General features: G+C 42.3%; 1 protein-coding gene across 1 annotated transcript; it reads right to left on the reverse strand.

The window, feature by feature from the left end:
• Positions 1 to 24,073: 24,073 nt before the first annotated feature.
• Positions 24,074 to 57,963, reverse strand: LOC110488612 (regulator of G-protein signaling 14). Its single transcript, XM_021560888.2, has 19 exons — positions 57,847 to 57,963; positions 56,289 to 56,310; positions 55,949 to 56,097; positions 55,728 to 55,820; positions 55,373 to 55,516; positions 52,395 to 52,574; positions 52,254 to 52,296; positions 52,024 to 52,118; positions 51,024 to 51,242; positions 50,804 to 50,880; positions 42,576 to 42,702; positions 41,377 to 41,458; positions 40,750 to 40,790; positions 40,546 to 40,639; positions 38,870 to 40,372; positions 25,445 to 25,556; positions 25,212 to 25,289; positions 25,045 to 25,095; positions 24,074 to 24,897 (listed from the first exon to the last, which is right to left on the reverse strand). Exons 1-15 carry the CDS (start codon positions 57,892 to 57,894, stop codon positions 40,059 to 40,061), a joined length of 1,728 nt encoding a protein of 575 aa, XP_021416563.2. The 5' UTR covers positions 57,895 to 57,963; the 3' UTR covers positions 24,074 to 24,897; positions 25,045 to 25,095; positions 25,212 to 25,289; positions 25,445 to 25,556; positions 38,870 to 40,058.
• Positions 57,964 to 67,770: the final 9,807 nt, after the last annotated feature.

The raw sequence follows: 67,770 nt of genomic DNA on the forward strand, positions 1-67,770 counted from the left end.
TGTAATCAAAAGTTAATCAACATTTCCACTCTGGATAATATTTCCTTAACTTTCTTGACATAGGCAGGCTCAGAGGATGCCTCATACAAACATGAAAGATTTGACCAAAGTCTGCCACACATGAAATCCTTCACATACTGAGCAACGCAACCAAATCAAAGTACTGGCTTGGACTGATGGTTATTAATTTCCTGCTGCACATTACTTAGCTTTGGTCTCTCTTCCATCCTCTACCTTGAAGTGATCAACGTATGTGTGTGGTATGATTTTGCTGTCCTTGCGGGGACCAGAAGGGTTAGTGATTAGGTATAGAGTTAGGAGGCAGGGTTAGGTTACGTTTTAGGGTTAGGGATTTCGCAATAAGGTTAGGGTTAAGGTTAGGGTTAGGTTAAGGGTTAGGGAAAATACTTTTTTTTTTTATAAGGACATTTATTTGGGGTCCCCACAAGGATAGTAAAACAAACATGTGTGTGTGTGTTTACTGAAACAGGAAATGAGAGTAAGTGCTCTGTAAGACACACTCATCTATGACTCCATTTCACGACAGCAGACATTAAGAAAGAAGAGCCTTCAGTGGACAAAATAACAACAAACCACCCACTTAGCCATCGAAAACCAAAACGTGCACCCGGGGGGGGGGGGGGGGGGGGGGGTGAACGAACCCTCTTCAGTTGGTGTTGCTTCACATCACTCATCAAGTTTACCTAAATAAGTCTTAGTCCAGTTTGATTAATCTTGGCTATCACACAACAATATTGTGACTCTTGGGAAGGGAAGTCCATACTGTACACTAGCACTATAGTGAGTATATGGTTAGAATTTCATTTAACAGTGACCAGCCCACACAGTCTGAAGTTTGGATTCACATTAGCTGTTGCAAAAGCAGCAGCTACAATTCCTGGGGTCCACACACAACATACACCTGACATAATACAGAACATTTCAGACTACAACAGCTCAAGGACAGAATTACAGAACTACATCAATTATCTCTGAAGTTGAACTCTCAGACTTTCAGTCTCATCTCCCTGGATCAATGCAGGCCTTTATTACTGCTTGAAGATGCTAGATCTGAACTAGTAGCTAATTGCCTCTCTGTTTGTCTCAGAGATGCTGCTTACGGAGGCAGTGAGGAGGGTACAGATGTACATGTGTTATTAAATGTGAACCTGGAGTGATGCACTCTCGTTGTTTCCTAGAAGTCGTGATCAATGTGAGTTAGACGGAGTCATTAGAAGTCATTACCAGCTTCCTCTCTCCTCTATTACATGATCTGTTATTCTCTCCTCTCCCTCTCTCTCTCTCTCTTTCTCGCTCTCTGTTCCTTCTCTCTAACCAGCCCTGCTTGTGGGCTGATGTGAGCCATTCAATAGCCGGGTGTCTGTGCTGCTGAAGGGGTAATCAACATCTAAAGACAGAAACACCAGACAAAGGAGAAAACATTGCCTTTAAGCAAGGGGCGTAGGAGTGTGTGTGTGAGAGAGGGCACATGTCCTCCCAGTGCTAGAAGCAGGTAAAATGGTTCCCCCAATATATAAAAAGACTTCAAAAAAGGAGTCACCAGATTTTAATTTTGAAAAGGCCTACGCTGCTGGAACGTGAGTCACTTCCCCCGCCCCCACTGACTGCTTTGTTCTCACTCTCGGTTGTTACAAGCAGTGAGGCAGAGTGTTAGTGAGAGAAAAAGTACTGTGCAGCACCACCATCATTACTCACCGCACCGGATAGAGTAATTGTTTTTGGCAACAACACAGTAAGTTTAAGTAAAAGGTGCATGAATGAGAATAAACGTTGACATATTAGTAGTTAGTTAGCTTTAAATTGTCTGGTTAGTCATTTTTAGCTGTGTCAGGTTTTATCAAACTAGCTAACGCTGGGTAGTTTGGCTGTGTGAAATATCCATGAATACTTGTTAGCTACAGAATTACTTGCACAATCACTGTCTTCGCCTTCATCATAGGGTCAGCAAGTTAACAATGGATGTGCCACCAGTAAAGAAGATAAAAAAATAGGACATAAGAGTTAAAAGACTGTAAGTAAGGTTCTTGGCAACTGCCCTCACACCTTGGCAAACTAGCTGGCAAATGTGAGTGCTTTCAGCTTAAATGTCTTTAACTTCATCAAAGTGATTATGGGTCATGAAGCTGTGTTCCATGTGTTCAGACTTTGTTTGGCGTTGTTATGATCGTGGCAGGAGAATGACAGCCTGACCAGACAGACAGTCAGAGAGGGAGAGAGAGAGGCCACAAACCAACAGTGAGAAGTGTCTCTTCAAGCCCATAGAGTTCATAGACTGATGGTCTGTCATAGTGTGAATAAATCTGAATTATCATTTAAGATCTCTGATGAAATTATAGCAGCTTAAGTGTAGAGGGTGTATTGCATGTGTTAACTTCATGCAGGAGAGTGGCTGCCATGACGATATATACAGTAGTAACAACCTGACATGGGGGAAGTGAGAAAATGACTAGGAAATGAATCATACATTAATAGAGAAATAGTACAAAATAGTTGTTTAATTGAATATATCCACATTAACGGTCACACTGGTATTAAACCCTCCTAGAGTCGATGTCCGCGCCACATAAAAATCTGTCACTTTAAACTAGAGATATCTTGGTTTTTTTGCACTGGATGCGTCTCAATCCACCGCATCCGCTGATGTCGCACTTCCGCATCTGCACCGAAAGGTAACAGAGCTAGAGCAGTGTTTGTCTGTCTTCTCTAAAAACAGTCTGTAGAGTCTAGCCGGTTTGGCTTACAAACTATTATGATACCTCTATGAAAAAATGAGACTCTCGATCAGCCGACTTCTGTGTGTAGCGTCTGAACAGTTTGGGCTACACACTAATATGACCCCTCTGTGAAATGGTGAGATTCTCACAAACAAATACAGTCCATAGGATGCACACAGGCCTCACAAGACTTGCCTGAAGGTCCCCTGCTACCAGTTGAAAAAAATTGTGTGACTCGTTTCAAGAAACTAGGCGAATGTCACGGGTCACTAATTCACAGGAGAACCATGTTTTTTGGCAGAAATGCATTCTGGAACTTCTGAACTTTCATGTTCCTTAATAACAAACTTGTACGCGATCTGTAAATACAAATACAATTGTTAAATTACGAGCCTAGTTGATTTAGCCACGGAAAAAGTCAGCAACCTTTCCACTAGCCATGATTGGCTGAGATAATGAGTGAATAATGAGTGGGCTGGACAAGCCGAGAGATGAGTTTGGATTGGTCTGCCATGTAGCACGCTTCTGTCTATAATATGAGCTGGTCAGTATGTGTATGTTTATAACGCAGCTTTTTTGAAAAATAACACGTAGTAAAACTGCATGAGTGTTACTCTCCACTTTCTGGAGGACCGAGTTTTGAAATCAGTTGAATTAGAGTATGATAGCTATATATGATAGAGATAATTGTGGCGTTTGATTGCAAATATGCAGACAGAGTTGAAAAGAAAACATACAGAAGGCTGTTGTATAAAATACCTGTCTTTGGATTACTGTTACATCTACAAACTAAGGACAACCATGACATCTGTGACAGAGTGGGAGAAGTGTCCATCTATGTGTGATAGACTAGCTTACAGATATTACACGTTACTAATTTAGTCAGAGTCATTTTCATTTCAAGTTAACGTGTACTGTTTTGTTAGCTAGGTAACTCTAAAATGTGCAGTTTTGTCACACCACAATGCCACAGATGTCTCAAGTTGAGGGAGCGTGCAATTGCCATGCTGATGCAGGAATGTCCACCAGAGCTGTTGCCAGAAAATAGGAATGTTAATTTATCTACCATAAGCCACCTCCAACATCGTTTTAAAGAATTTGGCACTACATCCAACTGGCCTCACAACTTCAGACCACGTGTGTGGCGTCATTTGGTTTGTTGATGTCAACATTGTGAACAGATTTCCCCAGTGGGGTTATGGCATGGATATTTTAATGCAGAGAGACACAGTGATGAGATCCTGAGTCTTATTGTTGTTCCATTCATTCGCCGCCATCACCTCATGTTTCAGCATGATAATGCTAGGCCCCATGTCGCAAGGATCTGAACATAATTCTTTGAAGCTGAAAATGTCCCAGTTCTTCCATGGCCTGCATACTCACAAGAGATGTCACCCATTGGATGCTCTGGATTGACATGTACGACAGCGTGTTCCTGTTCCCGCCAATATCCAGCAACTTCGCACAGCCATTGAAGAGGAGTGGGACTACAGTACATTCCACAGGCCACAATCAACTGCCTGGTCAACTATATGTGAAGGACATGTGTTGCGCTGCTTGAGGCAAATGCTGGTCACACCAGATACTGACTGGTATTCTTTTTAAGGCATCTGTAACCAACAAATGCATATCTGTATTCCCAGTTATGTGAAATCCATAGATTAGGGCCTAATGAATATATTTCAATTGACTGATTTCCTTATATGAACTGTAACTCAGGAAAATCTCTGAAATTGTTGCATGTTGGTTTTTGTTCAGTATTTATACAGTATGTTTCCTGATCGTTCTTATATCTCTCAAATATAGGACAGACACCTCAGCGCAAACTTCCTTTTGATATTTTGGGGGGACAATCTGTTGTTCCATGTAGTGAATCTGTTATTGTCTTAAAATCAAATCAAATAGCTAAATGGTCCTTTGTATGACCTTCTTAAAACAATTCCGCATAGCTTAGTGGCAGTTGAGATTTGTCTGCAGGTAACCTAGTGGTTAGAGCATTGGGCCAGTAACCAAATGGTTGCTGGATCGAATCCCAGAGCTGACAAAGTACAAATCTGTCATTCTGTCCCTGTGGAAAGCAGTTAACCCACTGTTCCCCGGGCACTGAAGACGTGGATACGTGGATTATGGCAGCCCCCCACACTGCTCTGATTCCTAGAGGTTGGGTGAAATGCAGAGGACACATTTCAGTTAAATGCATTCAGTTGTACAACTGACTCAGTATCTCCCTTTCTCAAAAGTGACTTGAAATTAGCATTTAAAACCTGCATTTGTTGTGTGTGTTCCAATGTCAAAGTCGCTTCTACGCCCCTGCCTTTAAGGCACCTTGTTAGAGTCAGTGAAGGGCCAGGGGAGAGAACAAGAGGGAGAGGCAGCGCGGCGGAAAGAGAGACATTCAAAACAGGCTGGCGTTGGGTTATTTGTGGGCCCTCATTGTACTGTATTACATTGACTTTCAGATGAATACACGGCCGCGGCCAATTAAAAGGAACTCAAAGGTTAACACATTTACTGAAAATAGCCGCCATCTTAACTCAACCCCACGTTTATTTATTTTTATTTAACTTGGCAAGTCACTGAATAAAAAATTCTTATGTACAATGACAGCCCACACCAGCTAAACTGAGACCACGCTGGGCTAATTGTGCACCGCTCTATGGGACTCCCAATCACGACCGGTTGTGATACAGTCTGGATTCGAACCAGGTTGTCTATAGTGATGCCCCTAGCACTGAGATGCAGTGTCTTAGACCCCTGCGTCACTTGGAAGCCTGTCACATACTTTGGTTGTCATGGAACATTCACATGCTCTCACGCTTCCCACCTCTCATAATTTCCTTTCTGTACACACAGAGGGGTTTCACATTATAATACATTGCACCAAATCCCCATCTCATATGATTGGCTTCTCCATACAGACCATGGGACTTATCTTGTATTGGTATGTGCTACCATGCTGATCCTTCACAGTGAGAGAAAGCCCAGCCATCACATGTTCACACTAATGGCTCACGACAGATTAAGATTAGCCTCACCTCCAGCCAAGCACATTAGTAAAAGAATGTAAGCACATTTAACAAGGATTATTACAGCACACAGTACAAGCACAACTCTCACTCATTTTAAACCCAAGGACCTTCATTATATAAGATAGAAACCTTATCAGGAGTGTTTAATAGACTTCCATGCGTTCTAGGTTAATAGAGTCACTCACCCAGTTCTACCGTGGCTGCATGGTACTGTTAAGTCATCATATTGGGTCATCCGGTTTAGAGTGTGGACATCTAGATAGTAATACTATTTACATATTATATATTCATACTGTGCAGCAACTGCACAACAAAAAACGAACTCATCAAGACAATGTTTTCATGGCTTAACCTTATTAAGTGCAGAGATGTGGTTGTTTCAGCTATATTTATTCTCTAGGAACTTTATTGAAAAAAAGGTTTTATTCTGCCTTTGAGATCAAATAAGTGTCTTAAAATGACTAAAGGTCTCTCGTAGATTATTGCTGTAAACCTTCGTGTGCCTTAATAACAAACTTGTATGTAATCTGTAAATGTAAATAACATGTGAAATCACGAAGCTGTTAAGAAATGGAGAAAATACAGAATCTTGCTCAGCCATGATTGGTTGAGATAATGGCTGAAGGTGTCACAGATCCCTCCGGAACCGTCATTACGCACACCTGGCCCACTGATTCCCACTGATTGAATTTGTATATACGTGCCCTTCAGTTTCCATTGGGTGGTTGATTGTTGTGACAATGTCTGTTGGTGCATGTGAGTACCTGTGCTGTGTGTTTTGGCTTTTGTGCCATTGTGGATTGTGCAGATTTCGGGTCCCATGTGTTAATCGTTGTACGCTTGTGTTATTTATTCAAGGTACTCCTGGCTCTTTTGTTTGGGTTTCTACCCTGTGTTTTGTATAGCGTTTGTTTGGTCTTCGTCCCCATGCCTTTACACTGCACAACGTAATTTGGGTGTGATAAAAAAAACGATTACGCATTCCTGCGTCTGTCTCCCGACTCAATGATACCAGCGTGACAGAATGCTTCTCTGTCAAATGGCACATAATGCTCTGGTACTGCGGATATTTGAAATAGCCATTGGATTTAACAACATTTTCATCATGGACTACATGTAGTTCATCATAGCTTATACATTTGATTGACTACATGTAGCTACAGCTTTCAATACAACTGCTGAATACAGCTGTCCTGAATACAACTGCTGATATCAACACAGCTGTCTTCTGTGGTTAAAGCAGTCTGCACTGGTTGAAGTCGAGTGGGAAGGATTATTTTGAAAGTTTGTCTGCTATGAATCATCATAATCCATACACCGGTAGCTAAGAGTCTACAGTTAAAATGCCAAGATAGCTACATGTAAATATGTTGTCTCAACTGTATCAATCATTTTCCTTTCTATCTATATTGCTAACTAGCTAGACAGTTGCATATGTTATATCTTGCTTAGTCCCGCAATGAGCCATTGTTTACAGATGGCACGTTGCGGGATGAAGCAATGTTAAGATGGCTAGCTGAGCTGGCCAGTTGCATTCTGTTGTTAATTTTGATTGCTTGTGAGGTTCAAAGACGTGCATGACATTATCCTCTTTTTAATGTTTGCTAGCTACTGAAAATAGCCACTGGTGCGAATGCTAATTGATTAGCAAGTTAATCAAACCCCATGTTATGTTATAGGGACACATGCTAAGTTGTCTGGCTAGCTAACCACGATGAAAGATTATACATTTTCAAGTATTTTGAAATATATCCCTCTCCTAGGGAGGGTGACATGTTCGATGCCAATATAACGCAGAGACGAAATCGAGTGGTTTGCATCCAAAAAGTGGGCCGCAACTGGGTAAATTGAGTTTTTGCCCCAAATGGTGCTACGATGCTTTGAGATACGTACTTTTAATTTGTGCTTTGTTTTGTTGACTGAGAACACATTCTCATTTACAGCAACGACCTGGGGAATAGTTACAGGGGAGAGGAGGGGGGATGAATGAGCCAATTGGAAGCTGGAGATGATTAGGTGGCCATTATGGTATGAGGGCCAGATTGGGAATTTAGTCAGGACACTGGGGTTAACACCCCTACTCTTACGATAAGTACCATGGGAGCTTTAGTGAGCACAGAGAGTCAACACACCCGTGTAACATCCCATCCGAAAGGCGGCACGCTACACAAGGCAATTTCTCCAATCAGTGCCCTGGGCGTTGAGATATTTTTGTTAGACAAGAGGAAAGAGTGCCTCCTACTGGCCCTCCAACACCACTTCCAGCAGCATCTGGTCTCTCATCTAGGAAATGATCAGGACCAACCCTGCTTAGCTTTAGAGGCAAGCCAGCAGTGGGATGCGGGTGGTATGCTGCTGGAAAATCGATCGAGCAGTCATATCCTGCTCCATGCCCTGATCATCAGTAATCAGATCATATCAGCTCATATGAGCTGATACCATCCCAGCCTGACTGACAAGGTGGAGGGTGGAGGGTTAGTCACTGACAAGGTGGAAAGTAACTGACTTTCAGGGCAGAGGGCTACTGATGGAATGACTGACAGGGTATCAGGGTGGAGGGATACTGAGGGGAGGGGAGGATCCACGTTCAGTTTATTTGGATCCGCGTTAGCTTTTGTAGAGGCAGCAGCTATTCTTCCTGGGGTCCACAAAAAACACAAAACAAGACAAGTTACAAAACACTGATAGACGAGGACAGTCAGACAAATGTAAAATACAAATATATAGAAACAATACAAAAATATATACAGTATCTATATATATAATAGTACAAACATTACAACTTAAACAAATGTGTGTGTTGGAGTGTGTGTGTGTGCACATGTTTTTGTCCCCAAGACAGTCCCCTGTGTTCCATGTTGTTTAATCTTTTTTTAAATGTAATTTTGCTGGTTGCTTGAGTAAATGGAGATGAAATGGAGTTTCATGTGATCATGGCTCTGTATAATATTGTCCGTTGCCATGAATTTGTTTTGGACTTGGGGACTGTGAAGAGACCCCTGGTGGCATATATTGTGGGGTATGGGTGTCTGACTTTAATGTTTTAGAGTTTTTTCATTACAGTAATACTTATAAAACCTAGATGAGTAACAGTTATTAAATCTCTCGTCAGCCCTCAACCAGGAAAGACTGGCATGCATGTTGTTGATGTTTGTTCTGTATGTGCAGTTAAGGGCAAGGCGTGCTGCTCTGTTTTGAGCCAGCTGCAGCTTTGTTAGGTCTTTCTTCGCTGCACTTGGCCATATTACCGAACAGTAATCAAGAAGACCAGAGCCTGAACAACTAGCATAGTTGATTTGTGTCAAAAGCGCAGAACATCTTTTTATAAGAAACATACCCCTCCCCAATTTCACAGCAACTTTGTCAATATGACTTGACCATGATAATTGACCATTCAATGTTATACCTTGAAGTTTAGCAGGTGTTTAGCGAAATGATGTGCTACTGACTTACAGTAGTTATCATAATCCCTCGGGAGCGCAAGACGGAGAGCGCTGGAGCAGGGGGATGGGGAGAGAGGAGAAAGGGGGTCTTGAGCTGCGGGAGCCGAAGGTAGAGAGAGGAAACCACTCCTCTCCCATCGGTCCATTCTCTCCATCATTTGGTCCATGGCGGATCCGATCCAATGGAGGGCGGTGGTATGGTGGAGAACACGTTCCTCCATCGATGGGAGAGGTTTGGCCGTTGCTCCTGCTGACTCCATTTAAAAGGTGCGGGATTCTGTAATGTCCTGGGTGTAGTGGGTGAGAAGTCAGGCGCAGGATGCAGAGAGTTCAGGGTAGTGCTAATTTAATGCACAAAACGGCAAACATAAGCCAACCCCACAAAAACACAGGGCGTACAACAAAACAAAAACCCCAAACACGGGGACTTAAACTGTCCAGCAAAAGACGTGCACACAGGTTACACAAAACAATCCCGCACAAAGAGCAGGCGGGCCGGCTGGCTAATAAAGCCCAACTAATCAGCAAATACAAAACAGGAGTAACCAATAAACAGACAAGGAGGGGGAGGAAAGAATCAGTGGCAGCTAGTAGCCCTGTGATGACGACCGCCGAGCGCCACCCGAATGGGAAGGGGAGCCACCTTCGGTAGGAGTCGTAACATATGGCCACTTCACAACAAGCTGTTCTATGTGTGATGCGCGTGCTACCCAAATTGTGGCCTTCCCAATTGTAAGTGCTTGTGAAGATCAGCTTTAATATTGCAAATAGATTGTAGGTTCTATCAATTTGATTGTTTGCATTATTTATATTCCCACTTGTTTTTTTGTTTTATTTTTTATTTTCTCTCTACTTTTCCCCCTACCCTACCATCCCTACCCTAATTGGACTAAACTAACAGACAGCTATACTTCTACTGCTACTTACAGCTATTTCTCTCACATTCACTGTACCTGTAGTTAAATAATTATACATGTATTTGTAAGATTCTGTATTAATTTTTTTAGTGTTCTTGAACGTAGCCCTCTTTCTTTGTGTTCTTGAACGTAGCTCTGTCTTTCATTTTTGTTCATTGATTTCACCTGTGTTAGTTTCTCACCTGGACTCATCAGCTCCTTATTTAGTTCAGTTCATTCTGTTTCTGTCTTTGTGAGGTATTGTTCGTTTTTGACTCTTTTAAGCCTTTTCCTAGCTTGTTTGTGAGAACCAGTTATAGCCTTCAGTTCTAGTTTTGATTCACCTGCCTGTTTGCCTACCTGTGACCATGATTCCTGCCTTCTGAGAAGGCGAAATAAACACCCGCTGTGCTCTGCACATCTTTTTCTCCCTGAGTATTCATTACAATATTCGTAATTTCATTCACCCACATGGGCCGAACCACCCTTCAGTCTGATCTTAACTCCGATGTCCACAGATGAACCCATCTTTCCCAGTATAATGCCATTTTGCTATTTCCATTTGCAATTCATCCCTCCATTTTACTATGAGTTCTTAAGAGGTTCCTGAACCTACCGATATTGTCCTAAAACAAATGCGTTACTCAAGGTTATAATGATATTTTCCATTGACTGATCATGGTTTTTCAGATCCCCTATCAAATAGTATGACATTAATAACCATGCCTGGACCTGACTCCAAAAGCGACCCACCAATGAAGTACCAGAAAATATGTTCTATTGACTCTGTTTCCTCGTGGCAGTCTGACTGTTCAATGCCACATATATTGAACATTCCTTTTATAGCAAGTATCTTGTATAATAGCTTCAATTGAAACGAAAGGATTGATGTGTCAAGTGCTGTATATGTCAGTTCACAGACCGAATGCCAAGGTTTTGAGAAATCAACAACCTGCTCCCAACTGACTTGAATTTTATACGGTATTACTGTCAAACCTTTTTACATTAAGTGAAACGGATACATTTGTCAATTTATACTAATAATTTTTAAGCCATTTAGGATTTTTAATGGATGTCAGACTAATTCTTACATTTCTTCTTTAGATAATTGTCTCTTCCAATTTTGTGGCAGAACCGCGATGAGTTGGTTATCATTTTGCATTGAGCATACACCTCCATACACTGTTAGTTGCTTGTGACAATTTTACCGTTCTTGTTCACAATATCCTTCATAAATATTATACCACTGTATTTTTCTCTATCAATATATTGTTTAGCAATATTATTTGCTATCATTAAAGCTGTCATCATGGCAAAGGGTGGCTACTTTGAAGAATCTCAAATATCAACAAATCAAAATATATATTTGACACTTTTTTGATTTCTATACGATTCCATCTGTTATCTCATAGTTTTGATGTCTTCAAGTTCCTTGGTGTCCACATCGGCAAAAACGATCAATGTCCAAACACACCAACAAAGTCGTGAAGGGGGCACGACAATGCCTTTCCCCCTCAGGAGACTGAAAAGATTTTTCATGGGTCCCTAGAAATGTTCTAGAGCTGCACCATCGACAGCATCCTGAACGGTTGCATCACCGCCTTGTATGGAAACTGCTCGGCATCTGACGGTAAGGCGCTACAGGGGGTAGTGCATACAGCCCAGTACATCACTGGGACCAAGCTTCCTGTCATCCTGGACCTATATACTAGGTAGGCGGTGTCAGAGGAAGGCCCAAAACATTTTCAAAGACTCCAGTCACCCAAGTCATAGACCGCACGTCAAGCGGTAACGGAGCGCCAAGTCTAAGTCCAAAAGGCTCCAGCTTCTACCCCAAGCCGTAAGGCTACTAAACAATTAATCAAAGGGCCACCAGACTATTTACATAACCCCCCTCCCCCTTTGTTTTTACAGTACTGCTACTCAAAGGTTATTATTTTATTTTTTACTTTAGTTTATTTAAATATATTTCTTGAACTACATTGTTGATTAAGAGCTTCTACTGTAAGTTAGCATGTGCATGTGACAAATACAATTTTATTAGATTTTATTTGATATGATCATCTTCTTAGAAATGACACAGAGCTGTCGTAGGGACATGTCAAAATGCAGAATTTTTGCACATTTGCACAGATTTATTGAATTCTTTATGTGGTCCATATTACATGGCGCTTCATTTAATATAACAGGCTTTTAAAAGTCAAAATTGGTGTACAATTTCTACTTAAAATACCAAAAGGCATTAATTTAGTGGAACGGCATCCATAAGAAGCTATTTTTGTTTATTTTTTACCATTTTAATTGAAAACAATCACAGTAAGGTATAAAGTTGTTACCCAGAAATGATTTGATATTGAGATCAAAATGGCTGCAATTAAAATATAAACTCAGCAAAAAAGAAAAGTCCCTTTTTCAGGACCCTGTCTTTCAAAGATAATAGTAAAAATCCAAATAACTTCACAGATCGTCATTGTAAAGGGTTTAAACACTGTTTCCCATGCTTGTTCAATGAACCATAAACAACTAATGAACATGTACCTGTGGAACGGTCGTGAACGGTCGTCGACACTAACAGTTTACAGATGGTAGGCAATTAAGGTCACAGTTATGAAAACTTAGGACACTAAAGAGGCCTTTCTAATGACTCTGAAAAACACCAAAATAAAGATGCCCAGGGTCCCTGCTCATCTGCGTGAATGTGCCTTAGGCATGCTGCAAGGAGGCATGAGGACTGCAGATTAATTGCAATGTCCATACTGTGAGACACCTAAGACAGTGCTACCTGGAGACAGGACGGACAGCTGATCGTCCTAGCAGTGGCAGACCACATGTAACAACACCTGCAAAGGATCGGTACATCTGAACATCACACCTGCGGGACAGGTGCAGGATGGCAACAACTGCCCGAGTTACACCAGCAACGCACAATCACTCCATCAGTGCTCAGACTGTCCGCAATAGGCTGAGAGAGCCTGGACTGAGGGCTTGTAGGCCTGTTGTAAGACAGGTCCTCATCAGACATCACTGGCAACAACGTCGCCTATTGGCACAAACCCCCCGTTGCTGGACCGAAGAGGACTGGCAGAAAATCAGCCAAGATCCAAGAAAAAAACTGTAGACCTCTGCAAGTCTGGTTCATCCTTGGGATAAATTTCCAAATGCCTGAAGGTACCATGTTCATCTGTACAAACAATAGTACACAAGTATAAACACCATGGGTCCACGCAGCCATCATACCGCTCAGGAAGGATACTCATTCTGTCTCCTAGAGATGAATGTACTTTGGTGCGAAAAGTGCAAATCAATCCAAGAACAACAGCAAAGGACCTTTTGAAGATGCTGGAGGAAACAGGTACAAAAGTATCTATATCCACAGTTAAACTAATCCTATATCGACATAGCCTTAAAGGCCGCTCAGCAATGAAGAAGCCACTGCTCCAAAACCCCCATAAAAAAGCCAGACTTTGCTTTGCAACTGCACATGGGGACAAAGATTGTACTTTTTGGGGAAATATCATCTGGTCTGATGAAACAAAAATAGAATTGTCTGGCCATAATGACCATCATTATGTTTGGTGGAAAAAGGGGGAGGCTTGCAAGCCAAAGAACACCATCCCAGCCGTGAAGCACGGGGGTGGCAGCATCATGTTGTGGGGTTGCTTTGCTGCAGAAGGGACTGGTGCACTTCATAAAATAGATGGCGTCATGAGGAGGACAATTATGTGGATATATTGAAGCAACATCTCAAGATATCAGTCAGGAAGTTAAAGCTTGGTCACAAATGGGTCTTCCAAATGGACAATGACCCCAAGCATACTTCCAAAGTACTGGCAAAATGGCTTAAGGACAACAAAGTCAAGATTTTGGAGTGGCCATCACAAAGTCCTGACCTCAATCCAATAGAACAGTTGTGGGCAGAACTGAAAAAGCGTGTGTGAGCAAGGAGGTCAACAAACCTGACTCAGTTACACCAGCTCTGTCAGGTGGAATGGGCCAAAATTTACCCAAATTATTGTGGGAAGCTTGTGGAAGGCTACCCAAAACGTTTGACCCAAGTGAAACTATTTAAAGGCAATGCTACCAAATACTAATTGAGTGTATGTAAACTTCTGACCCACATGGAATGTGATGAAAGAAATACAAGCTGAAATAAATCATTCTCTCAACTATTATTCTGACATTTCACATTCTTAAAATAAAGTGGTGATCCTAATTGACCTAAGACAGGGAGTTTTTACTAGGATTAAATGTCAGGAATTGTGAAAAACTGAGTTTAACTTCCGAGTTCAACTGTATATCCGCCTCCACCGAAAAGTGAACAAAACCGCTTTCTCCAGGAGCCCCAGGATGACCAGATTAGTGACCAGCAACATTGTGATGTTCTTCATACTATGGACTCCTGTCAATGGCATCAACGTGCTGGCAGTGGCAGCTATATTGGTGAAAGATAAGGCTCTGATAAAGTTTTGTAAGGTCAATTTGAGCATTGTTGGAGCTCTGATCAACAGCTGTGTGAATCCATTCCTCTATGCCTTCACCTCCAGAAACACCAGACAGCCAGAGAACAGTGTGACTCTGGAGTGACACAGTAGTCTCTCATCCACTGTAGATTTCCAGCCACTGTCTTAAAGGAACTAATAAAACATACTCCTTGATTTCAGATGTTTTTGTACTTAGTGTCCATACCTCATTGATATTAGCATTTCTAACCTGATTATCAAAAAATGATGGATCTATTAATCCATTGTTTTTGTAAATATTCAAAACCATATTTCAAATGAAGATGCAAAGGTTAACTCTGACTTTATCAAACTATGTGATCTGGATTTTACTAGGCAAGTCAGTTAAGAACAAATTCTTATTTTCAATGACATCCTAAGAACGGTGGGGTAACTGCCTTGTTCAGAGGTAGAATAACAGATGTTTACCTTGTCAGCTCGGGGATTATGATCTTGCAACCTTCCGGTTACTAGTCCAAGGATCTAACCACTATGCCACCTGCCACCCCAGATGCCAAGTGGGTCAGTGTTTATCTGATTGTACTTGCAAGTGTTTGCCTGCTGTCTTTCTTTATAGCCATGCTATCTCACAAACCACAGGGGTTTTAGTCTGGACCAGCATGTGTGCAATGAGATAAAATTATAATGTGTGACTCTGCATGAGTTAATTGATTGTGTTTGTATATATTTTAGGTATACAGTACATCAATGTTATTTCTGTGAATAGATGCAATATTTCATAAACACCCCTCTCTATTCATTATTATTCTGTCTATGATATTGGTAATCAATCATTACAGAAAATCTTTGAAAATCGTGGTATTTTAGCCCATATTTATTGTTACTCTTGCATGGAATGGAGTAGGTAGATGTGTTTCCTAGCCAGAGGTCCCTCACCTATGCAGTAAGTGGTGTGAGGGCAGAGGGGAAGAGAGCTGCTCTGGACAATGAAGGTCATCCCTGCTCCCACGAACATGGTCAGGTAGCCCGTAGGCCAATTTGCATGGCGTTCATATTTAGTTTCAACATTTTGCAATCTATCTCCATCGGGCACCCACCTGTGTTGTTGACCTTCTAGATGACATTTGCCTCTTGACCTTGATCAGCTTGAACAGGAGCACCAAGCAGGAGCTGAGCAGGGCCAGGGAGCCCATACTTCGCTCATACTTCAAGTTATCCGTCTGATGCTTTGTACATACACTGCTGCCATCTTGTGGACACCATCGGAATTACAACCAGAGTGATGGCTAGAAGTGGGGCCTTCCTGTTGTTATATTCTCCTACATTCGATTCACATTTCCACAAACTTCAAAGTGTTTCCTTTCAATTGTTGAGACTGTGATGTGGTTAGACAGATGGTCTGGGGGTGACAATGATGACAGCGATGACAGTGAGGAGGCGACAGTGTTGAGACAGTGATGGTGTTGACAGAGGTCAGTACCCTAACTAGATTGGTGTGGCACCAGTGCTTCACCAGGCTCCTGTTCCTCATGCTCTCATCTCCCATGGCGATGGCGGTGATCACATGCTATCCAACTGACGGAGAGAGGGGAGAGAATGGATGTTTATGACAGGTATTCATTAGGTATTTGTATTGACTGTTTTAATGCTTAATACCGGTATGATGAGTTTAGCTTAGGGGCAACCTCTCCACTCTGTATGTTGAAGCTGGTGACCACGATGTGGGCCAAGTGGGTCATCAGCCCTGTAGCCACCTCCATTGGCAGCAGCACCAGCACAGACAGCCAGTTGAAACAGTAGTGGATGGTAGCCCCAGCAAACACCCTGAACACAGAGACATAGCCAAGTTGTTTGTTGTATGTTTGATCTCTTTACATCCGTCTAATCCCTTGTTACGGGTACTTGTACTGATTACTTTTGATAAGCTACCCTTTTAGTTCTTTTTAATGTTGGAATGTGTAATCTATCCTTATACTGTATATTCCTTGTTATGCATTGTACTTATGTGACTGAGTTATGTGTGTAATGAAAGAGTCCATTTCACCCTAAGTAGACAATAAAGTGTTTTGATCTTTGAGTTCTGAGCATGAAGGTAATTGTCATGACAATGCCATCTGTGTAGTGCTTATGTCACGTTCTGACCTTAGTTCCTTTGTTTTGTCTTTTGTTTTAGTATGGTCAGGGCGTGAGTTGGGTAGGTTGTCTATGTTAGTTTGTCTATGATTTTCTATTTCTGTGTTTGGCCTGGTATGGTTCTCAATCAGAGGCAGCTGTCAATCGTTGTCCCTGATTGAGAACCATATTTAGGTAGCCTGTTTTCCATTGTGTTTTGTGGGTGGTTGTTTCCCGTTTAGTGTTTTTGTTTCACCTTTCAGGACTGTTTGTTTGTTGGGTTTGTTGTTTTGTCTAGTGTTGCATATTTCATTAAATAATATGAACACTTACCACGCTGCACCTTGGTCCTCCTCTCCTTCCCCAGACGACAAACATTACAGCTTAATGTGCAAAGGTTAGTGATATGTGTTCGTAAGGTTAGCAATTGTCCATAATTCCCCTCTCGTGTCCTCTCTGAGATTGGCTGCTGTGACAGAGACAGTCCTGGCATACTGATATGCCATGCCCGCTGGTCACATACACACAGTGAATGAGAGGTGTCTGTGGATAACCCTTATTAGCAGCAGACAGTTCATACACCTGAGACTCACTGTAACAAAGTGGTGTTGGAGGGCCAGTAGGAGTCACCCTTTCCTCTGCTCTAAAAAAAAAAACATCCCAGTGCCCCAGGGCAGTGATTGGGGACATTGCCCTGTGTAGGGTGCCGTCTTTCGGATGGGATGTTAAACAGGTGTCCTGACTCTCTTTGGTCACTAAAGATTTTAAAATATTTGTTATTTAATTAACCTTTATTTAACTAGGCAAGTCAGTTAATTAAAGAACAAATTCATATTTACAATGATGGCCTACCCCAAGGCACTTATCGTAAGAATAGGGATGTTAACCCCGGTGTCCAGACTAAACTCCCAATCTGGCCCTCATATCATCACGGTCACCTAATTATCCCCAGCTTGCAATTGGCTCATTCATCCCCCCTCCTCTCCCCTGTAACTATTCCCCAGGCCGTTGCTGTAAATGAGAATGTGTTCTCAGTCAACTTACCTGGTAAAATAAATAAGACAACGATAGACAGAACCACTCACACACATAATGATGGAGGTGGATGTGGAGGAGCTCTGGACTGGTACTGTGACCAGTATCTGCACCACCAGCCCGGCTAATGGGTTAGGCAGCACCACATTGTCCTTGAAGATGTCCCCCGCTATCTTACCTTCAGTAACACACATACAGGACATATTACCCCATGGTCAATAGACAGAGTTTCCACCTAGTTCAGAGTACTTACAGCATTTGACTTACAGTACCCTATCCAAAAAGTTGTGAATCAGTTTGTCATTACCTTGGGAATATCAGGTTCTATCTGTGCAAAGCATAGTTATGAGATATTGAGCATCAAATTTTCACATCCCAGATCTCAGAACTGTTTTGTAGTAAAAGGTAAAAGAGTATTAAAATCCTGAGACATTTGTATATCTGTTTTTTTTTTATAGGGGGTGCCATCACAGATACAGTTGAACCTTATGGTTCTGAAATGTCAATCTGGGTTCAACCATAAGGTTCTGACACTTCTGAATTATACATTTTTAAGAAAACCTTAGCTTTTTCAATACTGGTTCTCAGTAGATCACTTCACCATTCCTTTTTTGCTTAAAAATATCTACGACACAAGATTCCAAATGAACTATGAATGAAAATTGAATTTGTTTTGATTAAATGTATACATTTATTGTGGTATTGAAATTGTAGTTTTTGATATTGTAAACTGTAGTTTGTATTTATTTTTTATTGGAATGTTCGTAGATAGTCAAAACACATCAGACAAACTGTTACCACTGAAGAATGATGTGACAACATCATTTAGTTTGAGATTTCTGACAGTGTTGTTTTTTTTCCTGTGTGTCATTATTGCTGGCTAGACTAGCCAAGACCATATTTGGAAGGAAAGGGCAAAGATGTGTTCTGATTGGTCCATATGTATTTGTTCAGGCTTGTGATTGGATTGCAGATTAAAATGGGTTTATGCCAGCTTTTCCCAAATTCGGTCCTCGGGATCCTAATGGGTGTACGTTTCGGTTTTTACCCAAACACTACACAACTGACTGAAATGATCAAAGCTTGATAATGAATTTATTAGTTTAATCAGCTGTGTAGTGCTAGGGCAAAAAACGAAATGTACACCCCTTGGAGTCCCTAGGACCGAGTTGGGGAAACCCTGGTTTATGCCGATTGAGCATTACAAAAAAAATCACTTAAAATGTACTTTAAAAAAATCTAACTTCGCAGACATATGAAGAATCATATGAAGACCAATTATATGTAACTAACTTACTTTTGACAAATTTCAGATAGAACCTTATAGTCCCAAGGTCTCGTTGTTCTAATAGTATATATCAGTTTAGTTAGTCTAGTTTATACTATGTTTATATTATGTGTAGTATTATACAACAGCATTAGTCATAGTCATATACTGTAGTCAACAGGTTTCAACTGGTTTCCTCCTCATAGTTATCAAAATGGACGAGTCAGTTTATCTGACTAGACACGTCCAGAGAGGACAGACAGTGTAACCCATCCACTAGTTATGGTGGGACAGAGAATCAGTCATTACCTAATGAATAACTCATTAATAAACCCCTGGAGGGACAGCTGAGTGTAATCTACTCACCGCCAGCCAGCTGGAACACTGAACTCAGTGTGTCTAAAGAACAGACGAGGAGGAGGAGGAGGAGGAAAGGGTTCTTGGAGAAGTTATTCTGCTAGGAATAAGCTCTATGTCTGGTCCTATTAGTGGTGGCTGATCAAAACAAGCAGAGAGTAACACTACAGAGTCAGAGAACGAACGAAAAAGAAAGAAAAAAAGATTGAAAGAACACACTATTACAATGTTTCTTCCTGTAGAACAAACCAAAATTTGACGTTAAGAAATTATTTCATTTTCACCAGATAAGGAACCTTGAAGGACATCAGAAGGCTCTCCCCCACATTCAACCTACTACATGTTCCCTTGTCTGAGAGTACTAGATGTTCTCTTGTAGGACCTAAATATGGTATCATCGCATGCAGGGTGAAAATGTATCATAAAATTCTGTACCTGTATCTTCCACTCCCTGAGTTTGGGGGAGGAGGTAGGAGAGGGAGTGTCATCCTTCTGGTGCCCCTCGCTGCTGCTTTTGAGGTCCAGAGCGGACCAAAGGAACGACGACCTGTCCTCCTTCCGGAGGTATTTGGGATGCAGGGAGGAGGGAGTGTCATGGGTCCGTCCGTACCCCTAAAAACACAGTTTATATTTCACTGAATTCAAACAATTATGTCTGAATTCAATGTTCAAGCCAAAGCCGAAGTTGTACTTACCACTGCTGGAATTGGTTAACGTTGTAGTTTCATAAAGAACCAAAATGTTCCACACGTTCTAATACCGTATGTGTTCTAAGTTAATTGCGAGGTGCACATGCCAATGTTACTCTCTAGCTTCAAGACAAAAATAATTCACGCCAACATTAATTCACACCAACATTAATTCACACCAACATTAATTCACACCAACATTAATTCACACCAACATTAATTCACACCAACATTAATTCACACCAACAATAATTCACACCAACATTAATTCACACCAACATTAATTCACACCAACAATAATTCACACCAACATTAATTCACACCAACATTAATTCACACCAACATCCAGACATTAAACTGCAGTACTGGCCACCTATCAGACAGTCATGGAACAGGGACAAACACTGGCCTTACATAACCCTATCTGCTTTCTCTGTGTGCATCCCTTCACCAGCTAGCAAGAGAGACAGACGCGATGGCGGCCAATTAAACGTGAACAAAGGCAGGCTGCGTTTTATTAATTGACAGCTGTCTTTGATGTAAGGGGTCAACAGTCCTCTGCTCCCTGGCAGCACTGGAGATACACTTGTTTTGTAGACATCATGCCTGTCAGTCGGATGAAGATAACATCAATGTCCTCAGAAATATCACTGTCCTCAGTTTCCCCCTCTAAACTCCAGCAGGGAAAAAAGTTCCTGTACTAATGGTCGTCAAACAGTCCGTTGCCTTTCTTCAAAGGTGTCTCGTTCTCTCTGTAGGTGAATGCTTTTTTTTCATTTCTAAGCTGATGCTTTAGAGGGTTTTCAGACTGGGGGACACCTGCGAAGGCCACTAATGTGTTCTTAAAAGCCTAGTCATTTTTTTTTTGTGATGGTAGCACTCTGATGTTCTGCATTGTCTTTCTGGTTGGAATGTGCAAAATCGAGCTGTTATCTGAGTGTGGTCATTTGTACCAACAGAGCTGAACGTAAGAGTAGGCTAATACTGTATATAGATCTAGAGATATAACTAAGTGTAACTCAGTGTGCGTGTGTGTGTGTGTGTTGTGTGTATGTGTTTGGGTTGATGTCTTTTCAGAGAGATCGGTCAAAATTGTATGATGGGTTGATTGCTTATCAGGTGGGATTATTCCTGTGTCCAGTCGTTACATAGATATTTCGGAATATGAATGAATTCGGGTGTGATTTCCTTTTTTTCTAGAAGAGTGCAAAGTAATGTTTTATTTAGGTTGGGGGTGAGTTTCAGTTTTTCCATGGATAAAAAGACAGTCGAGCAGAGGACTTTTGGTTTAACTGAGAACTTGTGTGTAAAGACAGATTTTATCTCTTTGATATCATTGTAAAGACCCGTGCAAACACCTAAGTCTTTTTGTTTTGCTAGACATTTACTCTGCTTATTTAGTATCATGTATTCATGTACACTGTATTTGTTTGAGTGCTATTTTGTGACTAATAAACCTGTTAGTGGATTTGAGTAAATGCATTCCTTGTTTGTAGAGCAACTATTTCACTGACTATATGTTCATAATTTAATATTTGTGAATTCTAAATTGTCGACTTATTTATACTGCACATAGCATATTCTTAGGTTGCACCTTGACATCCCTGATCTACTTGACTCAATACATTTATGCTAGAACATTGGATTGCCAGCATTTGTATCTAGCATCTTAATAATTGCTTAATTAACTGTGCAAGGTAGACACATGTTCATTATAGTCACGCTGAGTCGTTGATGCAATGATTCGCTACCTTGCCAGATCCTCCAGAGACTCACAGGGCCTGTTGCATTTTTTTCACATGATAATGTGAAATTGATGAATTCAGTTTTTCATTATTTAACACAATTCTTCCTGAACTGTATGTGTACCTCTATGAGAAATCTATATAGGTTTTCTTGAAGCACAAAAAAGGCCCTTGAGCCAGATATGAATAATCAATCATTAAGCAACTGTCAACCAACTTCATGTTGGGTGACATGTTAATGGAGCCTTATTTATGAATGGATACATTGTATCATCATTTAAAAATCTGTGCAAAGCATGTAATGTAGGAAGAATGGTTAGATCGCTTCAAAATGCAGGGGTTACATGCATGGTCAGTAATCTGATGACCATTATCCTCATTATATAGACTTACTTTAGGGTTTATCATAATATGATACTATCATATCACCGCATCAATCTTGCCTTGTTTTGTCCCTTAGCTTTACTGTGCCTTTGATGAAGTGTCTACAAAGATACTCTGTATAAGGAAAACTTGATACAAGACATACTATTTAACAACTGACTGAGTTTAAAGTTTGAAAAGGGACACCACATTTCTTGTTGATGAACAGCTCACGTCATTTGGACTCACATCGTTGACCAAAAAAAACATTTGAGAACATTAATATCACATCAATAACACCTAAACTGACATATTCAGGATAGTAGTTTCTATTAAATTGACCGATCTAAGTTTCTATCATGATTAGGCTGAGGTGTTTATTCAAAAGGTAATTTAATTTTGGCATCTCTGAGTGTAGATTAGAAACTGCATACGATGAAGGCGTTTGTATTTGATTAATAACTCATGTTATTTGCTTCTTAAAAGCAGCAGGGGAAATATGACACCTAGTGGTTAGAAAATTGGAATAGTATAGTGTTCTCCAGTCCTGCCTGTCCTCGGTGTAATTCAAGGAAATGTTTTCTCCACATTATGAATATAGGAGGCACAATGTATTTCTCACAAACAGTATTGTTGACCAGAGAAGACTGTGCTTCAATCAGAAATGGAATAGGTAGGCCCACTGAAGAGGCTCTGAACACGCATGCACACGGTGGCACACACAAACTGAGAGTGAGTGAGTGAGTGAGTGAGTGAGTGAGAGCGAGAGAACACTCAGGACTTTCCGTAAGTCTCCTTGGGTAAAAGCCTTGAGACAGAGAGTAGTCGAAAGTTAATTATTGCTCTTTGCACAGGACTTTCGTATCAGCAGTATTTTCTCCCAGATCTGTTGAACCCAGACAAATAATGCCTGACAAACAAGAGAGCAACTGAGTTCAGTGTTCACATTCCTCCTCAGGGACGGACCACATGGGAAAGACAACCTGGGAATATGCTGGAATAGATACAGTCTTTGTAATTCTTTGGCTGGTGTTGAAAAGAGATTAACGTGGAGGTAATAGCAGGTTAGAGACTAATCCTGGATTTTAGCACCACACACCTGCACGCACACGCTCACACATACACGCACTGAGAGCAGTGTCTGGCAAAGATCCAGGATCCCCCTCCATTAATGATGCTAATTCAGGCCAGCTGTGCCAGCACCAGGGCATTGTCTCTGTTGCCACTACTGCTGCCAGTGCTGCCCAGTATGGCACAGGGAGAAGCAACACAGAGTACCAGGAACACCGGGCCAGCCTTAATGCATGCCAGCAAAAATACTGTTGCCTTGAAACATGACAGTGTAAAACTAAAAACAAAATCAAGCTAAAATTGAAATATGCAGTACCAGGCCTCCCGAATGGCGCAGCGGTCTAAGGCACTGCATAAGAGTGCTGAGGCGTCACTACAGACCCGGGTTCGATCCCAGGTGGTGTCACGACTGGCTGTTACAACCGGCCGCGCACAATAAGCCCTGCGTCATCCGGGTTTGGCCGGGGTGGCTCATTGTGCTGTAGCAACTCCTTGTGGTGGGCCGATTGCTTGAAGGCTGACTTTGGTTGAATGGTGTTTCCTCTGACACATTGGTGCAGCTGGCTTCCGGGTTAGGAGGGCAGGTGTTAAGAAGCGTGCTTTTGTAGGACGCATGATTGACCTTTTCCTCTCCCGAGCTCATTGTGGAGTTGCAACAATGAGACAAGATTGCAACTGATATCACGATATTGGGGAGAAAAAAGGGGTAAAATACCAACAACAACAAAATATATCTTTCCCCTTTTGAACTTTCCCTGCCTCCTCATAAACCATGATGTTGACTACCACATATTTTCCCTCAGAAATGTCTATGTCCCAGTTCCTATATATTCTCAGCATTTTGACAAATTCTAAGGGAAAATGTAGAGATGGGTCCACTCAACAGCACTGCTTTATTGTGAAGAATGCACATTCAGTTTGGTATGTACAAATAACTCACAGTACAATGATACAGGATCATCACATGTGCCCATTTCTTGTGTTCTTGTTGTCATTGTGTGTGTGTGTGTGTGTGTGTGTGTGCGTGTGTAGACAGATCGCTCCAGATTGACTTCAAAATGAGCACTATTACTAACAAGTAGGCTTGGGTTTTGCTACAGCGGTACGGACATAATCCCATGAGACATAATGGACATAATCCCATGACTTTGAATCCGAATGCCACATGTTATCTCCCAGTGGTAGAAACACATTTTAAATGTTTTGTTTTAAACCTATCCCAAATCCTAACCCTTAACTTAACCATTCAGAATTCATGTCTAACCTTAATATCTTCACCCTATCCAAAACGTTAACCCTTACCTTAAATTTGATGCTGAACAGGAGTCAACACATGGTGTCAAAAACACTTCGAAATTTGACGTTTGGCGCAGAGTCTAAATGTTATGCTTGGAGAAACGTGGATAAACGTCAGAATCTGAAGTCAAATTGTGTGTGTTTCTCTCTGACTGATCACCTGACTTTCCACCAACTCAGTTTATCAATTCAGTGTTTGCATTTAAACAAACGTATAAGTGTGTGTAGGTATGTGACTGTGTGTGTGTGTGTATGTGAGTCTATGTGTGTGTACAGTATGTGTTCATGTTTAATGAGCAGATGGAAGGTTCATGGCCTTATTTCCCTTAGGGACCCCAGCCGTCATCACTTCAGCTCCTCTGTGGAGGACGAGGGAGTCTCAGAACCTTCTGGGCCTTCCTGAAAGGTGCAAACACAGTTTGTGACATTGCAGTGAAAAGCAATTTACATACACAAAATGAACTGTGTATTAGTTGCTATTAATTCTGATAATCCCGTTAGTGGAAAAAAGGAGTGCAAAACATGCACACGCACAAACACACACACCTTGACTTTGTCCAGGTCCGGCCCACCGGGAAGGGATTTCTGTGATGAAAGCTGTGAGGAGAAATTTGGAATGGAGAGATTAGGCTAGAGATGAGTCACAGGAAGAAGTACAGAATGATGAAAAAGTGAATAGAGGTCATGTAAGGCACAACGAGGTGGCTGCTCACCCTCTTGGTGTGCTGGATCTCATCGGTCGATTTGGACCTACTCTTCATCTGTTTCTGGGGGGAGGTGGTGGTGGGGCACTAGACACAAAACACAGAGATGGTGTCAATCACAGCTACGCCAGACATCATACCCTAGGGGCAGTGGATTTGGATTGTATGTTCAAATCCTGGATGGTTTGTGTTTGTACTGCTGTTTTGTCACCACTAGCGAAGATGCTACAGGTGGGACTCACTTCATTGATTTTCTGATCCATGGTTGGGCTGTCTTTACTGAGGTTCACAGTGATGACAAAGCTGGGGTTGAGGTTGCAGCTGTACACAAATGATCACACTCTTTTTGTCAATCTGAGGAGGATAAGAGAAGAGTAGCTCATTAGTTCATGCAGTGATCGTCAAAGTCCAGCTGGTGGCGACACTGACCAAGGGAGAGCATTACTCCTTTGCACCTTATTTGGATCTGATTGCTTGTGAGGGTGACAAGTGCTTGGCCCCATTGAAGTATAAAAAACTATATACCAAAACTATTTTATGAAAAATGTGATTTGTCCCTACTGCTATTAGCCAATGAAAATGCATTGAATAAAAATATTCACTACATGGAACAACAGATAATCCCCCCTAAAAACTCTAAAGGAAGCTTGTTCTGAAATGTCTGTCCGATATCTGAGAGATATAAGAAAGTTCAGGAAATGTTTGCTATTTTTTTCTATGTATTTAACCCCTTATTTTTGTCACTAAACAGTCTCCATATATACACTGCTTCCATTCATTTTTTTCAACTGGTACTGCGGAACCTTCCGACGAGTCTTGTGAGGCCTGTGGGCGTCCAAGTGAAACCCACATGTACATGTTTGAGAGAGTCACACCTTTCCACAGAGGGGTCATATTAGTGTGTACCCCAAACTGTTCGGACGCTACAGACATAAAATGGCAAATCGGCTGTACCTACTTCAGACGAGTCCCAAGAGTCGTAGAGCAAAACGGAGAACACCATCGTGTTCGTGAGAGTCTCAACTCACCTTAGAGGGGTCATAAAAGCCAAACCATTCGGACCCTACAGACGATTTTTATGAGATAATCGATTTTCGGGATGTCTCACGGTCTGACAAACACTGCTCTAGCTCTGTCACCTTTCACCTCAGATGCGGAAGTGCGACATCGGCGGATGTGGTGGATTGAGACGCATCCAATGCGTCTAGCTTCAACTTTATGGAAATGTTTGTATTATGCTAATTAGACATCGACTCTAGGTTGTTTAATAGACCCTGATGTTTAAAAGTAATCCAGAACACTGAATATAAATGTCCTCCAAAAGAGGAACAACGTATATTAACAGCATACATCATATTGTATGTACAGTACATGCAATCTCTCCCTCACCAGGACTGAGTGTTCTGTGGTAGTGTCAGTCTCTCTGAGGGAAATGACCTAGATGTGGTTGATTTGAGGCCTAGCTGACTGGACTTTCCCTCTCCTCTCCTCCTTATCCCTCCATTCCAGGGCCTATCTCTGTATTTGGGAATAATTTGTTCCCTGTGTTATAGAAGTGCTATTATAAACGAGGGCCTGTAGAATAAGGGTTTGTAAACTAGAGTGTCTCGTGTGTGTTGCCCCAGTGGAACACCCTGTGGCTCAGAGAAAACACTTCCCATCGATTAGTCCACATGACTGACTCAACGACAGCCAAGGTGACACATCCGAATAGGACACTTAGATGTGTTTATTACCCTCACACAAAATCATGGACACACACACACACACACACATTTATGGCAGGCCACATACACACATATCATAACTCACATAAGCACGAACACACACACACACACACACACACACACAGCAAGAGGAATGTCCCTTTACACATATTTCTGCAATGGTAGGCAAAATCACGCTGGCTGCAACTCTCTCTATTTCTCTCCTTTCACTATCCTTGTTTCATCCCTCCATCATAATGATTTAGAGACGGGACGAAAGGGCAGCTCTCACAGAATAGGGTTCAAAGGCGGTAGAAATGAGGATTAATAATCCCTGGGTGAGTTATGATGTGAACTGGTGTGTTATGTAATGTATTAGTATCCCAGTAACAGGCCAACCCCTAATTTGGCTTGGTGACCGAGTTTTGCATGCTTAAAATGTAGGGTCATCAGATGTATTTAATTTTCTCACTGAGAGTAGAATGTGATGAGAGAATCTGTGTGATGAGCAAGACAGAGAGAGAAATCCAGAGAGAGAGAGAGAGAGACTGAGAAAGAGAGAATACATTCATAGATCCGAAGACTGTTCCCTCAATCTGGAACAGCTGTACGGTATGTCACCACCTGCTGTTCTAACTGATGACATCATTAACATGCTGCTAACTATTTAATACAGAGATGATGTCACAGACACTGAGCAGATACCTTTTAGTGCAGTGAGCTGACCTAATCCCAAAATGATTGAAATAATCATATGGCCTTTTCAAAGTCATTAGTCGACCACACATCCTTCCAATAGCAACACTGGGCACGCATCCTCCATAAATAAGCACCTGTCAGAGGCACATAATCACTTGAGATCATTTTTGCCCCAGCCAACCTCCTATGGGGTGCCATTTGCTTACAGTGTTAGAGTGGCCAGAAAGCCCCACAGTTCTGTCTCCGACTGTCACTGATGTGGTTCCAATCCCCTATTAAGTTTTTCTCCCATTAAATGGACAACTCATACCCTATAAACAGGCAGAAACTTGGAGGGCGAAGTAAAGCCTAGCCACCTAACTAGCATATGTGCTAGTGACAATTATTTCAGAGAGAAGAGGTAGGAAACACATACACCAGTGGCGGTCAATGCCGTTTAGTAAATATTTTTTTATGAGCATGGCCTTATTTCTATTACAGCATATTGGATGTCTGTCATTTATAGTCCATTCACCCAGCTCAATGTAACATCGATAGGTTTAGGCTACTACATGATACTACAATTTCTCCAATACCCATCATGAGGTTACTACAACCTAGCCTATGAATGAAGCTTTACAATGTAGGTGCACAGGTCTAAGACATTTTTTTACACTCTCCAATACACTCTTGACTGCATCAAGCTGATCTAGGTTGTTATCATTAGTCCAACAGTTGCAAACGAGAGTTTATATTCGACACATTCAGATATGTTTAACCCCGTTTCGTTCCCTTTGCTTCCATTTAAAATACATTTTTCAACAGAATCGGCGGAATGAATATCACACGCAAACACAGTTCACTTTAATAGCAGCCACATGCAAACAGCATGATCACTTTGCTCGTTGTAGAATTCCTTCTCTCATCTGCAAGCTCTTTTCCTCTCACCTTTTCCCTTCGCTTGTGGTCTTAAGTGCACAACACGTCAGCTGTATGTAACCAGGCAAAAAAGACTTTCCAAGCCAAACCTTCATATCATAACCACTACACACAGCTGACATCGTTGTCATCATATTAGCTCATGTCAAAGTCAACATAACTACTAGAACTAAAGCGTTAGTAAACCTGCATCAATCATGCAGTAAGCAGTAAGTCGTTTAGCAGTTACACTGGCGGACCCCGGTGGCAATAAATTAATTAAACCAAAAGCTTACCTTGACTTGGAAGAGTTCCAATGTTAGATAGCCATAGCCAGCTAGCTAACTGTAGTAACCTGGTAAATTTATGTTAAGTATTATGTTTACCAATAGATAGCAGTATTGACTCAATACAGGGTTTGCTTTCCACTATCTGTAGCCGTTAAAATGTCTGCCATATAACCGTGGTCGGAAATGCCTTAGGTAACTTGCCGCCAGTAATGTTATTCTAAATTACAATTAAATATTAAAAGGTACTTACGTGTCCGGTGTCATCAATCTAAGAAGCATCCCAGGTTAATATATATTTGCAGTGGTGTAAAGTACTAAAGTAAAAATACTTTAAAGTACAAATTAAGTAGTTTTTTGGGGGTATCTGTACTTTACTTATATTTTTTACAACTTTTACTTTTACCTAACTACATTGCTAAAGAAAATTATGTACTTTTTACTCCATACATTTTCCCTAACACCCAAAAGTACTCGTTACATTTTGAATGGTTACCAGGACAGGAAAAGTGTCTAATTCACACAATTATCTAGAGAACATCCCTGGTCATCCCTACTGCGTCTGATCTGGCGGACTTACTAAACACTCTTTATTTGTAACTTATGTCTGAATGTTGGAGCGTGCCCCTGGCTATCCGTAAATTTAAAAAACAAGAATATGGTGAAATGATTTATACTTTTACATTTGATACTTAAGTATATTTCAGCAATGACATTTACTTTTGATACTTAAGTATATCAAATACCAAATATTTTTAGATTTTTACTCAAGTGGGATTTTACTGGGTGACTTTTACTTGAGTCATTTTCTGTTAATTAAGGTATCTTTACTTTTACTCAAGTATGACAATTGGGTACTTTTTTCCACCGCTGCATATTTGGTGACGAGGATGACTATGGATGACCGAGTTGGATTTGTTTGCCACGAATTCAACGGAGTGTCTGGCGTGCAACGCTGGATGTGAGACTCGAGTGAGCGGTGGAAGAGACTGAATGATTGATTCCCTGGATACGGATAGGACAAATGAATGACTTTGTGAGGGGAGAGAACAATATGCTCACTGCCACCATTTGATCCTAAAAATCAGGAACAGTTCTTTGCCGCTAATAAAATAACTGATGACGCTATACACAAATCCATACTCATAAACGTTTCCGGCGCACAGACAATCTGGGCTCAGCAGGTTTCTCATCAAACTGTATGTTTGATGAGAAACCTGCTGAGCCCAGATACAACAGGAGACAAGTAATTTAGAGATATGGTCGATCTATTAAAAGATCACTTCAAACCCAGTGAAATAGTGCAACGATTCAAGTTTAATTCAGGCATGAGAAAACCTACCAAATCGATGCGGGAATATATGGCTGAGTTGAGAAAACTAGCACTGGACCGTAACTATGGGAATACATTATCGCAAATGCTACACGGTCGGCTGGTGTGTGTTACTCCGGGTAGCAGCCAATAGAGGTTGTTATCACTGCAAAGGCAAACACGCAGCGTTTGACTGTAAATTAAAACATGAAAAGTGTTATGCGTGTGGGATAATAGGACACTTTGGGAGGGAGGGCCGCAATAAAAAAGCAATGGGCTACAGAAAAGAAAACAGACAGAAGAAAAACGAATACCCAGCGATGCTCTAACTACGGTTCAAATCAAGTTATAGAAAGTGAAAGTGGGTGTCTCAGACGAAGAGCAAGCGTTCTCAGTGTACAGTGTGCTGGAGGCTAATACAGTATGAAAAAAGTAAAGCCTTTCATTGTGGAAATGGGAATAAATGGATTTAAGGTACTGTTTGAAATAGACACATGATGTAGCATCACATTGATGAACAGGTCCCAATTAAATGAGTTAAGTGCCTAAACTGAGAGGCACCCCCATTAAACTCAAAACGTACACAGGGGAGGAAATCACTGTGATTGGAGTTGCTGATGTTCAAGTGGAATATCAAGGGGAAAATTAAAGTCTGCCTCTCTTAGTAGTGGAAGATACTGGCCCCAGTTTACTAGGGAGAGAGAGGGTGGTTGGAGGAAATAAATTGAAATCTGAAATCACACATCACACATCTCTACAGAGACATTGACATTGCAGCAGTTGCTACTCCCAAATTCTATAGGCCAAGATCAGTTCCATATGACATGAAGCCTAAAGTGGATGTGGAAATTGACAGAGTTAGCAGAGGATATAATTGTTCCTGTCAAGTACTCTGATTGGGCAGCACCAGTTGTTCCCATACTCAAACGAGATGGTTCAATCAGATTATGCGGTTTACTACAAGCTGACTGTAACAGGAGTTTCGTCACTGGAGCAGTACCCCATACCCAAAGTGGAGGATTTTCTTTCAACGTTAACCTGAGGCAGTGGCGGATTTAGGTATAGGCAACATGGGCAGCCGCCCAGGGCGTCATCTTGCCAGGGGCGGCACAGGGCACGGCCACAAAAAAACAAACAGAATTTGCACGATTGGTTTTCTATCGCTGATTTGCACATCACGTCAATGATATCATGTCACCGTGTGGGACTGTGAGTCAATTCACCTTGTCGGAGTGGGCACCCTGATTCTAGTTTGTGAGCAAGGCAGGCTGCTGCTTGGAAAGGTCTCCCACACAGAAGTATGAGATGGGGAGGCGGGCGGGGGTAGCTACTAATGCAATTAGTAAAATCAGTCACACTACAAAATTCTACCAAATAAACCACAATGCATTCATAATACTGTGAACATATAGTTTCACAGAAATCATTAAGAACAATTTAAAAGCAGTCTGCACACAGTCTTGATACTTGGTTGACAGTGTCGGGGGATGGATTTGTTTCTATTTGTCTTTGTTACTTTTTGATATTTATGAGTCTTATTTTTGTATATATTTGTATATTTATATACTGTAGTTTTAAATGTTATGATTATTTATTTGTGTTGTTCCAAATGTCTGAATAAAAATAAACGTTTTTTTTGTTGGGGGGGGGGAGCTGAAGGGAGCCATACAAGCTAGAACCGCCACTGACCGGAGAGCAACAGTTCCCCTGGGTCACAAGGTGGATGCCAAGTGGTTACACACTGTCAAAGCTAAAGTGAGGGCTGTCGTGGAAGCTCCAGCTCTGACAAGCGTTACAGAGCTGAACTAGTACAATCGCTTCCTCCGTAACATCTCTACCCTCTTAGCTCCACTACATCAACTGTTAAGGAAGGATGTGGCCTGGAAATGGTCAGAAAGACAGGAAGGAGTTTTTGCTAAAAGGACTGGCTGTCACATTCGGAATACAGAGATTCCACAAGTGTTTATACGGTAAAACAGTCGCTATTGTGACCGACCATAAGCCTCTGATCTCTCTGTTCCATGAACAAAAGCCACTACCACAAACGGTCTCTCCAAGAGTTCAGCATTGGTCTGTGTGACTCAGGGCCTACGAGTACAGAATTACCTACAAGCCAGGTAGATACCATAGGAATGCTGATGCACTGAGTAGGCTGCCCGTTCCTGAAATCATCACTCAGGAAGGAGAAAATGACCAAGTCTTGATGATCAATTTGTTGGATGAAGCACCGGTGAACACAGCACTAATCAGGCAAAGGATGTGACGCTATCACAAGTGCAGGAATTTATCCTTGAAGGATGGCCTACTACGCTTGCTGCTTGGCCTTGAGTGTTCGAGATGGGTACATTTTGTGGGGTTCAAGAGTAGTTATCCCAACACAAGGGCGGGGTATACTACTGAAGTTGTTGCACCAGTCTCATTCAGGTACGTCGAGAATGAAAGGCCTAGCGAGGTCATACGTCTGGTGGCCAAAGATGGACCAGGATGTGGAAAATGAGGTTTAGCCTGTGTGCAGATTGTCAGAGTAACAGGACATCACCCCCTACCGCGCCATTACATCCATGAGAATGGGGGGGGGGGGGGGGGTGAGGGGATGAGGAAGATTCAAGGGGACAACATTGAAACAAAAGTGTCAATATTCTTGTTTAGCTACAGGATCACTACTCAAGCTACAACTGGGTTGTCACCTGCAGAAATGCTGATGTCAAGGAGGTTAAGGTCAACCTTGGATCTCGTCAAGACAGACCTGAAAGTGAAAATACAATAAAAGCAATGGAATCCAAAACAGAATCATGACAACAGAGCCAAACTCAGAACTTTCTCACCTGGAGTTGATGTCTACACACTAAACTATGGATTTAGTCTCAAATGGATTCCAGCTACAATTGAGGATTGCTCAGGACCAGTGTCATATACTGTGATCATTGGAATTGCACAGACTAAGGAGACACGTGGATCAGATCTGAGCTCGAATTCCAATTTGATCCGTGGACTTGGATCAATGCTTAAACAAGCAGGACAGGACACTGGAATGTTCCCCAGAGTTGCAGTTGGATAAACAACCTGAGACCACCAGTCTGGGACGACCACCTGCAAAGTCTCCACAAAAGGACTTTGTTTCACCATCAGGTGGTGAAGTACTGGTGGCACCAGCTACACCACCTTTGAGACGCTCTATTAGAGAGCGATGTCCGCCAGACTATTTCAGAACCTAAGGAAGATCATCTTCGTACATGTCCCGAAAAAAAAATAAAAAAATGACATGATTATGAAAAAATCCTAAATGTTTAGTTGGCAGCCTAGCTCAGATAGGAATTAAGTTGGGTTATTAAATCAAATCAAATCAAAGTTTATTTGTCACGTTCCCCGAATACAACAACTTACAGTGAAATGCTTACTTACAGGCTCTAACAAATAGTGCAAAAAAAGGTATTAGGTGAACAATAGGTAAGTAAAGAAATTCAAAGACAGGCTAAATAGAGTAGCGAGGCTATAAAAGTAATGAGGATACATACAGACACCGGTTAGTCGTGCTGATTGAGGTAGTGTGTACATGTAGATATGGTTAAAGTGACAATGCATATATGATGAACAGAGAGTAGTAGTAGCGTAAAAGAGGGGTTGGCAGGTGGTGGGTGGCGGGACACAATGCAGATAGCCCGGTTAGCCAATGTGCGGGAGCACTGGTTGGTCGGCCCAATTGAGCTATTATGTACATTAATGTTTAGTTAAAGTGACTATGCATATATGATAAACAGCGAGTAGCAGCGATGTATTAGCCTTAAAGGGGGAATCTACAGTAGTAACCTGGTATATTTATGTTAAGTGTTATGTTTACCAAGATGGCAGTATTGACTCAAAACAGGGTTTGCTTTCCGCTATCCGTAGCCTTGTAAATCTTATCTTACACCTGGTACATTCCGGTAATGTTATTCTAAGTCACATTTAAATACTAAAACTGAGTTTTTTTATTTATTTATTTTTATTTCACCTTTATTTAACCAGGTAGGCAAGTTGAGAACAAGTTCTCATTTACAATTGCGACCTGGCCAAGATAAAGCAAAGCAGTTCGACAGTTACAAGGACATAGAGTTACACATGGAGTAAAACAAACATACAGTCAATAATACAGTATAAACAAGTCTATATACGATGTGAGCAAATGAGGTGAGAAGGGAGGTAAAGGCAAAAAAAGGCCATGGTGGCAAAGTAAATACAACATAGCAAGTAAAACACTGGAATGGTAGATTTGCAATGGAAGAATGTGCAAAGTAGAAATAAAAATAATGGGGTGCAAAGGAGCAAAATAAATAAATAAATTAAATACAGTAGGGAGAGAGGTAGTTGTTTGGGCTAAATTATAGGTGGGCTATGTACAGGTGCAGTAATCTGTGAGCTGCTCTGACAGTTGGTGCTTAAAGCTAGTGAGGGAGATAAGTGTTTCCAGTTTCAGAGATCTTTGTAGTTCGTTCCAGTCATTGGCAGCAGAGAACTGGAAGGAGAGGCGGCCAAAGAAAGAATTGGTTTTGGGGGTGACTAGAGAGATATACCTGCTGGAGCGTGTGCTACAGGTGGGAGATGCTATGGTGACCAGCGAGCTGAGATAAGGGGGGACTTTACCTAGCAGGGTCTTGTAGATGACATGGAGCCAGTGGGTTTGGCGACGAGTATGAAGCGAGGGCCAGCCAACGAGAGCGCACAGGTCGCAATGGTGGGTAGTATATGGGGCTTTGGTGACAAAACGGATTGCACTGTGATAGACTGCATCCAATTTGTTGAGTAGGGTATTGGAGGCTATTTTGTAAATGACATCGCCAAAGTCGAGGATTGGTAGGATGGTCAGTTTTACAAGGGTATGTTTGGCAGCATGAGTGAAGGATGCTTTGTTGCGAAATAGGAAGCCAATTCTAGATTTAACTTTGGGTTGGAGATGTTTGATATGGGTCTGGAAGGAGAGTTTACAGTCTAACCAGACACCTAAGTATTTGTAGTTGTCCACGTATTCTAAGTCAGAGCCGTCCAGAGTAGTGATGTTGGACAGGCGGGTAGGTGCAGGTAGAGATCGGTTGAAGAGCATGCATTTAGTTTTACTTGTATTTAAGAGCAATTGGAGGCCACGGAAGGAGAGTTGTATGGCATTGAAGCTTGCCTGGAGGGTTGTTAACACAGTGTCCAAAGAAGGGCCAGAAGTATACAGAATGGTGTTGTCTGCGTAGAGGTGGATCAGAGACTCACCAGCAGCAAGAGCGACCTCATTGATGTATACAGAGAAGAGAGTCGGTCCAAGAATTGAACCCTGTGGCACCCCCATAGAGACTGCCAGAGGTCCGGACAGCAGACCCCCCGATTTGACACACTGCACTCTATCAGAGAAGTAGTTGGTGAACCAGGCGAGGCAATCATTTGAGAAACCAAGGCTGTCGAGTCTGCCGATGAGGATGTGGTGATTGACAGAGTCGAAAGCCTTGGCCAGATCAATGAATACGGCTGCACAGTAATGTTTCTTATCGATGGCGGTTAAGATATCGTTTAGGACCTTGAGGGTGGCTGAGGTGCACCCATGACCAGCTCTGAAACCAGATTGCATAGCAGAGAAGGTATGGTGAGATTCGAAATGGTCGGTAATCTGTTTGTTGACTTGGCTTTTGAAGACCTTAGAAAGGCATGGTAGGATAAATATAGGTCTGTAGCAGTTTGGGTCAAGAGTGTCCCCCCCTTTGAAGAGGGGGATGACCGCAGCTGCTTTCCAATCTTTGGGAATCTCAGACGACACAAAAGAGAGGTTGAACAGGCTAGTAATAGGGGTGGCAACAATTTTGGCAGATAATTTTAGAAAGAAAGGGTCCAGATTGTCTAGCCCGGCTGATTTGTAGGGGTCCAGATTTTGCAGCTCTTTCAGAACATCAGCTGAACGGATTTGGGAGAAGGAGAAATGGGGAAGGCTTGGGCGAGTTGCTGTGGGGGGTGCAGTGCTGTTGACCGGGGTAGGAGTAGCCAGGTGGAAAGCATGGACAGCCGTAGAAAAATGCTTACTGAAATTCTCAATTATGGTGGATTTATCAGGGGTGACAGTGTTTCCTATCTTCAGTGCAGTGGGCAGCTGGGAGGAGGTGTTCTTATTCTCCATGGACTTTACAGTGTCCCAGAACTTTTTTGAGTTAGTGTTGCAGGAAGCAAATTTCTGCTTGTAAAAGCTAGCCTTGGCTTTTCTAACTGCCTGTGTATAATGGTTTCTAGCTTCCCTGAACAGCTGCATATCACGGGGGCTGTTCGATGCTAATGCAGAACGCCATAGGATGTTTTTGTGTTGGTTAAGGGCAGTCAGGTCTGGGGAGAACCAAGGGCTATATCTGTTCCTGGTTCTAAATTTCTTGAATGGGGCATGTTTATTTAAGATGGTTAGGAAGGCATTTAAAAAAAACTATCCAGGCATCCTCTACTGACGGGATGAGATCAATATCCTTCCAGGATACCCCGGCCAGGTCGATTAGAAAGGCCTGCTCGCTGAAGTGTTTCAGGGAGCGTTTTACAGTGATGAGTGGAGGTCGTTTGACCGCTGACCCATTACGGATGCAGGCAATGAGGCAGTGATCGCTGAGATCTTGGTTGAAGACAGCAGAGGTGTATTTAGAGGGCAAGTTGGTTAGGATGATATCTATGAGGGTGCCCGTGTTTAAGGCTTTGGGGAGGTACCTGCTAGGTTCATTGATAATTTGTGTGAGATTGAGGGCATCAAGTTTAGATTGTAGGATGGCTGGGGTGTTAAGCATGTTCCAGTTTAGGTCGCCTAGCAGCACGAGCTCTGAAGATAGAGGGGGGGCATCCCTCTCGCTCTTCTTTCATTTTTTAATACATATTTTTTTCCTAAACTTTTCAACTACTGTCTTTCTCTTTCACTCACCACATTTAATGCACTACAGTGCTAGCTAGCTGTAGTGTATGCTTTCAGTACTAGATTCATTCTCTGATCCTTTGTTTGGGTGGACAACATGTCAGTTCATGCTGCAAGTGCTCTTATAGGTTGGAGGACGTCCTCCGGAAATTGTCATTATTACTGTAAGTCTATGAAAGCGGGGGAGAAACATGAGCCTCCTAGGTTTGGTATTGAGGTCAATGTTCCCAGACAGAAACGACCTATGTACCCAGAGGAAGACGGAAACTATCTGTCCTCCGCCTACACCACGGTGCTACCATACAGACTGCTGTTGTGGCTACTGTAGACCTTCATTGCAAAACAATGTGTTTTAATCAATTATTTGGTGATCTGGACACCAATGTCATATGCACACACAAAATAGACGAAGCCAAGCAAGATACAGGTGAACATGAGACGATGAGAATGGAACAATCACACAACGTCACACTGAATAACACACCGATCCCAAAGATGTGTCCTATACAGTACACAATCACTGGTCATCAGCTTTACCACACTCAGCCTTATCCACTGTCTCTACCCTCTACTAATCCCGAAACAGGGGCCAGTGCTGCCTCACTCCCCCTGGCATTGTCACAGCTCAGCCAAGCACATCTCATCTCATCTGAGCCTGAATCAGTTCCTTACATCATGCTTCCCCACCATCTTGCTCATTTCAGGTTTACCATACAGAACATATCCTCTTTGCCCTTCACTGGCTGAGCACACTCCCTGCTGCTGTGTTGAACCCATAGTGATTCACTGACCAAGCATTTTACAAGCACTTGTTATCTAATGGATGGGTCTAGTTTTACACAACCCATGCATTCAAATGCATAGCCTAATGACTGCTGGCACAATGAGTATCTCAGCACCCATTAACAAAGGATCGAGTTCGGAAGAAAAAGAACACAATGCAAACTTAGTGATATTCTACCCTCATACATATAGGCAGGGATAATGTACCATAAGAGCTTGAATTTGGATCTCAATTTAACCACCGTTGGTATTGTTTTCAAATGACTAAACCTCTCACACGCACACACAGTAAGCTTACCTTTCCACCTGCCTCGTTCTATGGCGCTACCTGGATATTACATATATGTGGGTCTGTATGAGGAGATAAGGCAATTTGGTCTAGAACCTCAATAACTCACAGCATTAAATACAGCAAAGCATTTCATCCCAAAGAGTGAGAGGTAGAGAGAAACAGACAGTGAGAATGAAAATGAGAGGGAGAAAGAGAAAGAGAGAGGAGGGTACATGTAGACCTCAGAACACATGCAGAAATCAGAAGAAAATTACAGATTATTGCAAAACCGAGGGGCAAAAGGATACACACCTTTCTCCTTATTTCTCCTTCCCTTATTCTCTCTCTCTCTCACTCAGTGGAAATGTGCTGGTAGGGAGATAGTGCTCCTCATTTCACTGGTGTACTGCTGCCTCTGACAGTGCACACCCCTCTCAGCCCATTCATTGTTCCACTGACGTGCCAGGCATGCAAGGACGCACACACACACACACACACACACACACACACCACACCATAAATAACACTTTATTACTGAAATTGTTTTTCAAGCATTTTTGCAAACATACATGATTGATAACAAAGGACTACATTCTGTGTGCAGTCGAAGCATGACAGTCCTTTAGTACTAGGAATGTCAGAGTTTATCGTTTACCATTCCTTTATTTATTTTACACACACTCCCCAGACTACCCACTGCATTATTTGATCAATCAGTCTGGATAGTTTGGCATTGACATTCCTTTCACTGTATGTAAATATTTGCAAAACTATTTCAGTAGAGTGTAAAGCTGTTACGATGCAGGTGGTTGCAGCTTACCAGCCATAGACCGCCTCGCATTTGAATGTCAGCTTGCCGGAGTAGTCTAGTGAAAGATTCTATCGTAATAATTGAATCTCTGATTCACAGACAAGCAATCCCCAGTACCTGCCTCCGTCTGAGAAAAGCATATTCAAAGAGGGAGCACCTCCCAGCAGCAAGTTTATGGAGGTGAAGGATGGTCAGAGTCAATCAGAGCGCAGTCCCAGTGACATGTTCATTTCGAGTGACAACACTGCTATTAATCTCAGGGACCATTAACTCAAATCTTGCTAAATAGCATCAGATGCTCGATTAGAGTTTATGTTACATAGTCTGTCCACAAGAGCTCACTCTGCGGTGGATGTGAGAGAGTAAACAGTCAGCATACAGGGGTAAATTAGATCAATATCACATCATTTATTCATGCACTGTACAATGCATGAGAACATTATAGGTTAATACTGAAGTTTGACCCTGAGTAGCACTCTGATAACATGGTGAGAAAAGGATTGGCCGTCACAGGAGACCTGGCATTCAAAGTGCAAACACAGCAAAGTAACAAAAATGTGCTCATAAGTATTAAATGCCAACGAATCAATTAAATATCAAACTTTCACAAGAGAGAAAAGTACTCAAAATGCAAAATACCAAACACCTTAATTAAATATCAAATCACACACTAAAGAAAATGTACTAAAAGTACTATTAGTTCAAGTTAAATATTATGATAAGTAAAATACCGCAAAATATGAAAGACCATCTTGAAAGTAATTCCTTAATTGAAAAACAAAACTTCTGTTTTTTTATTTTTATCAGACGTCAGGGGAGGAACTGGAAGCTAAAATAGATCCTTCATATCATGACATATTGTACCTTTGATATTCGGGATTAAAACAAACAATAGAGTTAATACAGTTTCGTACCAGACAGTGATAACACATTGGATGCTGACCTTATTCAGACAATCATAAGCAAAAGTGCTTGACTAGGTCTCTTAATAGTTGTGGACTTCCTGTGCACAACTTATAATATTTGATGAACAATCTTTTAACAGGATTAATTGCTACATGTGTCAACATCCCCTGCCCAAACCTGACTTCAGCATGTTCACAAACACACACACACACAGTAAAATGGGTCCTATACACACACTCACACTTACACCAGGTACACAAAGTAAAAGTGACACTTAGAATGTTTTTATCTATCAGACACTTGTTTGTTTTGAACCTATGTGTTTGGAACCTGATGAGTCTGTTACACACGCTCCTGACTCTGCTGCTCCAACAGGCGTGGGAGTGGAGGAGGTAGTGGGTTGGTTATCTGACTCCTCTTTAATGTCTGTGGGGGCTCCATCCCCCTCTCCCCCTGCAGCCTCTCCATCCTCCCCCTGTTGCGTCTCCTGGTCCTGGCTAGGGGGTTTCAAGAGGAACTGGGGCAGCTCTAGGTGTTCCTTGGTCAGCAGGCCTCTCTGGTCATCCACCCGACAGGCCTGAGCTCTGGACAACAGCTCTATCATCGCTGAGAGAGAGACACAGGGGATGGGGAAAAGGGGAGAAAGAAAGAATAGAGACATATAAACAGTTTGTCTCAAATTAGGGCTAAGGTGAGACTAAAAGGTTATTGTTACAGCTATTAGGAAGTCTCCAGGGTTTAGTCCTAGAGAGGCTCAGTAAATAAGCCATGACTCGTACCATCCATCTCTTGGTTCTTCCTGACTCTGGGCTTGGGGTTGGCTGCCTGAGGTGACACATGGACCTCTGGGCCTACTGGAGATGTAGCTTGATCCTGGAAATGTTTCAGAAGAACAGACAAACACTTGCTAAACTCTGGACACATGAGTAGGGCCAGGACATTTTCCCTACCATGCGAACTGGCCATCACTATGCAGGACTCACCTGTGTGACTGGAGTTGAGCCACTGACCCTGGAACTGCTAACTGTAAAAACAACAATAGTCAGTTATAGGCAGGCTACTGTACATGTTATGGAGTTTGACATAAGGCAAAACCCTGACATCAGTCACTTAAAAGGAGCTTTTCCCAGAAAAAGCTAGAATAAACCCCCCCTTCCCCAGTCCCTTCCTCCTCATTATCTCCTAGTCCCTCTTTCTCATGAGTAATGAGTAGGCCTCAGCGAGTGGCCACATATCCAAAGTGAAGGCAGTTCTGGTCCCAGAGCAGTAGAGAGAGGAGGTGAGTGAACTCACAGTGACACAGCACTCAACAAGCCAAATGTACTCAGACATCTAAGGGAGAGAGAGTGAAGAGAGGAGAGAAATAAAGAAATAGTGTACGGGCAGGCGGAATAGAACGAGCCAGAGAAGGAATTGATGCCATTAGAAAAACAGAGAAGGAAATAAAACACTGTACATAGCTGACATTTTCTAACCGAGTTTAAATGGACTGGAAAACCAGTGAGGTTACACAACCCCAGCAGTACAATGCCCTGAATCCTGTCCATTCTTATTTTCACCATGGGACAAAGAACTAGTTAACAGGTGTGTGCTAATCAGTATGTATTCACCTTTGACCTTGTGGAGCTGCAGCGTCTTATTGGCTAGTTTGAACACATTGGTGCTCATGCTCAGTGGCACATCACTCCCACTCTGAAAAACAGGACATATGATCACACACAGACACTTTCTCTCTCACACACACTTTCTCAGTAATAAACTGGTCTTGAACTTCGCTAAAACTAAGAGCATTGTATTTGGTACAAATCATTCCTTAAGTGCTAGACCTCAGCTGAATCTGGTAATGAATGTTGTGGCTGTTGAACAAGTCTAGGAAACTACATTACTTGGAGTTATCTTAGATTGTAAACTGTCATGGTCAAAACATATGGATTCAATGGTTGTAAAGATGGGGAGAGGTCTAGCCGTAATAAAGAGATGGTCTGTTTTTGACACCACACTCAAAAAAGGAAGTTCTGCAGGCTCTAGTTTTGTCTAATCTTGATTATTGTTCAGTCTTGTGGTCCAATGCTGCAAGGAAAGACCAGCTGCAGCTGGCCCAGAACAGAGCAGCACGTTTTGCTCTTAATTGTAATCAGAGGGCTGATATAAATACTATGCAGGCCAGTCTCTCTTGGCTAAGAGTTGAGGAGAGACTGACTGCATCACTTCTTATTTTCATAAGAAACATGAATGTGTTGAAAATCCCAAATGGTTTGCATTGTCAACTTACACACAGCTCTGACACACACACTTATCTCACCAGACATGACACCAGGGGTCTTTTCACAGTCCCCAAATCCAGAACAAATTCAAGAAAGCGTACAGTATTATATAGAGCCCTTATTGCATGGAACTTCCTTCCATCTCATATTGCGCAAATAAACAGCCAACTTGGTTAAAAAAAAAACAGATAAAGCAACACCTCACAGCACAACGCCTCTCCCCTATTTGACCTAGATAGTTTGTGTGTATGCTACGTGTGCCTTTTGTAGGCTACGTGTGCCTTTTTTTTAAATGTATGTAGTTCTGTCCTTGAGCTGTTCTTGTCTATTGATGTTCTGTATTATGTCATTCTGTATTATGTTTCATGTTTTGTGTGGACCCCAGGAAGAGTAGCTGCTGCTTTTGCAACAGTTAATGGGGATCCTAATAAAATACCAAATACCAATTCATATTCACTCAGAATTTCTAGAACACACACACACATTCACTCAAGACATTCTATAACACACACACACACACACGCACACACACACACAGTCCTCACCATGGTGACCATGGCTTCGTGTGTTCTGAGTTGGTGTTTCTGTAGTACCATAGAAAGGGCATCCAGCAGAGTCTTACTGGACTTCACTATGATGCCGAATGTCTTACCAGTGAAAACCACCTCCAACCTGAAACACACACACAGCAATATACAATACATATTCAGAAACAGTACACAAATCAAATCAAATGTTATTGGCCGCATACACACATTTAGCAGAAGTTATTGCAGATGTAGCAAAATGCCTGTGTTCCTAGCTCCAGCAGGCAGTAATATCTAACAATTCACAACAATGCACACAGATCTAAAATAAAAATAATGGAATTAACAAATACATAAATATTAGGATGAGCAATGTCGGAATCCAGAGTATAAAAAGATTTACGGTACCATTCAAAAGTTTGGACACCTACTCATTCTAGGGTTTTTCTTTATTTTTACTATTTTCTACATTGTAGAATAATAAAAACTATGAAATACCACATATGGAATCATGTAGTAACCAAAAAAGTGTTAAACAAATCAAAACACATTTTAGATTTGAGATTCTTCAAAGTAGCCAACCTTTGCCTTGATGACAGCTTTGCACACTTGGCATTTTCTCAACCAGCTTCACCTGGAATGCTTTTCCAACAGTCTTGAAGGAGTTCCCACATATGCTGAGCACTTGTTGGCTGCTTTCCTTCACTCTGCGGTCCAACTCATCCCAATCCATCTCAATTGGGTTGAGGTCGGTTGATTGTGGAGGCATTGACTGACCTTCATGTCTTAAAGTAATGATGGACTGTTGTTTCTTATTTGAGCTGTTCTTGCCAATATATGGACTTTGTCTTTTGCCAAATAGACATATCTTCTATATACCACCCCTACCTTGTCACAACACAACTGATTGGCTCAAACGCATTAAGGAAAGACATTTCAAATGTGTTTTTTTACATTTGATTAAAGCAGAGACACAGAGCTACAAAATGGTATATCATACACTGCATTTGAGGAACCATGGGAAAGTAATTCTGCTTAGAAAGTTGTAACCTCACTTTTGAGAAAATGGTCTTTGAATGTTTTACTACCTACTGGAGAGCTCTTATTTGTCTACACCCATTCAGCAACGTTCACACCCTCTTAATGTGTGTGTGGGATGAATAAGTAAGATGGTGCTCTTAACCTGTTAGATCTCTAGGGGCGCTATTTCATTTTTGGATAAAAAACGTTCCCGTTTTAAGCGCGATATTTTGTCACGAAAAGATGCTCGACTATGCATATTCTTCAGTTTTGGAAAGAAAACACTCTGAAGTTTCAGAATCTGCAAAGATGTTGTCTGTAAGTGCCCCAGAACTCATTCTACAGGCGAAACCAAGATGATGCATCAACCAGGAATTAGCAGAATTTCTGAAGCTCTGTTTTCCATTGTCTCCTTATATGGCTGTGATTGCGCAAGGAATGAGCCTACACTTTCTGTCGTTCGCCCAAGGTCTTAGCAGCATTGTGACGTATTTGTAGGCATATCATTGGAAGATTGACCATAAAAGACTACATTTTCCAAGTGTCCGCCTGGTGTCCTGCGTCGAATTCGGTGCGCAATTGCCAGCTGCTTCTACTTTACCATTTGATTCAGGGGAGAAAGCATGTGTCCAAGAACGATGTATCAATGAAGAGATATGTGAAAAACACCTTGATGATTGATTCTAAACAACGTTTGCCATGTTTTCAGTCGATATTATGGAGTTAATTTGGAAAAAAGTTCGCGTTTTGAGGACTGAATTTTCGGATTTTTTTTGGTAGCCAAATGTGATGTATAAAACGGAGCTATTTCTAATACACAAGGAATCTTTTTGGAAAAACTGAGCATCTGCTATCTAACTGAGAGTATCCTCATTGAAAACATCAGAAGTTCTTCAAAGGTAAATGATTTTATTTGAAGGCTTTTATGTTTTTGTTAATGTTGCGTGCTGGATGCTAACGCTAATGCTAACGCTAATGCTAACGCTAAATGCTAACGCTAAATGCTAACGCTAAATGCTAACGCTAAATGCTAACGCTAGCTAGCTACTTTTACACAAATGATTGTTTTCCTATGGTTGAGAAGCATATTTTGAAAATCTGAGATGACAGTGTTGTTTACAAAAGGCTAAGCTTGAGAGATGGCATATTTATTTCATTTCATTTGCGATTTTCATAAATAGTTAACGTTGTGTTATGCTAATGAGCTTGCTGATAGATTTACACAATCCTGGATACAGGGGTTTTTTCATAGCTAAACGTGACGCAGAAAACGGAGCGATTTGTCCTAAACAAATAATCTTTCAGGAAAAACTGAACATTTGCTATCTGAGAGTCTCCTCATTGAAAACATCTGAAGTTCTTCAAAGGTAAATGATTTTATTTGAATGCTTTTCTGTTTTTTTGTGTAAATGTTGCCAGCTGAATGCTAATGCTAAATGCTACGTTAGCCATCAATACTGTTACACAAATGCTTGTTTTGCAATGGTTGAGAAGCATATTTTGAAAATCTGAGATGACAGTGTTGTTAACAAAAGGCTAAGCTTGAGAGCTAGCATATTTATTTCATTTCATTTGCGATTTTCATGAATAGTTAACGTTGCGTTATGGTAATGAGCTTGAGTCTGTATTCACGATCCCGGATCCGGGATGGGGAGATCAGAAAGGTTAAGCAACTTTGCAGTATTTCTATAGCCCAGAAAATGTTTTGTGTTATTACAAACATCCGGAAATAACTTTAGGATATCAGAGAGGCGGTAACTCACAAGCATTCCGACCAGAAATACAACTTTCCCGAATTGGGGTCCTTTGTTTGTACCCGCCCAAGGCAATTTAACTTATCCCAGAGGCTGCTCCCAGACGCCCCTGGTGGAGCAGAGGTATTCATTTGAGTGAACTTCTAATCTGACTCAGGTGGTGTGCATACCATCCACCTCTCCTGAGTATATTACTCGCTAATATTTTGTCCTTGGACAATAAAGTAGACGAGCTCAGGACGAGGATCTCCTTCCAGAGAGACATCAGGTACCGTAACATACTCTGTTTCATGGAATCATGGCTCTCTCAGGATATACTGTCCCCATCCAAAAAAGCCAGCTGGGTTCTCAGTACAGCGCGCAGACAGGATTAATTAACTACTCATGGTGTGATTGTGACAACGTACAGGAACTCAAGTCCTTTTGTTCACCCAACCTAGAATTCCTCACAATCAAATGCCAAGAGAATATTCTTCGGTTATAGTCATAGCCGTGTATATTCCCCCTCAAGCCGATACCAGGACGGCCCTCAAGAATCTACACTGGTCTTTCTGCAAACTGGAAACTGAATATCCTAAGACTGCATTTACTGTAGCTGGGGAATTTAACAAAGCAAATATGAGGAAAACACTACTGAAATTCTATCAACACATTGCCTGTAGTACTCGCGCATCAAAACTCTCAAATGTTATTATTCTCCCTTCCAGGATGGCTACAAGGCCCTCCCCCACCATCCCTTTTGGCAAATCAGATCATGACTCCATTCTTCTCCTCACTTCCTATAGGCAGAAATTCAAACAGGAAGTACCCATGCTAAGGTCTATTCAACACTGGTCTGACCAATCGGAATCCATGCTTCAAGATTGTTTTGATCACGTGGACTGGGATATATTTCGGGTTGCCAATGAGAATATCATTGACGTGTACACTGATACGGTGTTCATCAGGAAGTGTATAAGGGATGTTGTTCCCACTGTGACTATTAAACCTCCCCAAACCAAAAACTGTAGATTCGCTCAAAACTGAAAGTGTGAACACCCGCATTTAACCATGGCAAGGTGACTGGGATATGGTTGAATACGTTCAGTGCAGTTGTGTTATTAAACAGGAAAAACGTCAGCACAGAGACAAAGTGTAGTCGCAATTCAATGTCTCAGACACGAGACATATGTGGCAGGGACTCGAGATGGATTATAAAGTGAAAACCAGCCATGTCGCGGACACCAATGTCTTGCTCCCGGACAAGATAAACACCTTCCTCGCCCACTTTGAGGATAACACGGTGTCACCGACGTGGGCGGCTCCCGGTTATTGTGGGCTCTCGTTCTCCGTGGCCGATGTGAGTAAGACATTTATGCATGTTTTAACCATCGCAAGGATCCTGGCCCAGACGGCATCCCTAGCCGCGTTCTCAGAGCATGTGCAGACGAACTGGCTGGAGTGTTTACGGATATATTCAATCTCTCCCCTATCCCAGTCTTCTGTTCCCACTTGCTTCAAGATATCCACCATTATTCCTGTACCCAAGAAAGCAAAGGTAACTGAACTAAGTGGCTATTGCCTCGTAGCACTCACTTCTATCATCATGAAGTTCTTTGAGAGGCTAGTTAGGGATCATATCACCTCCACCTTACCCGACACCTTAGATCCACTTCAGTTTGCATACCACCCCAATAGATCCACAGACGATGCAATCGTCATCAGACTGCACACTGCCCTATCCCATCTGGACAAGAGGAATATCTATGTAAGAATGTTGTTCATTGACTACAGCTCAACCTTTAACACCATAGTACCCTCCAAGCTCATCATTAAGCTCAGGGCCCTGGGTCTGAACCCTGCCCTATGCAACTGGGTCCTGGACTTCCTGACAGCCGACCCCCAGTGCTGATTCTCAACACAGGGGCCCCACAAGGGTGTGTGCTCAGCCCCCTCCTGTACTCGATGTTCACCCATGAATGCGTGGCCGCGCACGCCTTAGCCCCTAAGACCCTCACAAACTTTATACACCCATCCTGTCGGGCTGTATCACCGCTTGGTACGGCAAATGCACCGCCTGGTATGGAAACTGCACCGCCTGCAACCGCAGGGCACTCCAGAGGGTGGTGCGGTCTGCCCAACGCATCACAGAGGGCTCACTGCCTGCCCTCCATGACACCTACAGCCGCAAAATGTCACAGGAAGGTCTAAAAGATAATCAAGGACATCAACCACCCGAGGCAGGGTCTGTTCACCCCGTTATCATTCAGAAGGCGAGGTCAGTACAGGTGCATCAAAGCTTGGACAAAGGCCATCAGACTGTTAAATAGCCATCACTAGCCAGCCTTCACCCAGTACCGTGCCCTGAACTTAGTCAATGTCACTAGCCGGCTACCACCCGGTTACTCAATCCTGCATCTTAGAGGCTGCTGCCTTTGTACATAGACATGGAATCCCTGGTTACTTTAATAATGCAATACTGGTCACTTTAATAATGTTCACATACTTTTTACCCACTTCATATGTATAGACTGTATTCTAGTCAATGCCATCCTATTAAACTATTGCTGTACATATGTACTATTCTATCCTGTGTATTCTACAGATATACTAAATACTCTATCCACATACTGTCCATAATGTCTGTACATCCCATCCCATCCCCTACTCATTCACTCAATCAGCTTCATGAGGTAGTCACCTGGAATGCATTCCAATTAACAGGTGTGCCTTGTTAAAAGTTCATTTGTGACTGATCTCAGGAAACTAGGCATATGTTGTGGGTCACTACTTCACAGCAGAGCCATTTGAACATAAACGTTTTTTAAATACATGTGGAACATGTGAAGTTTCATGTGCCTTAATAACAGACTTTTATGCCATCTGTAAATATGAATAAAATTGTTAAATTACAAGCCCAGTTTGTTTTGCCACAGAAAAAGTTAGCAACCTTCCCGCTAGCCATGATTGGCTGAGATAATGAGTGGGCAGGATATGCCGAGATGAGTTTGAATTGGTCTGCCATAAAGCATGCTTCTGTCTATTTGAGCTGGTCAGTATGTGTAGGTAATCCTGTCTAACGCTGCACTTAAAAAACTGTATCCCGTAGTAGAACTGTATAAGTGTTGCTCTCCACTTTCTGGAGGACCGAGTTTTGAAATCAGTGGAATTAGAGTATGATAGCTAAGGTGATGGAGAAAACACATGTCTCTGGATTACATCTACAAACTAAGGGCAACCATGGCATCCGTGACAGGGAGAGGCGTCCATCCATGATGTACACGGGTAAGATAGTCTATCTAGCTACATTTTCAGATATTACACTTTCAAATTTTGGCAGAAAGTAATTTTCATTTCAAGTAAAGTCTACTGTTAGCTGGCTAGCTAGCTAGCTAACGTTAGTTTCCTGGCTCGCTAGCTAATGTTACATGTATGGTCTTATTATTCGTATCTCAGAGCCATTTGCTTTGCTAGTTATAGGCTAATGTTTGTTAGCTAACATTGAATCCGGTTGGTTAGCTCCCTGCAGATTCATGCAGGGTAGTAACAGCATGAGTTGTGATTGTGGTTCATTGTTTAGCTAGCTAGCTACATGTCTTAACAAGACTCCACTATGCAATTAACCATTTCAATAGAATGTCACTGCGATGACTGTTGATAGACATAGCTGGTAAATTAGCTCTAGCTAAATACTCAGATTTCAGAGCACAGGTAAGATAGTCTAGCTAGCTACATTTTCAGATATTACACGTTTCTAATTTTGACAGGAAGTTTTCATTTCAAGTTAAAGTGTGCTGTTAGATAGTTAGTTAACATTAGCTGGCTGGCTCGCTAGCTAACGTTACATGTATGATCTTATTATTTGTATCTCAGAGACATTTTCTTTGCTAGTTAATAGCCTAATGTTAGCTAGCTAACATTGAACCTGGTTGGTTAGCTACCTGCAGATTCATTAAGGGTAGTAACGTCATGAGTTGGGATTTTGGTTAATTGTATACCTAGCTAGCTAGCTACATGTCTTAACAAAAGACTCCATTATGCAAGTAACCATTTCAATAGAATGTCACTGTGACAACTGTGGATAGACATAGCTGGTAAATTCGCTCTGGCTATCCACTCTCGTCTGAGTGTGCCAGAGCGCAGAATAACTGATGAATTTATGAACGCTCAACACCCATTGAATATGGCCGGTGTCAGTAAAGATTGGCAAAAAAAGCATAAATTGTTGCCAGAAGCGCAGTTGCAGTCACCAATGCTCTGGATAACATAAAAACAGTCTAACCAGCTCTGCTAGGGCGAGTAAAATGGTCAGTGAGCAGTTCTCTCATTTGTGTCTGAAAGAAGCTAGCAAGCTAGCCAATGTTAGCCAGTTAGCTTGGGTGCTTGATTGTTGTTAGGACAGAGCGCTAAGAACAACCATTAAAGAGATGGGTGGTGCTAAAGCCCTTTTTGGGCTAGGTCGCCAACATCATGTGAAATTGCAGTGCGCGAAATTCAAAATACAAAAATCGTAACATTAAACATTCATGGAAATATAAGTGTCATACATCGTTTAAAAGCTTAACTTCTTGCTAATCCAGCCGCTTTGTCAGACTTCAAAAAGGCTTCATGGCGAAAGCATACTATGCAATGATCTGAGGACAGCGCCACGCATACAAAATCATTAAAAACATTTTCCAAGCCAGCAGAGGCGTCACAAAAGTAAGAAATAGCGATAAAATAAATCACTTACCTTTGAAGATCTTCCTCTGTTTGCAATCCCAAGGGTCCCAGCTACACAACAAATGGTTGTGTAGCTGGTCAAATGGTCATTTTGTTCGATAACGTCCTTCTTTATATCCAGTCGTTCAACACGCAGACGAAGCAATCCCAAAAGTTACCAATAAACTTCGTCCAAACAAGTCAAACAATGTTTCTAATCAATCCTCAGCTTCACTAATATGTCAATAAACAATCAAATTTAAGACGGAGAATAATATGTTCAACACCGGAGATAAATAACGAAGTGGGCACCCTCATCCATACGTGCCACCAGACTACAGTCCAAATGAGAGCCACCTTGAAAAACTACAAATTCTAGCTCATTTTTCAAAAACAAGCCTGAAACCCTTTCTAAAGACTGTTGACATATAGTGGAAGCCATAGGAACTGCAATCTGGGAGGATTTCCTTTGAATTTCCCATAGACAAGCATTTTCAATGGGTGGTGACCTAAAAAATATATATATATTTGATGGATTCTCCTCGGGTTTTCGCCGGCCATATCAGTTCTGTTATGCTCACAGACAATGTTTTAGAAACTTCAGAGTGTTTTCGATCCAATAATACCAATTATATGTATATCCTAGCTTCTGGGCCTGAGTAACAGGAAGTTTACTTTGGGCACGTCAGTCATCCGAACTTCCGAAAACTGCCTCCTAGCCCTAAGAAGTTTTAACACATAAACCTACAAATACATTGATGATGAGTGAGACAGGAAGAGGAACTGACTTACGCAAACGTTACCCTCAGCTCCAGGGAGACCTGCTGGTCTCTCAGTACGGAACAGTCCTGCTCCAGAGATAGTGGCTGCTGTAGGGAGAGCATATACACAAACAATAGATACCGTCACTATAGAAAAGAACATTATTAACAAAAAACTCTCGCCCCAGAGCTCAGTCCCTGAACGGGGTGATAAAGTGAGACTTGAGCTGAGGGTGCGGGCCTGGGCTCACCCTGTTCTTGCTGTGCAGATAGATGAGGATGTCTTTAAGGGGGAAACCTCTCTTCTCACAGAGGCCTGACAGCATTTCTCTTAGGAGGAGACCAGGCCGTGTAGGAGCCAGGGAGGCACTGCCGTCAGGCAGGTAGACACAGCAGTAACCCCCCTCCACACTACCACCACCTCCATCACCCTGCCCCTGGTCTGAGGGACGGGGACTGGAGCGACCGTTCTGGATCAGAGAGGGAGGGAGACAAGGTAGAGAGAGCGGGAGTGGGGGAAAGCGAAAGAGAGGAGAGGAAGAAAGGGAGGGAATGAATACACTTAATCATTGAAGTCTATATTTTTCTACATACAACGTATGGTATGTCACCCTATTCTCCTCCCACAGCCCAGATGACAGAGTCAAGCCCAGTATGATGCATTTATCAGCGTTATCAGAAAACACAGGATTTATTTTTACTGCTACGAAGACGATACACATCTTTACATTTCTGTGTCACGAGGATTTTAGCTCCACGGAAAAATTATTAGACTGTATTAGTGATTAAAATACTTGGATGGCTCACAACTTTCTCCTACTAAATAAAAACAAGACTGAGGCACTGTTGGTTAGGGGCTTGTAGGTTGAGACTGTAACCTCATATAAATATCTTGGAATTTTAATGACGGCCTCTCTTTTAAATTGCATGTTCAACATCTTACCAAAAAATTGAAGCTGAAGTTTAGATTTTATTTTAGGAATAAGACCTGTTTTTCTTTTGCAGCCAGGAGGCTAGTATCAGCTACATTTATGCCTTTACTAGACTTTACTAGACTATGTTGATATTTTATATACGAATGCTTCCTCTCAGTGTTTGAGACTAAACTGTGGACACATTTATAATAAATATTGAAACACACCTTTTTAGCTTTTTAGTTGTTCAGTTTTTATTGTTATTCTTTTGTTTTCATCCAATTATGTTTGTTCTGCAGTAAATATTTCCTTTTCTATTTTCATTGTTGCACTTTACCTCTATCTGCCTGTAGAAGGAGCCCAACTCCACACTGCTGTTGGACATCTGAGACTCCGTACGAGACACATTCACCTTGGGGTACGACACCTCTACTGAGAAGGGAGGGGAGGAGAGAGAAAGGGAGGGAGAAAGGATGAGGGAGAAACAGACACGTGTGTGGAGTGGTAAAAATTTACCAGAGAATACCATGGGAAGAGAAGAGATATTATAGATGAGCGGAAGCCTACCTCCCCATGATCCCCTCTTCTCCCGTTGCTTGTTCTTCTTCTGCTGAACACAGGTTACAAGCTATTACTCATACCATTTTTCAAAAAATGATCAAAACATTGCTTCCATAGTTATTGTTAAAACACATCCATCCATCCCACCTTCTTGTTGTCGTTGAGGGAGGGGCTGGCAGTGGCCATGTTCTCCCATGATCCTGTGCTGGTGGGCTCAGGGGGGATTCTGGGTAGTGGCGTGCCCTCCACGCTGGCCAGGGTACATTTCTGGTAGAGAGGGGAGCGGACGAAACGCCTGTAGCTGTCCATCTTCATCAGCTTAAAGATCTGACACAGGGGAGGGACGGGGACAAACAGACACAGACATGTAGACACACCAGTTCAGGTCATGGCACTGCATGCACCACACTTCTACACTTTTGTTGGTAATACGTTTGAGTTGCTCTACTTTCTTGCTTTAAAAGATACATTTCACCACTGCTCTTTCACTGTATATGTCCATTAATATGATATTAATATATAATATGTGCAAATACAAGCATTTCTGAATCTCTCTGGAAGAAACAGGCCATCTACATTTCCTGGTTGTAATCAAACCACAATATCCGGAATTTGTAGTGATTTCAGGATGAAGTACAACCCCGGGCGAGGTGGATCCAGTTGAGAATTGCGTATAACTATTTATTTTTGTGTCAACAACAACTGTAAATGTTTAGTCATGGTGCGGTGCTCAGTAGCTGGATGTGCAAACTAGAAGAAAGCACAGGCTGCTGGGGTAACATTTCAATGGTTACCTAACAGAGATATTCCTCAGAGCCAACAGTGCCTGGCGGCAATAAAGAATGCTGCCTATGATGTGAATACTCCTGTGGAGAAATATCCAAATGTCTGTGGTTGTCACCAGCACTTTCAGCCAGAGGATTTCGAAACGGACCTGAAGTATCAACTTGGGGGGTTGCCAGGTTGTCGAAAGTTGAAAAGTTAAGTTATTCCAAGGATTATCCCCTTCATTTCAAAGAGGAAAGCATCTGATCAGAGAACATCAGCACAGAAAATAAGCAGAGGTAACATAGCTAACTTAGCTAACTAGCTAGCAAACTATATTTGTTAGTGTTCATAATACGCTGGCTATACTTTCCAAAGCAAATCAATGTTATTAGCCAGGTGCTATCTTTTTGTCATTTAGCAGACGCTCTTATCCAGAGCAACTAGAGTTAAGTGTTCGGCTCAAGGGCACATTGACAGATTTTTCACCTAGTCAGTTCAGAGATTCATACCAGCAACCTGTCAGTTACTGGCACAACCTCTTAACCGCTAGGCTACCTGCCGCCCTAATGTGACTGGCCTATGTGTTCTATTTACATAGTCCGATACCATCAGCATCTGCAGCGCCATCAACATTAAGCTCAGCACCAGGAATTAGTGTAAGTCACCTTTTGATAAATATTTCCATGACAAGATTAGCAAATAAATATACTGGAGCTAGCCATAAACTTGGTCCGTGTCTTGTTGTCATAGTTGGTATGTTTATAAGTAGGCTACAAATTCTTCTGTAGTTTTTCTCTCTGTATTCTGCAGGCCTAGTTGATTGCTTATGCAAAGAATGAGGTCTAAACTGGAGAAAAGCAATTGGATATCACAAAATTTGGGAGAAAAAGGGTGTAAAATACAACAACAACAAAATTCAAACCCTTATAGTCAGTTCGTTGGCATGGGGTAGAGGGGCTGTTAGTTATCCTATTCACTATTATTGGCAGTGCTTGTCTACTCAACAGCACAACTGAAGGTGCGCACACACACAACAGTTTAATTAGCCAAGTTTGCTAGGGATTGGGAAAAACTGTGACACCACTCCGGACCCAAGGACTGGAGTTACCCATCCCTGCTTTAAATGTATCTCCATCAAACAGAGAACTGAATTCCAAGTGTCAATTTCAATTTAATTTGAAATTCCAATACAATTCTTGAATTTACTCATAAATTGGAGAATAACGTTGATCTAAATTCAAATTTTAAAAAATCTTAAAGTTATGGAATTGAAATTGAATTAGACTCTTTGGACTTTTGATATGGAATTGTAAAAACATGTCATATTTGGAATTGAATTGAAATAGAATTCAATATTTTTACATTTCCCAGTTAATTAGATGAATGCACATAGTATAACAAATTGACTGTAGGTGTCACGTTTACCCCCACTACCCCTCTCTGGCGCTCGACGTCGCTAGTTGTCTCATGATTACGCACACCTGCCACCATCATTACCCGCACCAGCACCCAATTATACTCAACCCGGACTCAATCACCTTCCTGATTACCTCCCCTATCTGTCTCTCCCGTTAGTTCCTTCCTTAGGCGTTATTGACTTGGTTTCTGTTTCATGTCTGTACGCTTTTAGTGTTTCTTGTTTTGTACTATGTTCCCATGCCTCAGCCAGCTCGCCATGGTTCCTGTGCCTTAGCCGGCTCGTCAGGTTCCCGCACCTCAGCCGGCTCTAAAGGTTCCCACGCCTCAGCTGACTCTACAGGTTCCTGCGCCTGGTCCTCGGGACCGTCCCTCTGGTCGGCGTCGTCCTGCGGCTGGAGCCAGGCGTCAGGGAGGGGATACAGTCACATTTACACCCGCTCCCTCTCACCAGCACTCGACGTTGCCACCTGCGCCTCATGACACTCACCTGGACTACATCTCCATCCATGTCTACGCTTTTTGTGTTTCTTGTTTTGTACTATGTTCTTTTTATTATTACATTTGCACTCCCTGTACTTGCTTCCTGACTCCCAGCATACACGTTACAGTAGGATTTGGTTTTAATAATGTCAACCTGTATTTCCATATTTTCAGTATAGCTAGGCTGTCTGAACAGTGACATGAACAGCCTGAAAGCCTTAGCGAATTGAATTTGAATTTGAATTGTTAGGCATAATATTGAATTTGAAATGGAATTCTTGGAATTTACCTAACATTGAAATTCAGAGGAATTAAATTATCTTTGAATTCAATGTCTGGAATTTTAATTGAATTAAATGGAATTTACAGGAAGAGGTATTATGAGGTACAGTAGCCTTGTGCAGCTGGCCTGTGTGAGATGTGTGTGTATGCGTCCGCCAGGTGACAGTAGAGCAGACCTGTGTCTGGGCCTTGTCGAACATTTCAACTTCAGGTTTCTGCAGGTCCTCCTCCTCCACGCGAGCTGTGTCATCGATGTTCACAGAGTAGGGAGCATGGTCAGACAGGTACGTCTGGAAGATGGAGCGAGCCTCCTCAGCAAACTACAGGACCAGAATCAAACACAGTCATCAGACCACCTGTAACCTCAGCTCCATCAACCGACCTTAACTCCACACACTCATTCCTCCCATGTAGTTAGATGTTGTCTCATAGCACGTACATAATAGTCAACATGGAAAATGTAATACCACAAATACAGTCAAACACATAGCTAGGATTCATGAAAGAGAAGACAGAGAAATCCCACAATACCTCTTTCATCCTACTGGGAGGAATCTTCCGGAACTTCTCACAGGCCTGATAAAACAGGATGTTCTCCGCACTCACCTCTGACCTCAGGAAGGCCTTGCATGACACAACAAAGAGCATAACTGATAAACAGATTACCTACAATACAGCTCCCATCAGACCTGATCAGGAGAGAGTGTGTGTGTGTGTGTGTGTTTTTGTTTATGTATGCATCTATGGCTCACTGTGAAGTAGCGTATTCCCATGGGATCTTCCAACAGCTTCTCAAAGCACACGGCCCAGCTGACGACACCGCTGGCCTGGGCATCTCCCCCCTGGACCCCTGGTAGACTTGTACGACTGCCCCCACAGCCACGACCAGACATGTTCAGCTCTGAAAAATCACACACACGTTAACTATTAATACCCCATGTACACACCCTAAAGCCTCAGAGTATCAGACTAGCATTACTGCTCACACAGACATGTTCAGCTCTGAGAAATAGCCTTCAGACAGACACACGTGCGAGATAGCGAGCGAACACACACACACACACACACACACACACACCATCAATTACTTACCTCCGTCTGACACTGCCTGGCTCTGCAGAGACAAGTAAGGGGAATGTGTGTCAGTCTCAATTAAGTACAATTAAGTACATGATGCATACCATACAGGTCACAGTGACACAGACATTCAAATACATTCAAATCTAAAGTTAGAAACAAACATAAGTGGACACCAACTTTATGGAACAGGAATACAGACCAACTTTACAGATCAGAATACCACACAAAACATGAAAAATCATAAAATCACTCAACCAGATCTCTCAGGCAGTGAGTGAATGAAGGATGGTCTCAAAAACACAACAACACAGCATCAGGAAGTGGAGAGGAAAGAGAACAGCTGCATGGCTTTGTTGTTCTGACAGTTCCCCTCTATGGTAAAGCACTCAAGGAGGCAAGGCCCAAGCTCACACAGGAAGAGGGTGTCACTCTACTGCTCTCGTTCTCTCTCTCTCATTCAGCTTTCAGGACAGAAAATGTTGTTTCTTCAGCTCTAGTTAATCTTAGCCTTCCCCTCTGTGGTGAGAGTAATACTATGCAAACACAAAGACAGGCAGACACGCACACAAATTCTTGTTTTTAGAGCACACATGAGACAGACCCAAGGAGAGCCTATGGCCTCACGCATACAGTGCATGCTAACAGTGCATGGCAACATATGCGTGTATTCATTTGAACATTGGGGACTCCACTCACACAACAGGAGACACCTTGGGAATCCAGTCACCATGACAACCATGGGGAGAAGGGGCAGAACTTGTACTCCATCCGTGGTTCATTCCTCGTATCCACACTGACTCACTTTAAAGCTTTCTCAACATCCTCCTCTGAGGGTATGAGGCACATCACCCAACACACACTGTAATATGACTCAATGCACCACATACAAGACATGACATCAACACCTGATGCTACTGACTAGTGACAGGATGTAGCAACTTACCAAGGGATGCTGGAAGGGATCTGTAGGCCCATACTGAGAACATCTGGAGACTTCTATCCCTCACTATCCCTCACCAACTTTAAACATCTGCTATCTGAGCAGCTAACCGTTCGCTGCAGTTGTACATAGTCCATCGGTAAATAGCCCACCCAATTTACCTACCTCATCCCCATATTGTTTTTATGTATTTACTTTTCTGCTCTTTTGCATACCAGTATCTCTACCTGCACATGACCATCTGATAATTTATCACTCCAGTGTTAATCTGCAAAATTGTAATTATTCGCCTACCTCCTCATTCCTTTTGCACACGATGTATATAAACTATTTTTTTCTTTTTTTTCTACTGTGTTATTGACTTGTTTATTGTTTACTCCATGTGTAACTCTGTGTTGTTGTCTATTCACACTGCTATGCTTTATCTTGGCCAGGTCGCAGTTGTAAATGAGAACTTGTTCTCAACTGGACTACCTGGTTAAATAAAGGTCAAATAAAAAAAACTCACCGGCCACATTGTGTACACGAGCGTTGCACGATAAATTTGCACATACATTTTATTCACATGTCTCGTAATGTTGCACCTCACTGAATTCAACCCAAATCTACAGAAAAAAAACGATAACTTACCATGTGACCAACGCCAGGAACACCCAGAGTCTTCATATTCTTTGGCATGGCCGAAGCACCGGTGGGAATGCGAAACGATGCTCACACACTGGGGGGGTCACAGCAAAGTGATCCGCCCTGCACTGACACACACACACACTTGGGTCCTCCTCATTTAGGACTTCCTGACTGAAAGGGAAGTGTCGCTGTGGCAACAGGCCACAAAAGGGGAAGTGTGGTTACAGTGATCACACTGCTCTTGTGTTGCCTCTTGAGAAACTCTCTGATGTGGATGGTTGGGTTGTGTGTTTCTGCCCTACTGTACTTCTTGCACAGACTAGGCAGTGCAGGCTGTAAGGCTTATGAGGATGAAAACATGCACCTGTACTGAAAGTATGCAGGTGAAAACTTGTCTGAGCAAATAAGGCTACTGTACTTGAGATATAGTAGCACCAACCACAAGAGCTGTTGTTCGGCTTCCCACCCTATCAGAGATAGGGCTGGTGAAAACACTGTAGGCCTATGTAGGTGTTTCATAGGCAACTCGAGTTAGACAAACATTTCAGAAATTAATAAATTCGTTTCTGAAAATGTAAATTTGTTTTTTTTAAACATTTATTTTAGTTGCAGGGCAGGTATGGTTGTAGGTGCTCAGTTTCCCAAACTTATTCTGAGCGGCCCCCTTCGCCAGGTAGGAGAAGCATTGGCAGAGCCCGCTGAAAGTCCCCATTCTCTGGGGAAAAAGCTTTTGGGATGGAATAAAATGTTGTTTTTACATAGTGCTAAAGGAGAGAGAAGAGAAGAGTTTGATAACAAAGCAGCAGTTTAAAGTGAACGCTAAGCTACTCCTTGAAGAGTCAGCGAATTTTGAAGATACAAAAAGCATTTGAAGACATGCGATTTAGGAATGCAAGCTTAACAATGAATTGTATAATTCAAACTTATCTACAACTACATTTTGGCAATTTTAAAACTGTCTGTATCCCCAAATTCTTTCACTATTGGGAAAAGTGCCAATTCAAATAAAATCAAATTGTATTTGTCACATGCACCAAATACACCGCTTACTTACATGCCCTGAACCAAAAATGCAGTTCAAGAGTTAAGAAAAGATTTACTAAATAAACTAAGGTAAAAAAAACATAAGCTAAAGGTAAAGGTAAAGCTTCAAACATAAAGATATTAAACTGTATTTTTTTGTGAAGAATCAACAACAAGTGGGACACAATCATGAAGTGGAACGACATTTATTGGATATTTCAAACTTTTTTAACAAATCAAAAACTGAAAAATTGGGCGTGCAAAATTATTCAGCCCCTTTACTTTCAGTGCAGCAAACTCTCTCCAGAAGTTCAGTGAGGATCTCTGAATGATCCAATGTTGACCTAAATGACTAATGATGATAAATACAATCCACCTGTGTGTAATCAAGTCTCTGTATAAATGCATCTGCACTGTGATAGTCTCAGAGGTCCGTTAAAAGCGCAGAGAGCATCATGAAGAACAAGGAACACACCAGGCAGGTCCGAGATACTGTTGTGAAGAAGTTTAAAGCCGGATTTGGATACAAAAAGATTTCCCAAGCTTTAAACATCCCAAGGAGCACTGTGCAAGTGATAATATTGAAATGGAAGGAGTATCAGACCACTGCAAATCTACCAAGACCTGGCCGTCCCTCTAAACTTTCAGCTCATACAAGGAGAAGACTGATCAGAGATGCAGCCAAGAGGCCCATGATCACTCTGGATGAACTGCAGAGATCTACAGCTGAGGTGGGAGACTCTGTCCATAGGACAACAATCAGTCGTATATTGCACAAATCTGGCCTTTATGGAAGAGTGGCAAGAAGAAAGCCATTTCTTAAAGATATCCATAAAAAGTGTTGTTTAAAGTTTACCACAAGCCACCTGAGAGACACACCAAACATGTGGAAGAAGGTGCTCTGGTCAGATGAAACCAAAATTGAACTTTTTGGCAACAATGCAAAACGTTATGTTTGGCGTAAAAGCAACACAGCTGAACACACCATCCCCACTGTCAAACATGGTGGTGGCAGCATCATGGTTTGGGCCTGCTTTTCTTCAGCAGGGACAGGGAAGATGGTTAAAATTGATGGGAAGATGGATGGAGCCAAATACAGGACCATTCTGGAAGAAAACCTGATGGAGTCTGCAAAAGACCTGAGACTGGGACGGAGATTTGTCTTCCAACAAGACAATGATCCAAAACATAAAGCAAAATCTACAATGGAATGGTTCAAAAATAAACATATCCAGGTGTTAGACTGGCCAAGTCAAAGTCCAGACCTGAATCCAATCGAGAATCTGTGGAAAGAACTGAAAACTGCTGTTCACAAATGCTCTCCATGCAACCTCACTGAGCTCGAGCTGTTTTGCAAGGAGGAATGGGAAAAAATGTCAGTCTCTCGATGTGCAAAACTGATAGAGACATATCCCAAGCGACTTACAGCTGTAATCGCAGCAAAAGGTGGCGCATTATTAACTTAAGGGGGCTGAATAATTTTGCACGCCCAATTTTTCAGTTTTTGATTTGTCAAAAAAGTTTGAAATATCCAATAAATGTCGTTCCACTTCATGATTGTGTCCCACTTGTTGTTGATTCTTCACAAAAAAATACAGTTTTATATCTTTATGTTTGAAGCCTGAAATGTGGCAAAAGGTCGCAAAGTTCAAGGGGGCCGAATACTTTCGCAAGGCACTGTAGGTGTTCCTTTTGTGCAGGTGGGAAAGAGCAGTGTGGAGTGCGATTCAGATTGCGTCATCTGTGAATCTGTTGGGGCAGCATGCAAATTAGAGTGGGTCTAGGGTTTCTGGGATGATGGTGTTGATGTGAGACATCACCAGCCTTTCAAAGCACTTCATGGCTACAGACGTGAGTGCTACGGGCCGGTAGTGATTTAGTCATGTCACCTTCACTTTCTTGGACACAGGGACTATGGTGGTCTGCTTGAAATACTTGTAGGTATTACAGACTCAGACAGGGAGAGGTTGACAATGTCAGTGAAGACATTTGCCAGTTGGTCAGTGCTTTGAGTACACGTCTTGGTAATCCATCTGGCCACGGGGCTGTGTGAATGTTGACCTGTTTAAAGGTCTTGCTCACATCTGCTACAGAGAACGTGGTCACACAGTCATCCAGAACATCGGCTGCAGAGAGGGTGATCACGCAGTCTTCCGGTACAGCCGGTGCTCTCATGCATGCTTCAGTGTTGCTTGCCTCGAAGCGAGCATGAAAGGCATTTAGCTCGTCTGGTAGGCTTGCATCACTGGGCAGTTCACGGCTGGGTTTCCCTTTGAAGTCCATAATAGTTTGCCAGGCCTGCCACATCCGATGAGCATCAGAGCCGGTGTAGTATGATTCAATCTTTGTCCTCTATTGATGGTTTGTCTAAGCGTCCGGATTAGTGTCCCGCTCCTTGAAAGCTGCAGCTTAGCCTTTAGCTCGGTGCGGATGATGCCTGTACTCCATGGCTTCTGGTTGGGATATGTTCGTGTGGGGACGACGTCGTCAATGCACTTATTGATAAAGCCGGTGACTGAGGTGGTATACTATCGGATGAATCATGGAACATATTCTAGTCTGCGCAAGCAAAACAGTCCTGTAGCATAGCATTCGCGTCATCTGACCACTTCCACATTGAGCGAGTCACTGGTACTTCCTGCTTTAGTTTTTTCTTGTAAGCAGGAATCAGGAGGATACAATTATGGTCAGATTTGCCAAATGGAGGGCAAGGGAGAGCTTTGTATGCGTCTCTGTGTGTGGAGTAAAGGTGGTCTAGATTTTTTTTCCTTTGGTTGCACATGTGACATGCTGGTAGAAATTAGCCAAAACGGATTTAAGTTTGCCTGCATTAATGTCCCCAGCCACTAGGAGCGCTGCTTCTGGATGAGCATTTTCTTGTTTGGTTATGGCAAAACCCAGCCAGCTCTATTTTATCCTTGTTGTCGTTCAGCCACGACTTAGTGAAACATTAGATATTACAGATTTTATGTCCCGTTGGTAGGATAGTCTTGATCGTAGATCATCCAGTGAATTTTCCAATGATTGCACGTTGGCCAATAGTGTAAATGGTAGTGGCGGTTTACCCACTCACTGACAAATTCTCAAAGGAACCCTACCACACTGCCCCCTTTATCTCTGTCTTTTCTTCACACCAATCACAGGGATTCTGGCCTGGTCTCGGGAAAGCAGTATACCCTTCGCGTCGGACTCATTAAATAAAAAATATTTGTCCAGTTCGAGATGAGTCATTTCTGTTCTGATACGGCCCTTATACGGTATCAAACCCCAGTGCCGTAATCTCTCAGGCCAGTGAATTCCATCAGCAGAGGAGAGCAGAGCAGAGAGGCTGTCACAGGATAACTGCCTCAGATGACCTTTCCTCAGTAGTGGTGCGTGGGTAAAATAACAATTTAAAAGCCATTATAAACCTATGTGTTGTGATAATTGCATTGTTTCCTCTATATCCTGTTAGTTCATACTGTATTCCTTGCAATCAAATGTTACTGGTCACATACGCATGGTTAGCAGATGTTAATGCGAGTGTAGCGAAATGCTTTTGCTTCTAGTTCCGACAATCCAGTAATATCTAACAAGTAATCTAACAATTCCCCTACAAGTACCTAATACACACAAATCTAAAGGGGTGAGTGAGAATATGTACATATAAGTATATGGATGAGCGATGGTCAAGCGGCATAGGCAAGCTGCAGTAGATGGTATGAAATACAGTAAATACATGTGATATGAGTAATGTAAGATATGTAAACATTATTAAAGTGCCATTATTTAAAGTGCCATTATTTAAAGTGCAGTGATCAATTTATTAAAGTGTCCAGTGATTGGGTCTCAATGTAGGCAGCAGCCTCTATGAGTTAGTGATTGCTGTTTAGCAGTCTGATGGCCTTGAGATGTTTTTCAATCTCTCGTTCCCAGCTTTGATGCACCTGTGCTGACCTCGCCTACTGGATGATAGCGGTGTGAACAGGCAGTGGCTTGGGTGGTTGTTGTCCTTGATGATCTTTTTAGCCTTCCTGTGACATCGGGTGCTGTAGGTGTCATGGAGGGCAGGTAGTTTTCCCCCGGTATTGCGTTGTGCAGACAGCACCACCCTCTGGAGAGCCTTGTGATTGAGGGTGGTGCAGTTGCCATACCAGGCTGTGATACAGCCCGACAGGATGCTCTCGATTGTGCATCTGTAAAAGTTTGTCAGGGTTTTGGGAGACAAGCCAAATTTCTTCAGCCTCCTGAGGTTGAAGAGGAGCTGTTGCACCTTTTTCACCACACTGTCTGTGTGGGTGGACCATTTCAGTTTGTCTGTGATGTGTACACCCAGGAACTTAAAACCTTCCACCTTCTCCACTGCTGTCCCTCCGATGTGGATAGGGGGGTGCTCCCTCTGCTGTTTCTTGAAGTCCACGGTCATCTCCTTTGTTTTGTTGACGTTGAATGAGAGGTTGTTTTCCTGACACCACACCTCCTCCCTGTAGGCTGTCTTGTCGTTGGTGATCAAGCCCACTACTGTACTGTTGTGTCGTCTGCAAACTTGGAGGTGTGCATGGCCACAGAGAGTTGGAGGCGTGCATGGCCACAGGGAGTACAGGAGAGGGCTGAGCACACACCCTTGTGTTGAGGGTCAGCGAAGTGGTGATGTTGTTTCCTACCTTCACCACCTGGGGGCAGCCAGTCAGAAAGTCCAGGACCCAGTTGCACAGGGCGGGGTTGAGACCCAGGGCCTCCAGTTTGATGATGAGATTGGAGGGAACTATGGTGTTGAATGCTGAGCTGTAGTCAATGAACAGCATTCTTACATAGGTATTCTTGTTGTCCAGATGGGATATGGCAGTGTGCAGTGTGATGGCAATTTCATCATCTGTGGACCTGTTGGGGCGGTATGCAAACTGAAGTGGATCTAGGGTGGCCGGTAAGCTGGCGGTGATGTGATCCTTGACAAGCCTCTCAAATCACTTCAAGATGACAGAAGTGAGTGCTACGGGGCGGTAGTCATTTAGTTTAGTTATCTTTGCCTAATTGCATACAGGAACAATGGTAGACATCTTGAAGCATGTGTGGACAACAGACTGGGATAGGGAGCGATTAAATATGACCGTAAACACACCAGCCAGATGTTCTGCACATGCTCTGAGGATGCTGCTAGGGATGCTGTTTGGGCCAGCAGCCTTGAGAGGGTTAACAAGTTTAAATGTTTTACTCACGTCAGCCTCGGAGAAGGAGGGCGGGGGGAGACGCAGTCTTTGTTAGCGAGCCACGACGGCTGTATTATCTTCAAAGCGGGCAAAGGTGTTTAATTTTTCTGGAAGCGTGACGTCGGTGTCCGTGACGTGGCTGTTTTTGTTTTTGTAGTCCGTGATTTCCTGTAGACCCTGCCTGTCTGAGCCGTTGAATTGCGACTCCACCTTGTCACTGTATTTGCATTTCGCTTGTTTGATTTCCATGGTTAAATGCAGTGGATCGTGCTTTAAATTTTGCGAAAATGCCGCCATCCATCCACAGTTTATGGTTAGGGTAGGTTTTAATAGTCACAGTGGGTACAACATCTCCAGTGCACTTTTTCACCGAGTCAGCGTATAGGTCAATGTTGTTTTCTGAGGCTGACCGGAACATATTCCAGTCTGCGTGATCAAAACAATCTTGAAGTGTGGCTTCCGATTGGTCAGACCAGCGTTGAATGGTTCTCATCACTGGTACATCCTGTTTGAGTTTCTGCTTATAAGACAGAATGAGCAAGATGTCATCGTAGTTGGATGTGCCGAAGGGAGGGGGGGGGGCTTTTTATGCATTGCAGAAGTTAGAGTAGCAGTGGTCGAGAGTATTAGCCCTGCGTGTTGTGCAATCAATATGCTGATAGAATTTAGGTAGCCAAATATGCTTTGATAAAATCCCCAGCTACAATAAATGCAGTCTCGGGATATATAGATTCCAGTTTACATAGTCCAGTGAAGTTTCTTGAGGGCCATCTTGGTGTTAGCTTGAGGGGGAATGTACACAGCTGTGACTATAACTGACGAGAATTCTCTTGGAAGGTAAAATGGCCGGCATTTGATTGTAAGGAATTCTATGTCGGACTTGAGTTCCTGTATGTTGTTGTGATTACACCATGAGTTATTAATCATAAAGCATACAACCCGCCGTTCCTCTTCCCAGAGAGGTGTTTATCTCTGTCAGCGCGATGCATGGAAAAGCCTGGGGGCTGATGCGATTCCGACAACATATCCAGAGAGAGCTATGTTTCCGTGAAACAGAGACTGTTGCAATCTCTGATGTCTCTCTGGAAGGCAACCCTTACTCGAATTTTGTCTACCTTGTTGTCAAGAGACTGGACATTGGCGAGTAGTAAACTCAGGTGCGGTGAGCAATGTGCATGTCTACAAAGCCTGGCCAGAAGGCTGCTCCTTCTGCCCCTTCTGCAGCGCCGTTGTTTTGGGTCGGCTACTAGGATTAGACTCATTGTCCTGGGTGGTGGTCCGAACAGAGGATCCACTTCGTCATATTCCTGATCGTAATGTTGGTAAGTTGATGTTGCCCTTACATCCAATAGTTGTTCCCGGCTGTATGTAATAAGACTTAAGATTTCCTGGGGTAACAATGTAAGAAATAATACATTAAAAAAATGAAATACTGTTTAGTTTCCTAAGAACGCAAAGCGAGGTGAGGCAACCGTCTCTGTGGGCCATTGTGGACCTAAGGCCAAGACAATATGAAAACGCAGTAATAAATTTAACCACACCTTTGTTTCATCACAAAGCTAGAGAGCAACCTCTGTCTAGTGAAATTCACAAAGCATATTGCATGTAACAAAGAGTTACATGACCTACAGCATGGTCAAGCAAGGTAATTTTACCAAACAACTATTGATTTAGAACACCAGTGAGTTACCGCAAGTTGCGAAGAACGTAAGCTGTTCTTGTTTCTTATCTGTGTGTGTGTGTGTGTGTGTGTGTGTGTGTGTGTGTGTGTGTGTGTGTGTGTGTGTGTGTGTGTGTGTGTGTGTGTGTGTGTGTGTGTGTGTGTGTGTGTGTGTGTGTGTGTGTGTGTGTGTGCGTTCGCGCAAGTAGAAAAAACATGTTGACACCCGACTTGTATAGAAATGCCAACACCATCCTCCTCGCTTTTATGTTTACAGTACACTTTTTTTTTTTACCTAGGCTACCTGGACAAAATGCTTGCTCGCTAGCCTAACTTCCTTTGGGTAGTTACATTAATCTTCTACATCTGGCTACATATTGAACTGCCATACTCTCAGTCCAGGGGCACGATGTAGGAATTTATGGCTGGATCAGAATCACCATTATAATTATTGTCCAAATACAGAGAATTAATTAAAACCACAAGTCCAAATCACTATCTCTATCCATGGATAATTTAGGAAAGGGCCAATTTTAGCTAGCTAGCTAGTCACTGGAGGACAACAACACGACGAGATGCAACAATTCAAGTCGTTTCTGTCAATTACGTATTAATCTTAATGCGATGTGATAGGAGTGAAGCCAAATCCAAACGGACTTCCCTTGACACTTTATTTTGGTGCGCCAGGACCATTCACAGTTGAGCTGACTCAGTTTAGCTCAATGCTGATTGGGTATTAACTTGTACTTTTTTTCAATAAGGGAGGCCAAATGCTTCTCTGGCTTCCCTTGCATTAAACGTTATGGGCAGCAACAATGTCATGCTCTTTATGACAAGACAGCATCAGATAGATGGCCTACACATACAGAGACAGAGGGAAGCTGTTTCGCTAGCTGACATGCTTTCTCTAGTGAGATACATTCAGCCTCTTGCGAATTAAAGGAAAATTATGAAAACACAGAGAGATGAAAGAAAATGTATTTTATGTTTTTTTCTTTTTTCTAGGTAAATGTTTTTTGGGGAAGCCTGACTTCCCTTGGCATCCATGAATACACTCCACTGCTTTTCCTTCTCCTGCCCAGAGACTAATAGGAATTGATTTATTTGAGCTCTCTGGGAGGTGGAAATTACAGTTTATCCTCAATTAGGCATCAATGACTGGTAAAAACTGCAAGCTAATTGGCAAGAGAGGAAGAAAGTAATTAATTAAGCGCGAGAGAAAGAGAGGAAAAAAAGTGTGGTACTTTGTCAGTGTATTTATTTGATCAACAGCGCTCTCTGGTGGCCATAGAGGAAGTGAATCTGAAGACCTCAGAACGGACCTTTATGGCTTCAGAGCAAGACTGGCATGTAGTGGGGAAAGATTAACTTCATATCCCATGATGCAGTGTACTGTACTTTTTTACTGCTCCTCATGTTTTAAATGTTCTGACTATGGAAAAGGGTATCTTGCTACTTTGGAAGTCAACACAGAATTTGCATGGGTCAGTTATAATGTCTGCAATTCATTCTGATAACAGGTGCATTGACACAACAGTATTTTGTGAGTCAGTCCCTGCGTGCAAATATTATATAGCCAAGTCCAGGTTTGACCATTTGATCACTGGCATTTTGTTCTGACCAACTCAGTGGCCTTGTTGTTTGATTGTCCACCCGGATATTGGAAGGTTGGGAGTTCGATGCCCTGCTGAGTCATACCAAAGATGGGACCCAATGCGGCTCTGCTTGGCACACAGCATTGAGGAGATTGGGTTTAAGGCTCTGTGATACATTAGCGTCCAGGGGGTCCATCAAGCTGCCTCATGCTACAGAAACAGGAGATAGGCTCCTGTTCCTATGAGCCGTTCCAGCTTGCACACTCCAAGGCTCGTGCAAGGTTAATGACTAATTACTTACTAATTGTGTTCTGAATCCTGTTAAATAGTCCAATAGCACCAAGGACGGTCTTAGTGCACCAATCCAACAACAAACTCCAGGCACCAAGTAGGGCGCAAACACAGTCTTGTGTTACTGTCTAGGAACTGTGGGTGATGAGGTGATTTGCATTGATATCAGTCC

The sequence above is a fragment of the Oncorhynchus mykiss genome, chromosome 14 (assembly GCF_013265735.2).
Source record: "Oncorhynchus mykiss isolate Arlee chromosome 14, USDA_OmykA_1.1, whole genome shotgun sequence".
In the NCBI taxonomy this organism is placed as follows: Eukaryota; Metazoa; Chordata; class Actinopteri; order Salmoniformes; family Salmonidae; genus Oncorhynchus; species Oncorhynchus mykiss.

What these genes read in the sequence shown, in the direction of transcription:
- LOC110488612 (XM_021560888.2), bottom strand. Translation starts at nt 57,894, where the DNA reads ATGCCAAAGAATATGAAGACTCTGGGTGTTCCTGGCGTTGGTCACATG. An exon ending in GAAGAGGGGATCATGGGGAG is followed by an intron (nt 52,119 to 52,253) that starts GTAGGCTTCCGC and finishes CTCCCTTCTCAG; the next exon opens with TAGAGGTGTCGTACCCCAAG. An exon ending in ACGAAGCCATGGTCACCATG is followed by an intron (nt 41,459 to 42,575) that starts GTGAGGACTGTG and finishes CCTGTTTTTCAG; the next exon opens with AGTGGGAGTGATGTGCCACT.